This window comes from Trifolium pratense, linkage group LG2 (genome assembly GCF_020283565.1).
Source record: "Trifolium pratense cultivar HEN17-A07 linkage group LG2, ARS_RC_1.1, whole genome shotgun sequence".
Classification (NCBI taxonomy): Eukaryota; Viridiplantae; Streptophyta; class Magnoliopsida; order Fabales; family Fabaceae; genus Trifolium; species Trifolium pratense.
Window position 1 is genome coordinate 4,748,798 of NC_060060.1, and position 62,112 is coordinate 4,810,909.

Sequence of the window (62,112 nt, forward strand, 5' to 3'; positions counted from 1 at the left end):
TAACTTAGTTGATTTATAAAAAATGGTCATTTATTTTATATCACTAGTTTCATATATTGCAAACATTTACTATTACTTTACCTCTCCTTAGTTTCATATACTGCACAATAAGAAACAGTTGTATCACAAATTTGAGTAGATGAATCCTTTTTCTAAAAGTAAAGGTGCATCAAGATCCATAGCACCTATAAGAAATACCCCACTTAAAGACTATATCATTCCATAACCACCACCCACAGTTGCAAGAAACAACAAATTAAAAGAAAAAAGTACCTTGGTAAAACTTGGTCCATCTAATTTTGAGAACACTTGACGTATATTTGACCTTATTCAAATAATGGGAATAAAGTATATATGCTTTACATGCCCCACTCATAATTGGGCTATGATCCTTTCATTTTTGTCTTGAGGAAAATAGTAAATATATATATACAAATAATTTGCACACAACAATATTTGTCTTTCTTTCTGTGGCAAGGGTTTTTAATATACGTACGTTCGTTCGTACATATACGTACGTGGATAGGAGAGATCCGTTAATTTCAAGAATAACTCTTTAAAGTTACTTCAAATCTCCGACCTCCATTTTATTTAATATTTTTTTATTTGTGCTATCATTTAATCTAATTATTTGCCCTAATTAGTTATAAATTTATCATACATAATCACTATTTTCCTTTCTCATTCTCTTTTACAATCACAAAATGGATTGTACCACAATTTTATATTATTTTCTTTTGTTTTTCCTCCCCTCATTAGCTTGTTGTTGTTGTTGTTGTTCTCATTTTTGCTTTTTATAAAGGAGCAATATAATGTTCCCAAATTGATTCATTAACCAAATATTAAGAGTTCAATTATTTAAATACATGTTATTATATTATCCAAATATTAAGAGTTCAATTATTTGAGTGTCTTCTTTAATTCATAACCAAGCTGTCAAAACGGGCGGCCCGGTCGAATTCGGGCCGGCCCGGTCGGGCTTCGGGCTTCGTCAGGCCGGGCTAAAAAGCCCGGATAAAAAATGGGCTACCAAAATTAGTGCCCGAGCCCGGCCCGGTACGGGTTGTCGGGCTTTCGGGCCGGCCCGGTTTATTTTAAATTTTTGTTTTTTTTTTACTTCTAGTGCTCAAACTCAACATTATAAATAAGATTAATAATTATCGCGCGTCCTATTTTTACTCATATGCTACTATATTATATATATATATATATATATATAAATAATAATTCTCGCGTGCCTTATATTTACTCATCCGCTACCTACGAGTTTCTCGCGCCCAATTTTGACGCATCCGCTACTTACGAGTTTCTCACGCGTCATATTTTTACTTATCCTCTATCTACTAGTTTTTCGCGCGCCTTATTTTTACTCATCCGCTAACTACGAGTTTCTCGCGCCCAATTTTGACGCATCCGCTACTTACGAGTTTCTCACGCGTTATATTTTTACTCATCCGCTACGTACGAGTTTCTCGCGCGTCATATTTTTACTCATCCGTTACATACGAGTTTCTTGGGTGCCCTATTTTTACTCACCCGATACTTAAGTAGCGGACGGTGTTTTATAATTTATATTACAAACTGAGTACAAATCATCTAAAACAAATTATTTATATTTATTTTTAATTTTAATTTTTTAAATTTTTTTGGGCTTGCGGGCCGCCCGCGGCCCATTCGGGCTAGCCCATATTTTAATCGGGCTTTACCGGGCCGGGCTAAAAAGCCCGGAAATAATTCGGGGCTAGGATTTTCAAGGCCCGAGCCCGGGAAAAAATCGGGCTTGGCGGGCCGGCCCATTCGGGCTAGCCCGTTTTGACAGCTCTATGATAATGTAGTTGGACACTTGTACGTGCGCTTAAAAAAATGTAGTTGCACATGCTAAAACTTTTTAGGAAGAGAGTGCTGTTTATTGTGGTTATACCTAACTTGAGTTATTTGTGTATACAATTGTGCGAAGAGATATCATCAAATTTACACAAAATATTATTTATTTTAATATCGATTAAATAATTAGCTTGGTCGAGTGTAATTAAAGAATTATTATTAAAAATGTGTGCCGATTAATAACAACTTTTAAATAAACGCTATTTTAATATCTATAGTGACTTGAGTAGTATTATTTGCGTTTGAGGCAGTATAATTTATAGAGCATGGATCCTATCCAGTGCACTTAATATATATGATCCGTTAATTTTTTTTTAAGAAACTAAAATGGAATATATTAACACAAACAGCCTCCCCAGCATAAGACGTTGATCCGTTAATTTTTAGTTTTATTACAATTTTAATTTTAAAGAAATTGACTGTTGTGATGTACATTGGACCAACTCATGTGACAAAATCACGGGAGGAAATCGGTTCTCATAAACTATATATATATATATAGGCTTTGACTAACATGCACAAGTGCATGATATGATGCATGATGCGTAAGTTGTTGATTTTATTATAACGAATACGAATTTTACAAAAATTACAGTTGGGTTGAAAGTTTATATTATATAAATCATTCATAAAAAAATTTAAAAACATTGAAAATTATTTGATATGTTATTGAGTCTCATAAAGTTTAACGGTATTTAATAAAAATTCATAAACCGTTAATTTTAACGGGTCTCAATAACATATAAAATGATTTTCAATTTTTTCAAAAAAAAAAATTATAGATAACCTATATGATATAAACTTTCAATCCAACAGTGAGTTTTGTAAAATTCGTATTCGTTATCATGAAACCGGCGACTTGTGCACCATGCACCATATCATCTACTTGTTCATGCCGTATGCATAATGTTCTGAATAGTATGTTTATGTTTATATGTATGATGTTTTGCATTTTAGTTATTTTAGTTTGATTCTATTATCTTGTGCTATTGTCCATGATATATATGACTGTATCTGGTCTGGGATTAAGTTAAGATACACTGATCGAGCTTATAGGTGCAGGTTTTAAAAAAAGGGGGCATATAATAGTGCTTTTGTAAGAAGCGCTATAAAATCTTTTTTGAGCAGTGCTATTTCCAGCGAAAGTTTCTTTCGTGAAATTCACGAACTAAAGCGGACCCACCATTTTTAATATATTTAAAATTAAAAATAAAATAAAATAAATAATGTTTTGTCGTGTGTGCCAATTTGCCTCGTTAGTGCGCTAACTGATCCTCTGTAACCTAAACCATATATACTTTATAGGATTAACACCACCCACCGTTTAGTAACCTCTGTATTTTTATCTGTCATAACAGAACATACAAGAAAACTACTCGTCTCAAGGAGTGGTAACAACAAGGTAGTTCAACAGAACAGAAAAATATACATACCAAGACAGATATTTGTTGGCAACAAATACAACTTAATTAATCTAACTTATTCTTTCTTTGTTGGAATTTCTTTGTGCTCAAATTCAGTTTTACCAAATGGTTATATGAACAAGCAGAACAGTGATATATATACTATGAGCAAAAGACTCCCATGCATTATTAGATAATCATATATATGATTAGATGAACACTTTTACCACCTTTAAAATGATCATTATCAATAGAAATAAAAACATGGGTAACATCTCCAATCCCTGATAAAGAAAATTCTTTTTCAGAACAAAGTTACAACAAGAATAATTGTGGCATCATATTGGACAGCTTCAGGGTGATGGACCAGCAAACTGTTTCTCCATTGCATATGTTATTTGGGAATTACTTTTGGACATTTAAACATAAAAGTATCAATATTATATAGTTTGTTCTTCATTTTCTTGTCATGCCTTCGATCTTTTGATTCACTTATTAGTCTAGAATGTCATCATTGTGTTTAATTTTGTGTTTAATTTAGAGGTGAGAATTTAATGAGTAGGCTTCATCCCCCTCTTTGAAGCATTTCATCAAACAACTTATGTGCCTGATATAGTTGATTGCAATCTTTGTGCTCATGGAACTACATACAGATTTCTCTGATTGTGTCACTTGCAGAGCAGGACCTCTCAAACCCCATATCCCGCGTCGTCGTTTTGATCTCTACAGTTGAATACTCAACCACCTTGAGTGTCTCTTTATTCAATCGTTCACACCCAAAAATTTGGGACATAGAAGTTTTATTTGAAAGAAAAATTGGAGAAGATTCCACAGTAAAGGGGATTTTGGCGGTGGAAAGAGGATGAGAGAGAAGATGTGAGTGGGGTCCATATGTGCCAGATCATTTGCAGTACATTCGTGAAGACCAATTTCGCTGTAATCAGCATTTCCCATCTTTTTTACTTGTAGGGCCTATAATAACACCTTTTGAGCGGAAACTATTAAACACTTACAATAGCGCTTTTTGAAAAGGTGTTATTAAATCATGTTCAAAATACGATAGCATTTTTAGGGGAAGCACTAGTAAAGAGCAAATTTTTAGTACTTTTTTGGTCTTTTTTGATCAATAAAAATTTATTTGTATGATACATATTATAAACTAGATATATCAATTTTTGTTAATCCAGTTGTCTCTTCTAAAAGGGATTAAAGATAGTAACGCTTAAATGAACTATTATAGATAGTGAAGCCATAATAGCATATGAGGGGAAAAAATGTGCTATTAAAATCCTTTTCCAGCGTAGTGAATGTTAGATATAACTTTTTAACATATTTTATTAAAATAAAATAATATTATGTTCTTCTAGCTTAATCAAGATCTTGCATTCAAATCATTGGTTTGGGTATAAAGTAGTGTTAAAACTCTTACGGAGAGTTTGTCATCCATTTGTGTCCCATAAGACTTAAGAGATTAATCTTTGCAGTTGCGTGTAGAGGATATATCCGGTTTACGAAAAAAAATATTATGCTAAAATAAATTTGGTGAAAAAATAATATATACTAGTATTATTAAAGTTGCAACAATATTTGGAATATGTAGTCCTTTTATATGAAGAATATTAATCATGTATATTATTTAATTTTTTTTAAGCATCATACATAATATTTAATATTATTAATATGCACACTCTTTGGAATAATAATCATATTTAATATTATTTTCAAAGGTTCGATCTCTTTAATCTTTCTTTTTTCTAATGACATAGTATGAAAAACAATAATTAAATTGATGCTTGAATTTGTGTTGTCGTGTCAATCTATATGTCCACCAAATTATTGATATTCTAAAATGGTCTCTAATTAAAATTGTAAATTTTTAATCAAAATCATACTTTCAATGGTACTACCGGTAAAGATCGACTAGAAGAATGGCAATGGCATTATTAAGTTAGTAATATATGTCAGATGTTTTTTTTTTATATATATACTATATGTCAGGTGAATTTTAAATACCGTAAATAATAGAGATGCATGGTAATAGATTTAGGCACATATAATTTTATGGATCATTTTAATTGAAATATTTATAACTTGAAGAACTATATATGTTGATACATTTCATCATGATCATTGATCAACTTGGAGTATTCACAGATCATTATTTGCTATTGTTGAAAAATCCCTCAGTTTAACGCTGTAATTAATTTTGGCGATTGATTTCTCATCACATAGTTTAAGTTATGTTAAATTGCATTTTTGACTCCCTATATTTCAGAAGCCTGTTATTTTGGTCACCTATTTTTTAAAATAGCAATTTTAACCCCCTATTTTTAGTCTCTTTTGCAAATGGTCAATTTTGATCAAGTTAATGCTGATGTGGCAAGTCAATATTAAGTGACTCAGTTGCCACATCAGTTTTAACGATTTTTTTTAGTTCTAATGAGAATAGTATCAAAACTCACATTAATTAAGAGCCGAAAATAGAGAATTGTAAATTCGAAGCGCGCTCCAACCAACCTACCAAATATATAGCTTTTATATGTGTCTATTTTATTAACCACATTACTAACCACAGTAAAAAATCTCTTTGGACCATGATCACCTTAGGTTGCATTAGTGATAACAATGGTACTAGTGTCCATCCTCATGCTTGCGTATGTAAAAAATGGTTTGAACTGGTTAATGAATTAGGATTTGTGGAGCTTTAGAGTGAAATTCTAACCACTAAATTATTTGAAAGGAATAAAAAAAAATAATCAAAGTTTATAATTAATTAATTATAGTATTTACTATTATAGATTTATATATCTTTGGGCTGGGGATGGACTAGGCAATGGACTATCCGTATCCGCACCCATGCACATTTAAATTTAGAAGATTTCTCTCTCGATCCTTTGCATTTTTTTTCTACCTCTTGAATTTCCGTTTTTGTCCTCGGGGAGTAATGCGGTTTATACGAACCGAATTTTTTTGTCATGCTAAAAAATTCGGTTAATATAAACCGAAATATTGTGTTCCAATTTTTTTTCAGAATTTCCTGCATAAATTCTGCATTAGACTCTCAACTTCCACAATTTATTTAAAATATTAAACGATGTCCGATTTGAGTAAACGACCACTCGTTGGAAAGCTTAGGGTGTCAAGAATACAAATATAATTTGTTTTTTGAGGGTTAACTATCCAATTGGTTCAGTTTCACCAAATAATGGGTACTAGTACAGAAACAGAGCAGAAACTTTTCTCAAACTTGTAGGTAGATTTTCTCATACTATACTTAATGAAATTTAACAATTCCGGTGTCAATCGTGTAGTAAATTTTGTCTTCTTTACACTAGATTAAAAATCATTAGCATACGACTTATATTCAGAGAGATATGATAAATTTACCACATGTATCTCTACAACATTTTGCTGAAACTTTTCTCAAACTTGTAGGTAGATTTTCGCATACTATACTTAATGAAATTTAACAATTTCGGTGTCAATCTTGTAGTAAATTTTGTCTTGTTTACACTAGATTAAAAATCATTAGCATACGACTTATATTCAGAGAGATATTCTAAATTTATCAAAAGTATCTCTACAACATTTTGCAGAAACTTTGCTCAAACGTGTAGGTAGATTTTCTCATACTATACTTAATGAAATTTAACAATTACGGTGTCAATCTCGTATTAAGTTTTGTCTTTTTTACACTAGATTAAAAATCATTAACATACGACTTATATTCAGAGAGATGAGCTAAATTTACCACAGGTAGCTCTACACGAATTTTTACATAAATCTTTTTTCTTTTTGGGGGGTAAATTTCTGTTATTTCGGTTTATATAAACCGAATTTTTTTCCATGTTTAAAAACTTCGGTTAGTAAAAACCGAAGTTTGTTGGCAAATTTTTTTCAAACCGCAAGGGGCAAAATGAAATTTTAGGGGGTATAAACAAAAGGCGGGATCGAGAGAGAAATCATCTTAAATTTATGAGTAATTACTTGAGCCCAAACTCAGACCATAAATGCAGTTATTTGTTCGGTCGATTGTGGGTGTCCAATTGACTTAAGTCCAATAGTCATCCCTAAATTGCATTTTCAGTTCACTGTATTCAAATTTCTTTAAGAGGGCACCTAAACTAGGATGGGGTCATAACAATATCCTCCAATATAGAGTTGCTTCTTTCACTTTCTCATGATTATTAAGTTCTAAGATGCAACTCCTATGCAAAAAGGAGATTATCATGGTATAGTAGTGATTTCAAATCTTAAGTGAACACACTTTGGAAAGTGTCCATTGTGTTTTTACATTCAAATATGGTTGTCTAGTCACAATCACACATTGTTGAATCAAATGCTCAATTAATATCACAAATCAAATCTTCTAAACAGCATATGGCAACTTCCTAAGTTTTTTTTTCTCTACTATTCCCTCATATAAGTTAAAATAAACTCTTTTCACTATGATTAGAATATTTATGTAAGAGTAATAAATATTCTAAATTTCATTCAAAATATAAATCGAGTTTACTAAATTGTCAATTTTCATAGTCTTAAGGCTTATATGAATTGGTTTATTTGGGTTATCTACTAAGAGTCCGTTTGGTTTAGCTTATTTTTGAGCTTATGCAAACAACTTATTCAATATAAATTAGGATTTATGTTATTTTATAAGTTCACACCAGTGAAAATTATATTTTTATAAGCTATATATTTTATCATAAACTATCTTAACAAACTTATAATAATACATAAAAATTACATAAGCTCAGAAATAAACTAATACAAACTAGCCCTAATATAATATATAAGTACTTATGAGACTATTTTGATAGATGTTATGAAAATAGTTTATGATCTATGTCCAATAGTATTCTTATAGAAAAATGAGAGTGAAATGCAACAATTTTGAGTTTGTCGGATTAAAATCTGACCGTTCATATTTTAATCGGAATTTTTTTCCGGTCAAGTATACCTTGGTGGTAAATTCACCTTAAAAGTGAATAAGTGGAATGTCAGGGGTTAGAACGCCAACTCCTGCATATATAGTGTCATGTCTCTATCAACTGATTTAAACTCATGAGACTTTTAAGATGAATTTTATTAAGTGAAATAAAAAACTACTTTGTTAATTAAAATTAGTATCGTCTTAATAAAAAAGATTGAATTATCTCAATAAAAAAAATTTGATTTTGATGTACTGACTTAATCAAACTGCATGCAACACATCCAACCCAAATTCCATAGTTTGCACGATTTGTTTTGTTGAATTTTTTTCTATCACTTTATTTTTTGTATTACCACATCTAGCTAACCCAAATTTATCCTACAACATTTTTTTATATAAATCTGACCACATCTAACCATATATACTAAATTTTTAAGCAAAAAGTGGTCAACCAAAATGAATGTATTTGGACTAAATTTTTAACCAAATACATCCACTTTGGTTGACCAATTTTTGCTTATATTTTGGGACGGATGGAGTATTTGTTTATCCTATAAATCTGCATTATGACATGTGAATTGTCAAAAGCCAACAGGATTTGTCAAGTTCTGAGATATTTGAGTAGTATGCATGAAGTCTTAGGTTTGATTCTCATTATCAATATTGTAAAAAAAAAAAAGGTGAATTGTCACATAATCCAGTCACGGTCCAAAAACGAAAAATATAAAGTTGATTAGAAAAACAATTAATTAATTGAATGATGAAATTGTCTCGGTTTATTTTTATAAGAGAATACAAATAGTTTTTGTTTTTTTTTTTTGTCAAAAACTAATTTATCCTGCATATGTTTGTGAGGAATTATTCGTCCATCCATATTCTTCCCTTTCACCACCGATGTTTTCTCTCTTACATGTAAAAACAAGTGAATAAATCTCTCCTTCGTCATTCTTCATCACTCTATCTTTTGAATGTCTGCTAACTATGCAACCTTTTTTATGTTTCCATTTGTTTCTTGTATAGGCTCTGTTTGGCGAAAAAAAAAAGCTTATGGCTGATAAGTTAGCTGATAGCTTATGGCTGATGGTTGATAGCTTCTAGGTGATTAAAGTGTTTGGTGAAATTAGCGGTTTAACTGACTGATAAATATAAAATGACATAAAAAGACATCTTTAATTCAATAATTTTTTTTATCAAATTAATACTATTTAAGATACTTAGAATTTAATATTTTAAGTTTTTTTTTTTTTTTACAATGTTTTTTTTTTTTTTGGATAAAAAGAGGGCCGAAGCCCAGCAAAGGAATTAGACTACAATAAGTCTAGGGGTCGCTATCCCCATAACATCAGCTAATAACAAAGAACTCAGTTGAGCTGGACAATGCTCATAGATCATCATCCTCTTGCTGACATCCAATATTAGTCAGCGCATCCGCACACTTGTTTGCTTCACGATAGGAATGAAAAATTTTGATCTCCCAATCCAACTCAAGAAACCGACGTATTTGTTGAACTAATCTCCAACCCACCACACTTCCTTTATTTCCATTTTTTAAAGTATAAACAACAACCATGGAATTTTTTAATTCAATAAATATATCTTTCAAATATTATTATTAAACTAATTTTTATATGCTGAATTTTTTTAAAAAAAAATATTTTTCTTTCAGTTGATATACTTTATGAAAAAATAACAACAAAAAAATAACAACAAAATATATTCACAATATAGTATAATGGTTAATTATAGTAAGGTACGTTGTTTCAAAAAAAATTATAGTAAGGTACGTACCTATAAATTGATAAAAAAATAATATGTTTTAGTCTTCATATTTGAAAATAGATAATAAGACAACATTGAAACATACTATATACATGTGATTTTAAAAGAAGCAACGTTAAAACATGCATTTACTTATTTTATTTTAAATTCTAATGATAATAATTTATAAAGGGTAAATATGAATTTTAGTTAAAATAATAAGGGTAAAAGAAGAAGAAAAAATGAAAAGTTAGAAGCTATAAGCTCAGAAGCTACTTGAAATAGCTTCTGAAAAAGAAGTTATAAGTCAGTAAAATAAGCTAAAAGCTCTCTCTGAAAAGACTGTTACCAAACAGGTCTTTTAGCTTATAAGCCATAAGACAAAAGCTAAAAGCTAGATTTTTTGTCTTGCCAAACAGACTCTTCACAGTGAAGAATTTTATAAGGTAATTAAAAAATATTTTTTTAATCAAATAAAACAAGAATTTTCAAAGGCAAATAAAGTGTAGAGACCATGGTCCTCGTGAGTTTAACTCAGTTGACAGGGGCATCACACTATATGTGCAGGAGTCAGGGTTCAAACCCCGGACACTCCACTTATTTACCTTTAGGGTGCGTTTGATCTGCTAAAAAACAAGGCACAAGACAGGATAACTTTTGTTGTATTGTGTTTGGTTTTAAAACTATTTCTTGTAGTGGACAAACTGGGGGTCAAAGGACAGGACAAAAACTGAAATTCTTGTCCCCACAGAACCACGAGACAACTTTTTTTCCTCAGCACAAGTTATCTAAAATACCAAAATAACCTTTTGTCCACCAAACATCGTACAACACAAAGTTTGTTCAATACCTTAAACGTTTGTCCTGTGATGTTTTGTCTTGTACTGTTATTTCCAGTATTTATATTTTGCAGATCAAACAGACTCTTAAGGTGAATTTTTTAACCACTAGACTACTTGACAAAAACAAATTGACAAAAACAAAGTGTAGAGACCACGAATGGTAGGTCGACCCACAAATCCGCAAACATGCACATCATGATATGTGATCCATACGGTCCAATCCACATAGACCGTAGGTTAAACGGATTACTCCGCGATCTCTAATACACCTACACATAGCTGAAAAACCATGGAGGTCCATGGTTGGACCGGATTCATATTCATTGTTCTTCTTATTCTTTGGTTATTTTAATTTTAATAGATGTTAATTGTTCATTATTTTATTTTTTTATAGAACGTGTTCATTGTTCATATTAACTTATTAAGTGATCAAGATTAACTAAAATGCACAACTCTGAATCGTCATTAATGACGCTTTTTAAAGATTCTTTATATTAAAAAAAATGTTACTTATAGAAAAAATAACTCATTTTACTATTATTATTTATAAAGTCAATAGACTCTTGTAACAAACAATAAAATAATTCAAATGACCCAATAACATTTATAAAGTCAAATGACATATAATAAAGTCCCGTAAGTATAGCTCAAATGGCAGCTACCAGGAACATTATTGGAGTGATCGGGTTCGAACCTCAGATTCCACAATTCTCCACATTTAAATGTGTGAGACTCTAGCCACTAAACTACTTAACAAAAAAACTATTCGCACCCTTCTTAATAATAATAATTCACTCCACGTGTTATCATGAATCACTTTTTTTTAAGCTGCCCCCACCACTACTCAACACACTCCCTCCCACTCTGTTTTTTCCTATAAATCACACATAAACATTACAACATTGAATAACAAACAAAACCATTGAAAGTTTGGTCTTGGAACCAAGCACAAAAACATATTGTACTAGTACTATATAATATTGTCATAAAAATCTTACCTTATTTGGGTTTTTTTTTTTTACTTTTTTTATCATCACAAAAGGAAAGGGTACTTGAAATGGGTGGTGGTGATCATAAAAATGTTTCTATTGTTAAGAAAAAGAAAAAGAAAAATGGTTCTTTTAAGTCCATTTTCATGCATGCTGATGTTCTTGATTATTTTTACATGATTTTTGGTTTATTGGGATCTATTGGTGATGGAATAATGACTCCTTTAGTTTTGTTTATTACAAGCAAAATTATGAACTCTCTTGGTAATGCTTCTGGCACATCAAACAACAATTTTGTTCATAACATCAATAAGGTTCTTACTCTATTTATCTCTTTTTCAAGCTTAAATTATATATCAAGAATTAAAGAAAATAATATTGGCCTTATTTGGTTTGACTTTATTAACTTTGTGATGCAGAATGCTGCTGTTTTGTTATATTTGGCTTGTGTCTCTTTTGTTGCTTGCTTCTTAGGTGAGTTTTCAGTTTTGTTATTATTTTTGGTTTTGTCTTCTCTTTAGAATTTGCATATGGAATTGTACTAAATTGATGATTTATTGTTTTCAAATAAATTTTTACTCAAAAAAAATTGTTTACTTATCAATTTTTTTTTTGGTTTACAATGAGCTGTGGATTGAACCCAGGACCTATAACGTACTACCCAAATCCCTCACACTAAACCAAACCTAGTCGCTTATTTACTTATCAATTTAGTCTCTTACGTATCAATCTCTTCAATTTACTCTCTAAAGTAAATAGAATCTTTCACTTTAGTCTGATAGTCTCTACTATTAAGATGGTTGAAACTAATTTACATGACGGAATTTTATATATTTTTGAGAATATTTATTATATATGTATATACTTTAGAACTATATAGGAGAGAAAACTTGATATTTTAAGTCTTTATTGGAGAGTCCTTTTCTTGTTAATGGCTTTATTGGAGATAAAATGATAGTGATTGCGACATTTGTAGTAAGCAACTGAATTGATTAAAAAAAGGCAAAATTACATTATAGGTCCTTTATTTTATTTTTTTGTAACACTTTGGTTCTTTATCTTTTTTTTGTAACACTTTGGTCCTTTATCTTTTATTTGTAACACTTTAGTCCTTTATTTTTTTTATTTGTAACACTTTAGTCCCTTTTTTTGTAACAGTTTGATCCTTTATCTTTTTTTATTTGTAACACTTTGGTCCTTTATTTTTTATAAATAAATAAGATAAGGACCAAAGTGTTACAAAAAAAAAGATAAAGGACCAAATTGTTACAAAAAAAAGATAAAGGACCAAAATGTTACAAAAAAATAAGATAAAGGACCTGTAGTGTAATTTTGCCTTAAAAAAATTACATTAAAGTGTAAAATAATTTTACTTGTATTTTAATGATATTTTATAAAAAATTTAAATATTTTAATTTTATATTGATATCTTAATTAAATAATCAACACTCGTGCGTTCTGCGTGGATGAACGAATTTCGTTTTTTGAGTTACTACATAATATTTGTACGAATTTTTCACCGTCGTTAGTGATGACTAATGATAGTAATGACGAATATTTTACTAGTATTTGAGAGAAAATAATACTTTATAGACCAAATTGATGATTTTTTATTTTTTTTGCTTATGATACAAAAGTATTAACATTGTACTCTGTTTTAGAGGGTTATTGTTGGACAAGAACAGGTGAAAGACAAGCTGCAAGAATGAGAGCTAGGTACTTAAAAGCAGTTCTAAGACAAGAAGTAGCATACTTTGATTTGCATGTTACTAGCACATCAGAGGTCATCACCAGTGTCTCTAATGACAGCCTAGTAATTCAAGATGTTCTTAGTGAAAAGGTATAAAAAAAAAATTAATTTTACTTCTTATCAGTTTTGATTTTTATATAGGGATGAAAATAGACAAGGTGAGACTAGGCCAAACTTTGATTAAATAGGTCTCGCCGTTTTAAAAATTCAAGGCTCGAATCTGGTCTATTACCTGACAATAGACTATTTTTAGGGTCTGGTCTAGCCGGTTTTAAAGTCAAACTAGGCCCGAGAGCCTATTTGTAGACCTACATACATATGTGCTATGTAGCGCAGGCACTTTAGGTTAAAGACATGTCTGAGTGTTGGACATGTATCCGTGTCTTACACCAGCATGATACAAACACATGTAATTATATATTTACTGATGTGCTAGTGTTGTGTCTGGTATCAGTGTCAATGTTTCATAATATTTGTGACATTAACAGCTTGTCAATTTCTTCTAACTTGAAAACTATATATAGGTTCCAAATTTTTTGATGAATGCATCAATGTTCATTGGGAGCTACATAGTGGCATTTGCATTGTTATGGAGATTGGCCATTGCTGGATTCCCTTTTGTGATTTTTCTTGTGATTCCTGGTTTGATGTATGGAAGGACTTTGATGGGATTAGCTAAAAAAATCAGAGAAGAGTACAATCAAGCCGGAACAATAGCAGAACAAGCAATATCTTCAATCAGAACTGTTTATTCCTTTGCAGGAGAAAGCAAAACCATAGCTGCTTTCTCTCATGCTTTGGATGGATCAGTGAAGTTGGGATTGAAACAAGGTTTGGCTAAAGGTTTAGCCATAGGAAGCAATGGTGTTGTTTTTGCTATATGGTCTTTTATGTCTTATTATGGTAGCACATTGGTCATGTATCATGGTGCTAAAGGTGGTACTGTTTTTGCAGTTGGAGCATCACTAGCACTTGGTGGATTGTAAGTATACTTTTACCCTTTATCTCATTTCATTCTATTTATACTATTTTAAAAAAGTTGAACCTGGTTTGTCAAAAAAAAAAAAAAATCAATCAGCGACAAAAAATTAGAGACGGGAAAACATGAAGTCCGTCTCTAATTTATGTTACTAATTCAACTTTTTCTAGTACCGGTAGCTCAAAGGTTTTTTACTTCATGAGCTTAAGGTTTAAACCTTGGTATTTGACACCGACGCATGCGATTAATTGAATTAATTCATTTTACTAAATTTTGTCAGTGTCACCTTGCGAATGTCATGCCTGGTATCTGTGTATGTGTCAATGTTTTATAAAACTTAATGGTACGCTATCCACGACCATGATTGTGACCTAGTCATATGTATTTAACTGTGATTCTCAACAATATCAATGATCCGGACGCGAATGCAATTTAAAACGATGTGCTTAAGTGCCTATATTTTTCCTTGTGTGACAGGGCATTAGGTGCTGGTTTATCAAATGTGAAGTACTTTTCAGAAGCAAGTGTTGCAGGAGAAAGAATAATGGAAGTAATAAAAAGAGTTCCAAAGATAGATTCAGAAAACATGGAAGGTGAAATTCTAGAGAATGTAACAGGAGAAGTTGAATTCAACCATGTTGAATTTGTGTATCCATCAAGACCAGAAAGTGTTATCTTAAATGATTTTAGCTTAAAAGTTCCATCAGGAAAAACAGTTGCATTAGTAGGAGGAAGTGGTTCAGGAAAATCAACAGTTGTATCACTTTTGCAAAGATTTTATGATCCAATTGGTGGAGAAATTCTTGTTGATGGAGTTGCTATTCATAAGTTGCAACTTAAATGGCTTAGATCTCAAATGGGATTAGTGAGTCAAGAACCTGCTTTATTTGCAACAAGTATTAAAGAGAATATACTTTTTGGAAGAGAAGATGCTACATATGAAGAAATTGTGGATGCTGCTAAAGCTTCTAATGCTCATAATTTTATTTCATTGTTGCCACAAGGATATGATACTCAGGTTAGTGCTTTCATTATGATACTAGAGAAATATTTATGAGTTGAGTGGAATTTTCCTATACTAAGATGAGTATAATTAAGTGGAACTTTCCTATTCCAATATGATGAAAGGATAAAGAAATGGTTGTAAATTGCGGTTGCGATAAGAGTAATGTTGCGAACTATGATATTGCAGCAAAATGCGAGCAAATGTTGTCGTTGTGGCCGCGATTGTTGTTGTGTGGATTATGTTACATCAACAACTCTGGTTTAAAAGTAAATAGATATGAAAAATTTATTTTGAAGAAAGAACACACGATATTATATTATAAAATTCAGCTGACTGCGGTATATTTCTAATATCTATAAAAGTTTAGGGTTTACAGAGTACAATATAATGTGTTTAAATACTACAATCCGATTTCGTAGTAACTATAAGTCATACCAAGCATATACCTCTTAAATCTTTTGCAATCTTGCCCACTACAATTTATAACTATAGATAAAGATTATAAAATAAGGTAATTTCTATTGGAGATGTTGCTATAAAAATATATTGACTTTTAATCTTTTGCTAACAGAATCAATGACAATGATATCATGGAGTAAGTGGCATGAATAATTCTTTGTTTTAATAATATTCTCCTTCCATGTGAAATTTGTTATAATAATTTTGTATCTATAAAGACGTACATGAAGAACCTTATCTTTTCCTTTCCAATTTGCATCACTGTAAATGCCTTTTAGGAGACAAATTCCATTCATGGCCAACATATCTTGAACATAATTTTAGATCAAATTATTACCATATAGCATATCTTTCTAAACAATACTATATTTTAATACCACTTCCAAGTTTATAATTAAAAACTAACAACATCAAAATTTACATCTTATGAATTTTTATTAAAGAGTTGATTTTCCGATTAATGTCCACATTATCTAATTTATATAAGAAAGTTAGTTGTTCTGGATAGTCTAAACTACAATTGCTTAAGCTGCTGCCATGTGTCCAAAATAAGGATAATTGGTGTCCCAAAATTTGATAACTAAACTAAAAGTACACACCATTTATAATAGAACCAAGTCATATGAGCTATTTTCTTAGTTTGTGAGTGAAAAAGTGTTTTATCAAACCGGTTTTTACATTGTAACTAAGCCACTTGAGTCATTTTGCACTTTTTGAGTGAAAATTCAGTTTGAGAAACTAAGCCATGTGAAGAAGTCACTTTTCAAACTTTTTTGGATTCCCAATGTCTCAAATCAAATTTGAAATATCTTTTATTCAAATTTCTACTTTCCCTCTCAAACTCATATGGTGATAAGTAAAAAAATATTTTACACGGATAAATTTTAACTGATATATAAATTTTAACTATCGTATACGGGATAAATTATCACCGATAAAAAATTCAAAATAAATATCATTTGTGAGACAAGTTATATCTAATAAAAATTTCAAAAAAACTAATTGACACGGGATAAATTTTAATTGATATATAAATTTAACTATCATATACGAGATAAATTATCACTAATCAAAAATTCAAAATACTTATCGTATGTGACACAAGTTATTACTAGTAAAAATTTCAAAAAAAAAAAACTATTATATACGAGATAAGTTCTAACTAATATAAATTTCATTCTCTCTAGTGCCAATTTGAGTGGGCTAATTTAGCTTCTTCAAAAAAACTAATATAAATTTCAAACTAACTATGATATATGGGGCAATTCTAATTGATAAAAAATTTAAAATAATTATCAAATGTGAGAAAGTTCTAATCGGCCAATTACAATTTGTATAAAAAAAACTATCTTATACGGGATAAGTTCTGACTTATATAAATTTCAAATTAACTATCATATACGAAGCAATTTCTAACTGATAAAAATTTTAAAATGATTATCAAACTCACACCTGAAACTCATTCACCCACCCGTTTATATATTAAATTACCTATTTACCCCTATGTATTTTGCTTCCTTTTAAGTTTTTGAATGTTGTACTGGTGCATGATGTAGTGATGATAACATTTGATGAATTGTTTATTAAAAACAAAACTATTTTGAAATTTACAAATATTACCAAATTATGCTACATTTTGCATTTTATCATATATAGTTCGGATCGGGTTTGAGCAGATAATCAATTATGCGTGTTCTTGTTACGGATTTGGGTGAAAAAACCCGAACTCAGCAGGTGTGGGTGTGTGTTTTATTTTTCCACTCTAACAACATTTTGGTTTGGATTTGGGTGACACCCGATATATAGGTGAGGGTTTGGGTAGTATCAAACCCGCACCCATTGTCATCCCTGGAGGAGGCCTTGATAAAAGAAATATATATGGAGTCTAAAGCCCTAGCCTTGGTTGCTTGGCCCAATGGCCGGCCCTGAATCAAGCTAAATTCACAGGACACATGACGCTAAATTTTACGGTGGGTGTCAATTTTTTTTTTTTGGTAGAACAGTGGGTGTCAATTTATTATATCCCTATCACACAATAGTATTGTTATAATAAAGTGAGTTTTTAAAGATTATTATAGAAGTGATTCATTGAATGCAAACTACCTGAAACGTAATATACAAGGACATCAGTAGTTGACTTTCCCTAAATGAATAAACAATGTCTACTCTTTCAAAGCTAATAAACAAAGAAAAAAAAACTTAGCAAAAATATTGATTAATTACTCCCTCCGGTCCTATATATAAGGAACACTTTGGAAATATTTTTTTGTCTTTTTTATAAGAAACACTCTTTAAATTTATTATTTATTAAATAGATAATCCCTTATATACCCTTATTAAATTGTATAAAATGCAACATATTCCAATGTTATGTATTAATTACACAACATATTCCCAAGGTTAGTTTTGGAATAACACATAACATTTTAGAATTTTTAATAAAAAAAATAAGCCTCCTTAGTATGTGTGTTTTTCTTAATGTGTTCCTTATATATAGGACCGGAGGGAGTATTTAAGAGTAAGGTTAAGGTTCTTAATGTTGCTGATTTAAGTGCATTGAATTTGAAGCTCTAAAATATGATTAATATCACGTGTCAGATAATTCTCAAGTTATTAATTAAATAAACAGAGTTGGTCAACAAAATTTATGCAAGAATATTCCCATCCTTTCTCAAATTAATTATTCAGTTTTTTTTTAATTCCTATTTAATGGCTTCTGACAAAATATATAAAGAATTAAATTTTGTTTAATTGAAAATTATTCACAATACATTTTATGACAATCCCTTTTTAGCTAAAACTTATGAGTTCACAAATCCTAATCTAATCGATGTTAGAAATGCTGAAATTGTTAGATTGGACGTCAAGATCGGTGTTCGAACTCGATTTCTCTATTTTGTGGGTGTTAAGTTTTCAATGATTTATCATTTAGTCATCTGCCAGAAAAAATAACTTGAGTTATGACTTATGAGTATAAATATGTCTGATTAAACTATTACTAAATTATTATAGAATTATTGTGTTAAGTTAAAATTAAGATGTTAATTGTATGTATACTACTACAGGTTGGGGAGAGAGGAGTTCAAATGTCAGGGGGACAAAAGCAAAGGATTGCAATTGCAAGAGCCATAATAAAAATGCCGAAAATTCTTTTGCTAGACGAAGCAACAAGTGCACTCGATTCTGAATCCGAACGAGTAGTCCAAGAAGCTTTAGACAAAGCCGCGGTTGGACGGACCACCATCGTCATTGCTCACCGCTTATCCACCATTCAAAATGCGGACATTATTGCGGTTGTTCAAAATGGTAAGATCATGGAAACAGGATCGCACGAAAACCTCATGCAAAATGACGATTCTCTTTACACTTCCCTCGTTCGTCTCCAACAAACAAAAAATGACCAAAACGACGACACTTCATCCATCATGAATAGAGATCACATGCAAAAAACGAGTAGTCGTAGACTCGTGAGTCATTCTAGCTCTTTCAACTCAATGACTCGCGGTGGTGATGATATCCTTAATTATAACAGTGGTGGTGATGATATCGTTAATAATGTCGTTGTAGATGATGATCATAATAATAATAATAATAATAGTCATAAAAAGAAGAACGTTGAGGTTCCTTCGTTTCGAAGGTTGTTAGCGATGAATCTACCAGAGTGGAAACAAGCATGTTTGGGTTGTTTAAATGCGCTTTTATTTGGTGCGATTCAACCTGTATATGCTTTCGCAATGGGGTCTGTTATATCGGTTTATTTTTTGGAGGACCATGATGAGATTAAGAAGCAAATTAGGATCTATGTGTTTAGTTTTCTAGGGTTGGCTGTGTGTTCAATGGTTGTTAATGTGCTTCAACATTATAGCTTTGCTTACATGGGAGAGTATTTGACTAAAAGGGTCAGAGAAAGAATGTTTTCCAAGATACTCACTTTTGAAGTTGGTTGGTTTGATGAGGATCAAAACTCTACAGGTGCAATTTGCTCTAGACTTGCCAAAGATGCCAATGTGGTATGTTCTCCTCAACTTTTGATCTTTATTATTTAATTAGCATGTTATGTTAGAGTGAGTCTCTAGCACTGACACTTTTCAGATTAGGCGTGTACATGCTGTAGTATCCAACACTGACACATATAATTACATTGAATTATATCATTTTCTCAAATTATTATCAGTGTCGATGTGTCTATGTCTGTTGTTCTTTTTGTAACATTTTTCTTTCCAAATTAACGACACAGGTAAGATCTTTGGTTGGTGATAGATTGGCTCTAGTGGTACAAACTATATCAGCAGTTGTAATAGCATTCACAATGGGTCTAATCATTGCATGGAGATTAGCCATTGTTATGATAGCAGTTCAACCAATTATCATATGTTGCTTCTACACAAGGCGTGTCCTTCTTAAAAACATGTCAAAACAAGCAATTAAGGCTCAAGATGAATGTAGCAAAATAGCTGCAGAAGCTGTTTCAAATCTAAGAACCATCAATGCTTTTTCATCTCAAGATAGAATCCTCAAAATGCTTGAAAAAGCCCAACAAGGCCCAAGTCATGAAAGCATTAGACAGTCTTGGTATGCAGGTATTGGGCTTGGTTGTTCACAAAGCCTCAATTTTTGTACTTGGGCCTTGGACTTTTGGTATGGTGGAAAACTTGTGTCACAAGGTTATATTTCATCAAAGGCATTGTTTGAGACTTTTATGATTTTGGTAAGCACAGGAAGAGTTATTGCCGATGCCGGTAGCATGACTAATGATCTTGCTAAAGGCTCTGATGCCGTTGGATCGGTGTTCGCAATTCTTGATAGGTATACAAAAATTGAGCCAGATGATATAGAAGGTCACAAAGCCGAAAAAGTAATCGGAAAAATTGAACTTCATGATGTACATTTTGCATATCCGGCTAGACCTAATGTGATGATCTTTCAAGGATTCTCAATTAAAATTGATGCCGGAAAATCCACGGCTTTGGTTGGGGAAAGTGGTTCTGGAAAATCAACAATCATAGGACTAATTGAGAGATTCTATGATCCTTTTAAAGGGACAGTGACAATTGATGGTAGAGACATAAAGTCTTATAATCTAAGGTCATTAAGGAAACACATTGCACTTGTGAGTCAAGAGCCAACATTGTTTGGTGGTACCATAAGGGAGAATATTGCATATGGAGCTTATGATGATAAAGTTGATGAGAGTGAGATTATTGAGGCATCAAAAGCTGCAAATGCTCATGATTTCATATCAAGCTTAAAAGAAGGTTATGAAACATTGTGTGGTGAAAGAGGAGTTCAACTTAGTGGTGGTCAAAAACAAAGAATTGCAATAGCTAGGGCTATATTGAAGAATCCAGAGGTGTTACTTTTGGATGAAGCAACAAGTGCACTTGATAGTCAATCAGAGAAAATAGTGCAAGATGCTTTAGAAAGAGTTATGGTTGGAAGGACAAGTGTGATTGTGGCTCATAGGTTAAGTACTATACAAAATTGTGATTTGATTGCTGTTTTGGATAAAGGAAGTATTGTTGAGAAAGGAACACATTCATCTTTGTTGGCTAAAGGACCAAGTGGAGCTTATTACTCTTTGGTAAGTCTACAAAGAAGACCAACCAACACAATTGTTGATTCTTCTCATGAAATCAACTAAATAAACAAGATCAAGTTTTTTCATGTTTGAAGGTTGAAACTATAAAGAAGAATTGATGATTGAGTTGTTGTGATAATGTGTGAAATTGAAAAGAAAATTGAGAAGAGGCCAAGAGAAAATGGTTATGTCTTAGCTTCTAAAACTTTCCATGTATACAATCAACATTGGTGTCTTATTTATAAACACTAGACGTCCGACACTTTGGTCTTACTTGTTATTTTTAACTAAGAGACCGGAATGTCTACAAATTATCAAAAATATAATTTAGTCAAAAACACTTTTTTTTAATAGTAAATAGATATTTTTGTTTATAAAATTTAACGAATTTTTTTTTTGTTGGTGTGCCTAAGATGAGAGGATTTAAGTGATGTCTTACTTTTTGACCGACTCCAAATGTTTGAGTTTATAATTGCTCTAGGTGTAAGTATAAATTGCACTTGTGTTTGGGATTGTGAAACTTGACTATTGCTTTCAAATAGTATTCTTAACTTTATCGTATGTGTGTTTCTATTTTGAAAACACATTATAAATTTATAATACATAACAAGCCACAAGTCCAATTTACACCTACATGCTGTTAGAACACTAGAACACGTATTGGCGATAATTTGGAAGGATGGAGAGAATATGAGTTGAGATGAAATTTGGGAAAGAATAGTAAAATTGAAGTTACAATTGTTTATATACACAAAATGTTATGTAATTGACTAACAAATTATGACAACCGTAACAACCAACTAACCGTTAACCGCTGACTAACAAAACGGAAAAGCATAACTAAACCAGAGGTTCATAGTCTGCTAGTTCGAAAACCAGACTTGCTATAACAGCCTTTGAAAGAGTCAAAGGCAACTTCAGAACCAGGAGGGTCAGAGGCTGAAAACGATCAGAGTCTAAAGCTTCTGACTTGAATTACAAACTATTGATTGATAGGAAATACATCAAAGATGCATTTTCAATTTGAGTTACTTTGTGGTTATAGCCAATCCATATTATTTGAGTTGGTAATTGCTCAAGGTGCATGTGTTAAAAATGTGTAATCCATAACTATGGAGCTAAAACAATTGATCACAGTGACAAAACCAATTTAAAAATTTCTCAATTCAATGTGAGAGTGACATCTCTCTCTTGACTATGTGATCTATCACAAATTCACGATACATAATTAAATATTACTACATTCGTTAAGATATTTTGTGAAATTTTGTTGTTCTATTTTATAAGAACATTTTTTAGTAAAAAAAACAAAATTATAAGACCATTTTCAAACTTTAAGATGTATTAATTAAATTTTCACAAAAATCCTCCTAATTAGTCGAAAAAGATTCAATGTGAGAGTGACATCTCTCTTGACTATTCAACAAGTTTTTCTCTAACATTTTTTGCATTAATTATATTAAGTCCTCTAATTAAAAGACAAGGCTCATAATTCACTCCTTCAAAAGCTTGAACCACCAACAAACCTTCACAAATTGATAATCCAGCTACATCACACGGAAAGCATACAATTAAAACCTAAACAATGAAAAACAAAATCTGCATACCTGAAACACAAAAACCTAAACAAAAGAGAAATCAAATCACCGAACAGATTGAGCCAAAGATGCGGAAGTACAGTGAGCACATGCGAAATTGAAACACGCGCAATAATCTTTCCATCAAAAGTGAATACATTTTTATTCTTCAAATCTCTAAATCTAAACTATAAATACATTTATCGTCATGAATAAATTACTTTTGGATATAGCTTTTTTCTTTCTTTCTTTTGCGATGATAGAGTGTAAACATTTATATTGTGCCATCATAAAAGAAAAGAAGAACAAAGATATAACTGACGGTAATGGGTCATAATGATAAATGTAAATGAGTAATTATGAAGATGTTGATAATATTTATAGTTTAGATTTAAAGATTTGAAATAATATATAGTTATACGATTGGAATTCGTACATTAAAAAAACACCATAACCAAAAAAATTAAATGGCTTAACTACACATTTGGTCTCTTACGTTTATTTTAGGTTTCAATTTGGTCCCTTACGTTTAAAAAGTATCAATTTGGTCCCTTACGTTTATTTTAGGTTTCAAGTTAGTCCTTTCCGTCAATTTTATCACATGTGGCAGTCAATTTGCATATGTGGACTGACACGTGGCACTTGGACACAGTGACACGTGTACTGTTCAAACGGTGTTAGTGACAAAACTAACGGAAAGGACTAACTTGAAACCTAAAATAAACGTAAGGGACCTAATTGATACTTTTTAAACGTAAGGGACCAAATTGAAACCTAAAATAAACGTAAGGGACCAAATATGTAGTTAAGTCAAATTAAATTAATGTATTTTATCAATATATAATAGATATATCATATATTTGTTGTAAAAAAATAGATATATCCGAGATGCAATTATTAGAAAGACGAAAAAAAAAATTAGGGATACAAATATCATAGCCCATGTTTTTTAAATAAACTATTAATATATATTATTGTTACGCATCTTAATCACATAAGTTGTCCTGGCCTAGTGATAACCTGAACATACCCATATGCACATGTAGTAGGTTCGAGTCACAGCAGGGAATTTTTTATGTGATTTTCGTTCAACCACAAAATCGGTTCGGTTTGGTGTCAGTTAGACCGGTTCCGCGGTTGAACCACCGAACCGGCCGGTTCAATCCGGTTTTTTTCGGTTTGTTTGCAGAACTGGTTCAGCATGTTGACCAGCCCGTTGATTCATCCGGTTTTTTTTGAATGGCTATGATAATTGAATTGTTAAACCAACATTATTCACAAAGAGAGGTGTACTTGCAGCTAGTGCAGCTGTGATGGCCGCTTAGGAGCTTCACTAGTGGTTATGTTGCCATGGTTGGGTATTTTGTTTTTCGGTGATTATTTAGATGTTGAAACCATGGGTTTCATTGGGTTAATGTGTAATGTTTGAGATGTTGGCATCTAAAGTGTTAGACAAATCTATTAGGTTATTTGATAAAAAAAATAATAATAATAATAATAAAACATTTGATAAAAGATTTGTGTAACGGTCTTGTGTTTTTTCTTATGGTATATGGATTGATGGAGAGTTTATGAGGATGAAAGTGATAGGGTTATTAGCTTTATAGGTAATGGTGGAAAAATTGTAAAGAAACTCATGGTTGCTCTCTTTCTTTACATTTTCGCTTCACTTTTCTCTCAAGTTGATTCTACATGGTCTTGATCCTCTACTTATTTATAGTTGAATTTTAATCTCTTTTTTATTTGGGGACTTTCTCTAATGATTTTTTTTTCATTCTGTTTTTTTATTACATTGTTGTTTAGTATCAAAATTAGTCACGGGAAAGGCATGGGAAACCAAACTATGATCATTCAATTTTTCATTCATTTAGTATAAGTATGATCATTGATAAAAGCAAAACAATACAAAATTTTAACAAAAAAATCAAATCAGAGGTTGAAAAAATGAACATCACATGAAAAAACTTCTAAATTTTTTAAAAATTCTAAAAATTATTGAGCATTAAAATCAATATTTTTTATAATTTGTAACGGACGAATCCAAAATTTTATGTTGATTTTTCCATTATTAAAGCTTAAAAAATATTCCCCACTACATTTGTTATTTGTTAGAAATATTGGTAAAAATTAGAAAGTATGTTTGATACTTCCTCCGTCCCTTATAAGCCCCCTTTGCAATTTTTCACCCTTATTAAGAAAAGTTGGTAGTGTAATAAATGCGTACTTTTTAAGTATTACAATTATTATATTGTCCTTTGTGAAAAGATGTTTTTGTAGTTAATTTTACGTATTTCAATACAAAGTAGAGTTATGTTTGGAAAAGTAATAATAAATGTGTCTAGGGAATTGAAAATGAGCTTATATTTATGGACGAAATTTTTCTTTGAAAGAGTGCTTATAATTAGGGACGGGGTATTTAATTGTGTATTAATTTCTGAAGATGAATAATGCTAGCAACACACTCTTTAACAAACACACTCCAACACACTCTCTTTTATTGGTTGAAATTCACATGAGTCCCATAAAAAAATATGGATCCATATAATTTTTATGAGACCCATATAAATTTTAACCAATAGAAGAGTGTGTGTTAGAGTGTGTTTGTTAAAGAGTGTGTTGCTAGCACTCCTCTTCTGAAGATAGTTTCATGACTTTTCTATGTGGCAACCACATTGTGTCTCTCCATCTTACCATCCAACAATCATATCTCTATATCACTCACCTACTCCATATATCATTAAAAATGTGTGGGATTCACATAAAGAGAATGACTTAGTAAAGTTCCCCAACTCCACAAGCACCATTCATCTTTTCTCCCTAGTGAGGGTGGATACTTATTTGGTATAAAGATTTTATGGAGTTAAATTTCTCCATTGGAGATGGTCAAGGTTTGTTTCTTCAATTAGATCAATAAATTTTAATGTTGGATCAAATGAAATATGATACGATTTATTAATTCAATGGTGGAAAAACAATTGCACCTTATTCAACATTATTTGACTCGTGAATCATTCAGATTTAATAACTTATTAATGACAATTTTATGGCCTCGTTTCAAATTGAAGAGAAAATGCATAAAATTGCCACCCTTGGGACCAAAGAACACCGTTTTTTAGTCAAAAAAATCGACCAGTATTTGGGTTAAAAGAGTGAAATTAGGACAAAAGTTGTAATAATGTATGAAATTCGACCAAAAAATTTAGATATTGTTATGGAGAGATTAAAATTTCATTTAAAGTAAAATAGGAAAATTAAAAGTGCATTTAACATGTATAAAACATGTTTTTCAAAATTAATATATATTTTTTGGTACAATATCAAAATCAAAATTAATATTGATAGTCTGACATATTGACGAAAAAAAAACTAGATAACTTAAGAGACCAAATTGACATTTTTAAAAATGAAAGGTAAAGTTCCTCGAAAATAAGATAAGGGATTGAAAATTAAGTCCAAAATTTTAGATTTGTCCCTAGTTTTATATTGGTTTAACTACACATTTGGTCTCTTACGTTTATTTTAGGTTTTAATTTGGTCTCTTACGTTTAAAAAGTATCAATTTGGTACCTTACGTTTATTTTAGGTTTTAATTTTGTCACATGTGGCAGCCAATTTGCATATGTGGACAGACACGTGACACTTGGACACACTGACACGTGTACTGTTCAAACGGTGTTAGTGACAAAACTAACGGAAAAGACTAACTTGAAACATAAAATAAACGTAAAGGACCAAATTGATGCTTTTTAAACGTAAGAGACCAAATTGAAACCTAAGACCAAATGTGTAGTTAAACCTTTTATATTAGTATTTAGATGTGTATATAAAAACAAGTTCTCACATGTTCATAAGTTATTTTTAACTTATAAATAAGTACTTACTTAAATCTCTCAAATAGTTTATTGAATAAGCTCATAATTAAATTGTTTAACCCCAAACATGTCCTTGTTGCCATAAATACGCCAATTAATTTGCATGTATCTCATTGTCACAAACCAATTTGGAGAAAACACATGTCAATGTTACCTTTTTCTTGTTGATTTTGACATGAAACTAATTAGAGCAGTAGCTTTCAGTGATAGATTTAGGAAGATCATGAGAAACAAATGGGCCACCATCCAAGCCCAACATAGATGATGACAGGCTAAAAATCTTGGCCCAACATCTTATTCTACCTTAATTAGAGATCATGAAAAAAAAAAAACTAATTGATGTGATTAGTTATTTTTGCAGCTCTAATTTACATAGCTTGTTAGTAACATGTCCCTTTGTGTAGAAATCATGTCCCCGCTAACAATAAATTAGATCAAGTGGTAAGTGATTCGAACCCCTTAAACAAATAATCAAAAATTCAATCATTGATTCTTATATATGAAAATAAAAATTGATTGAAGGAAATAACTCGCTTATCATTTCAAATAAGTGTTTTACAAAATGGTCGAGAGTCTCAAGTATATTTTTGCTTTCATTAATTAATAATTTTTTTTTTGACAAATTCATTAATGTTATTATTAAAACAATATGTCCAACTAAAATCCAAAAAAGAAATAACAACTTCATCACTTGCTAGTTGCATTATAATAAATAAAATAAATAAATAAAATGGATAGGATTGATGATGAAATCAAGGAAAAGTGGTCAGATTCAAGTGAAAGGATTTTTTAAAAATATATTCCTAAATACCTTGAAGTATCTTAAGTTATTTTTTTAATTTTGATTTCTTAAATTATAAACGTTATACAATTTTATCTTAAATCTTTTTTATTTTATTTTGGTCCTTAAATTATGAATATTAGACATTTTGTTCTCTAAAATTATAAATATTAAGATAATTTGATCTAAACTAAATTGTCTAAAATTTGTAACTTGAGAGATCGAAGTACATACTATTGTTAAGTTAAGTCACAAAATAAAACAAAATTCTTTAAGAAATCAAATGTTTATATAGCCAACTCTCCCAACATAATTGCTAGTCACCTGACCAAATATTTTTATTAGTATAACGAATGACATAGTAGATGGAGTCTGACCGTGTATCCTCTATTGCTCCCATCTCTGATGCATTTTATGTTTTTATCTCTCTCGTTAAATTTAATTTTTAGTTTCTCTATCTTCAGTCACAAAATCATCAAATTGCACTCCCACTAAACAAGAGGTAATCCAATTCCTAGTAGATGCCCTTATCTGAGGTTGAAGGAAATACTCAACTCCAAAAGTTTCTGCAAAACCTCTATTGAAACCAAAGAATCCTTCCTAGCAACTTGGAGTAAATTGTTCCTAAATTTTGCTGCCCTTATGATAAATATCTCTCTCCTTGTGGAAAACCTTAGTTGTTTGTCCTACACAAAATATGGTCTACCACTGTCCCTAACAATAGAGGCAATATGGTCCTTTGGAGATAGATTGTCTTGTAGGCAAGACATAGCCTGCTTTACTTTTTTTTTTTTGGATTTTTTTTAATAAAATAATCGCAGGATGTTGGTTTCATGAGTCCGAATTCAAATGAGAATTTTTCACTTCTTAATACTTAATGTATATGTGAAGTCAAAAAAAAAAAAAAAAAACTTAATGTATATGTATGTGTTTAACCATTAAACTATTTAAAAAAAAAAACACAGTGTCTCTTCCCAAAAAAAATTCTTGCTAAAAAAATCATCGACGGTAAAACTTCGTATCAATATTATATTAACTCAAAAAATAAAAAATCTTATTAAGAGATAGACTTAAGCATTTGTGTTGGAGTCTTGGAGAACCGTACCACTACCACTTGCACTCATCCTCTAATCATATTTGCCCACAATACACTTTGTTAAATTTAATTTTATCAAAGTCTTCAACCCTTGTAGAAATATATGCATATATTATTAGAAATATACCCTTAAGTTCATGTAAAAAACAGCTTGCAATACTTACATACAATGAATGAACAGTATTAAATTCTTGTATACAATGAATGTTCAATATTCTTGTATACAATATCACAACCGATAAATCTCATTAAACTTTTTAATTTTTCTTTATATCGATCTCATATTTTTCTATTTAGCGAAAGAGTTTAATGGACATGTTTTGTCGGTGAAAATTATTTTTATACAGACCTCTAATAAAAATCTATTATTCTCCACATCATACTATTAAAGTGGAGTGTAATTAAGTGATTTGGTAGAATACATGATTGCTATTGGATGACAGTGTAAAATTATTTTGCACAGTCAATTCTATTTTCTTTCGGCGAAAACAAAAAGATTGCACAAAGATGAATATATCCATAAAATAAATAGAAAAATTAATAAGGTAATTAATAAGACTTAAATACATAAAATATACAAGACTTTTTTTTTCTTTTTTTATCAAAATAAATACACAAGACTTACATACATTATTATACACATTAAAAAAAACGAGAAAATGTCCCCATGAGCTTAGCTCAATTGGTTGGGACATCAGCATTTTATATGCAGGAGCCAGGGTTCGAACCCTGGACACTCCACTTATCCATCTTTAAAGGTGGAATTTCAAGCCACTAGGCTACCTGACCAAAAAAAAAAAACGAGAAAATAGATTAATCAACAACAAAATTAACTAATCACTTAAACACAAAAGAACTGTCGACCAATATCAACCATGTTTTCCGCCACATCACTCACTAAATCCCACTTTCTTAATATGATGTGGAAGAATACTTTATTCTTATTGGTCGTCAGTGTAAAAGGTGCGTAGTCTTTAAACTCAACACAAAACAAAAGTGAATAAGGTAATTAATAAGATGATAAGATTTACATACATATATACACAAACTTACATGTACAACATTAGAAAAGTATATTAATCAACAACAAAATTAACTATACACTAAAAACAAGTAATTTCTTATACCAAAAACAAAACAAGTTATTTTCTTTTGACTCAACAAATCACAAGTTTAACAAATGTATAATAAAAGTTGAAAACACAAACCAACTGGAAGTAAAAGAAAGAAACCATGGGCTTAGATTATATGGTTTGATAAATAGTGAGCAGCAATATCCATGGATTCAAAAACTGGTTTTTTTACTTGACCCGACACATAACATTATAAAAGTTGAAACTTTTTTTTTTTGACATTAAAAGTTGAATTAAATACTTCCTCTGGTCCAATAAGAGAAAATTTATTTTCTAGATTCATTGTAAAGTTGATATATTTATAGGGGTGTATTCAATTAGAATTTCAATGGATTTTAAAAGACTTTTTTATGATGACAAAATCCTGTGATATTCAATTAGGATTTTAAAAGACTTTAAAAAAGTTTAGTGGTATTCAATTAGGATTTTAAAAGACTTTAAAAAAGTCTAGTGGTATTCAATCAAGACTCTTTACAACTTACAAAAAGTCTTGTGGTTTTCAAAAGTATTCTAATTTCGATGGATTGTTTAAAAAATAGGATTTTAATGAATTTTGATGGACTTTTTAGTGAAGTTTGAGCTACAAAAAGTCTTTCCTCATATCATGAGATTTTGATGGATTCTCATTTTTTTTTTTATTTCTTTTTCTCCCTACCTCTCTATCACGTTTCCTCTTCATGGTTGTCCTGCTACCATAGAGTGTCACGATTCATTATAGGATATAGACATTGAAAATATATACAACAACATGTTTCAACGACAGCAACAGAACCTTGTTCGTCATTTTTTTTTAATTGTTTTTTTGTTTATTCATTGATTTTTTTTTTGTAGAATTTTATTCATTGATTTTTTTATTATATTAATGATTGTTGATTTTTTTAAGGAAGGATTAATTTTCATTGATTGATTATTATTATTTTAGAAGGAATTTATATCAAATTTATTGACTCATTTAAATCTTAAAAGTCTATAAAGTACTTCAAAATCTCAAAAGTCTGTGTCATAAAGTCTCACAAATTCTTGTGTTAAGAATCTTGATTGAAAAAGTCATTCAAAAAAGTCTTCTAAAATCTCATAAAATCAATACAATCTCACAAAGTCTTTTAAAATCTTCAAGATTTTTTTTGCTAAAATTATCTTGTGAAATCTTAATTCAATACACCCCCCTTAGGCTATAATGTTGTCTAGAGACATCAACTTTACGATAAATCTAAAATATAAACTTTTACTATACTCCCTCCGTCCCATATTATAAGCAAAAAAAAAAAATCACTTTTTCATGTCCCAAATTATAAGAAAAAAAAAACTAACTTTTATCATTTTCAAGATAAACTTTTACTTAATTTACTCTCTCTCTTCTTTTCCCCATAATCAATAACCAATAAAAACTGTTTTTACATCTTCCCATGAAACTTATTTCAACAAACACACAAAAAGTCAACCTTGAAATTATCATATTTTACTTTTCTTAATAAGTGTGAAAATATTTTTTTTGCCTATATTATGGGACGGAGGGAGTATATAAGACCGGAGGAAGTATAATATTTTATCCAGTAATTGTGTAAATTATAGTGGTTATCTTGATCTGCAAAATATAAGTACTGGACAGAACAGTACTGAACAGAACAATACAAGACAGAACAACACACAGACAAACATTTAAGGTATTGAATAAACTTTGTGTTGTACGATATTTGATGGACAAAATATTATTTTATTATTTTAGACAACTTGTGCAAAGAACAAAAAGTTGTCTCGCGATTTTGTGGGGACAAGAATTTGAGTATTTGTTCTATCCTTTGACCCCCATTTTTTCTAGTACCAGACACAGTTTTAAAATCAAGCACTTGTCATGTCGAGTCCTTTATTTTTTTTGAGATCAAACAGACATTGTTCGATAATATCGATTCAAAAAAATTAGTAGTAATATCCATGGATCCATCCAAAATTTCTGACCCGACCCGACCCGACCCGACCCGTATAAAATATCATTGTAATAAGAACATCAACATAACGCGAACACAAACACAAACACAAACACATATATAAGCAAACTTTGTTCTCATAATATATTAAATTCATTCTTTTTTATTTTTCCATCTTTCTTAATTTTTTCAAATCTTCTTCAAACAATTCAGTTCTTGTGAGTTTCATAGTTGCGCACGTATCACCGTTTCTCTCTTCCCTTTTTTTTTCTCTCACACCAAAACTCTCTTTCTCTCTCTTTCTTTTCACTGTTTGTTTGATTTTAATCTTAATTTCTGGTTCAATCTTATTAACGTAAACAAACAACGTAAGAGAGAGACACAACAACAACAACAACGACACAAACACAAACCTTAATCTAACTTGTTTTGTTTTTCTCTCCGATCAAACCCTTCTTGAAGATCTACTCAAGTTGTTTTTTCCCAGCATAATTTTCCTGGGAAAATCTGGGGAATTCATAAAGTATAATTTTTTTCCCTTTTCACTTTTTGGGTCTTGTTCAATTACTTTCAATTCAATGTTATTGTCAATTATATTATTGATTATGTAGTTTTAATTGATCAATTGAATTGTTCAATTTTTAATTTGATTATGTGATTTTGATTATGCAGGGATGAAGAGGGCAAGAGATGATATTTACTCTTCTTCTCAATTCAAACGTCCTTTTGGTTCTTCACGTGGTGATTCGTATGTTTTCTTGATTATAGTCTTAAATTTGAAATTTTGATTTTGTTTTTTGCCCTATTTTGTGTTTATGCACCAATTTTGTGTTTCACTCTTTGGAATTAGTTTTGTGCCCTAATTTTGTGTTTTACTGTTGTATTTGAATTCATATACCTATATGCCTAATTCACTTGTTGTGTTCAATTGTTGTTGATTTTCATTAGGGTTATGTTTGATTTGAGTTTAAATTGATTGTGGAGTTTGTTATCTGATTGGATCATTGGTTAAAAATAATGGCTTGATTTGGATATGGTTAAATCGTTTTGATTTGCATAATTTGGTTTTTTTGATTCCCTATTTTGTGTTAATGGGCCAAATTTGCGTTTTACTCGTTGGAATTAGTTTTGTGCCCTAATTTTGTGTTTCAATGTTGAATTTGAATTTCATTAGGGTTATGTTTAATTTGAGTTTAAATTGATTGTGGAGTTTGTAATCTGACGGGATAATTGGCTTAAAGGAATTGTTGTGTTTGGATTTGCATGATTTTTTTTGCATGAAACTTACTAGACAAGTAATATGAGTAATGTTGCAATTAACTCAGAATTTTGATCGAAGATATCTGTGATTGCATGTCTGTCTTTGTGGATTAATATTTTTGAAACCTAATTTTTACAGTGTGAAGATTGTGATTATAATGCTGTAGTTGTTGATATTTTGGATATCTGAAATTGTGATTGTGTTCTGTGTATGAAGCTATGGCCAAGGCCCCGGAAATGGAGGTGGTGGCGGAGGAGGTGGACTTGTTATCGGTGGAGGAGGTGGGGGAGCAACCACTTCCCAAAAACTGACTACGAATGATGCTTTATCATATTTGAAGGAAGTGAAAGATATGTTCCAAGATCAAAAAGAAAAATATGACATGTTCCTCGAGGTCATGAAAGATTTCAAGGCTCAAAAGTAGGTTCTTAACCTTTTTTTGTACTCCCTCCGTCCCAAAACAATTGTCCCTGTTGACTGTTGACATTTATTTTGACAGTATTTTTTTTACTAATGTACAAAGACAAATATTAGCAAATAAGATCTTGTTTGATTTGTCTCAATGAATATTTTCACAATATTAAATTTTTATAATTTTTCATGAAAGAAAACTAAAGATATTAATGATTCAAATTATGCATTGGTATGCGTAAGGACCATTGTTTTGGGACGGAGGTAGTACTTTGTAATGATTTTGAACGACGGAACATTCTGTCTAAATCAAGTTATTTCAATATTTTTTTCTTTGTTTCCAGGACTGACACTCATGGTGTCATAGAAAGGGTCAAGGAACTATTCAAAGGTCACAACCATTTGATTTTTGGATTTAACACTTTCCTGCCAAAAGGATATGAGATAACACTTGATGAGGAAGAGGCTCCTCCTCCAAAAAAAACGGTTGAATTTGAAGAAGCTATTAGTTTTGTGAACAAGATAAAGGTAATGTGTTTTTTTCAGATACTGAGTGAGTTTATTGATATTGTTGATTCATTCATAGATGTAATGATTAGGTTTTGTTTCTACAGAAACGCTTCCAAAATGACGAGCATGTTTACAAATCATTCTTGGACATTTTGAATATGTATCGTAAAGAGCACAAGGAGATTGGTGAAGTTTACAGTGAGGTAAATATGCCTTGCCCTATATACTTTTGGCACTTTGCCGTTTTTTTTTCTTTAAATTTTTTTTGGCTGAAATGTTTACTCTTTTTTCCTTTTACATAAAAAACTCTAGGTTGCTACCCTTTTTAAGGAGCATAGAGATTTGCTCGAGGAGTTTACTAGATTCTTACCAGATAATTCGGCAGCACCTTCCACACAGCATGCTCCATTTGGTCGAAATTCATTGCAGCGCTTCAATGAGCGGAGTTCTATGGCACCAATGATGCGGCAAATGCAAGCAGAAAAGGTAGTAAGAGTGTTCCTTTTCATGAGGATTTTTGCACTTCTTTTATAAAAAAAAGTTAGTCTCAAAAACTTATTTTTGCAGCAACGTTATCGGCGAGATCGATTTCCTTCCCATGATCGTGATCTGAGTGTTGAACGTCCTGATCTGGATGACGACAAGACAATGATGAACATGCACAAGGAGCAAAGGAAACGTGAGAGCAGGGATAGAAGGATTCGAGATCATGATGATAGAGAACATGATCTTGATAACTCGCAACGCTTTCCTGACAAAAAGAAATCTGTTAAGAAGGCTGAAGCTTATGGACTGTCTTCTGACTTTGCTTCTCATGATGATAAAGATGCATTAAAGAGTAAGCTATCATACTCTGAATAATACATTGCTTGAAAGTGTGATCTATATATTTATTATATTTTGGAATTTTACAGTTACTTTATTTTGCCTGTAAACCATCATGTTTTCAATGTGCTGTAGATTTTTATATGTTGGTAATTTATAAAGTAGGACGATTATTGGCACTAGTACTGCCACCAAAGAAAATTAAAGAAGAGGATAGGAAACTATAATTACTTTTCTGTATTCTCAAACCTCAAACTGTAGATAGATTGATAGAATCTGGATTCTATATTCTGTAACTCAAAAGTGATTCGTAATTACAAGGTATTGAGGATTTATAGTGAATGTATCACAATTGATTTGGATTCTGTTAGTTACACAGTGTACAACTAACTTACACGGTACAACTAACTTGTACAACAGAATTGGTTTTCTGATAAACGAGTTAGTTGTTAAGTGGAACTAACTGAATCCAAATCAGTTAAGATACACTCACTATAAATACACAATAATTTGTAATACTTTTGAGTTACAGAATATAGAATACAGATTCATTCTCTTTGTTTTCAGTTTATTTTACTTTCAGTAGCTATTTCAGTTTCCAGTTTCTATCACAGTTGAAGAAGCTCATTTAATTGGAGAAATATGGGGGGACGACCAGTGCACGTCGATCAATTCTTATCGATAAATTGTTATGAAACTTCACTATTTCTATTACCGTTGTATAATTTTTCGTTACAAATTGTTAGATGCATAAAACTTACTATTAGGACCACTGTGTTGAAATGTTTCAATTTCATATTTGGAGTTAAAAAACACATGCATGATTTGATGTAGCCATTTCAAGTTCTTGAAGATTCTTTATTAGTATTTCTATGTACTGTTAGCATATCTCTTGATTGCATGATTAGATGTAACCATTTCGAGTTCTTGAAGATTCTTTATTAGTATTTCTATCTACTGTTAGCATATTTCTTGATTGCATGATTAGATGTAGCCATTTCGAGTTCTTGAAGATTCTTTATTAGTATTTCTATGTACTGTTAGCATATTTCTTGATTGCATGATTGGATGTAGCCATTTCAAGTTCTTGAAGATTCTTTATTAGTATTTCTATGTACTGTTAGCATATTTCTTGATTGCATGATTGGATGTAGCCATTTCAAGTTCTTGAAGTTTCTTCATTAGTATTTCTATGTACTGTTAGCATATTTCTTGATTGCATGATTAGATGTAGCCATTTCGAGTTCTTGAAGATTCTTTATTAGTATTTCTATATACTGTTAGCATATTTCTTGATTGCATGATTGGATGTAGCCATTTCAAGTTCTTGAAGTTTCTTCAATAGTATTTCTATGTACTGTTAGCATATTTATTGATTGTTAGCTTTCTGCTTTTTATTTGAGATAATATATTATTGACCTATATAATTTTATAAATTTTGTTATTTATATTCATTTAATTTTTGTATTCGTGCCAGTCATGTATAGTCAAGCATTCAGTTTCTGTGAGAAAGTTAAGGAGAAGTTGAGCAGCGCTGAGGAATACCAAACATTCTTGAAGTGCCTTCATATTTTTAGCAACGGAATAATTAGAAGGAATGATTTAGAAAATTTGGTATGTGCTTCGCTTTCGTGTATCCTTGCTGACATGGGTCATTAATGTTATGTTGCTCCTTTTAGATCTCTAGGAGTTTTGTATATTTTCATTAGTTGAAGTATGAAAATTAGTTGGTACTAGATAACTTGGAAAAAATTTAATGCTTCACATTATTTACTACTCAATGCTTTGACTTACGGCATATGTTACTTTGTACAAATTATTTGGTATTTAGGGTCACAAAATTCTACTTTCATGTTAAACTTGGAATTTCTGGTCTAGTCTCGCATTTTTGGCTACATTATCCAAAGTCTCTCGATGTTAAACTTGTCATTCTGTTTTGTGCTTGGGATGTTTGAATAACTTTCAGCCACTAACACAAGATAGTACTACTCTCTTCTAAGTAAAACCCGAGTTTAAAATTATGTTGCTAGTATGAGGGAATTTCAATAGTATTCCAACTTAGCATTTTCAGTTGTATTCTAATGCAAAGTTATTTTTATCTATGTAGTATGTTTAACAATTCACTGAAATAGATGATTACTTTGTTAAGTTCAGTATCTCATAAGCATTACCTAGTGAGTTCTATTGCCTTCAGGTCAATTTATATCCTTTTTAAATGTATGATTCAGGTGAGCGATATACTTGGAAAGTATCCTGATCTCATGAGTGAATTCAATGATTTCTTAGAGCGTTGTGAAAATATTGGTAATTCTTTTGCAACTCATCTGTTTATTGTTGTCGTTGTTATCGTATTTTCTCATGCCTTGAGGTTTTGTTGTTCCTATTTGTTTTTGCAGATGGGTTTCTTGCTGGTGTCATGAGTAAAAGTATGTTTGTGCTTTATATCAGCTTTCTTCCTTATGCTTATCATTACAATTTTTTACTTCATTTGAGGATTCATTCAAATGATGATGTTGAATTAGTAAGCTGAGTAATTCACACTGTTTTTTTCCCATCCATTTTGTTAATTTTAATGTTTGCAAATACTAGCTACTGACGGTCATTCATCAAGATCAACAAAGTTGGAGGACAAAGAACACAAGCGTGACATGGACGGAGCTAAAGAGAAGGAGAGATACAAGGAGAAATACATGGGAAAATCCATCCAAGAACTTGACCTTAGTGACTGCAAACGTTGTACTCCCAGCTACCGGCTTCTACCTGCTGATGTATATAACTTCAAATCGATTACCTTTCGTATTGGCTTTGTCAAATACACTGTTCTTGTGAAACTCCTTCACACCTTTTGTGTTTTTGCAGTATCCAATTCCTACGGCTAGTCAGCGATCTGACCTTGGTGCGCAAGTATTGAATGATCATTGGGTATCTGTGACTTCAGGAAGTGAGGATTACTCTTTCAAACATATGCGCCGAAATCAATATGAAGAAAGCTTGTTCAGATGTGAAGATGACAGGTATAACTTGTGCTCTTTTTTGACCTCCCTTTTCTTGGAATTTACAGTTTTTCTTAGATTTTGTCAAGTGTTCTGTTCTGCCTCCTCAATGCAATGTTCAGTTTGGAGTCATTATGATGTTGACATGCATTGTTATTTCTGATGCAGGTTTGAGTTGGACATGTTATTAGAATCTGTGAGTTCCGCTGCTAAACGGGCTGAAGAGTTGTATAACAGCATTATTGAAAATAAGATCAGTGTGGAGAGTCTGAGTCGTATTGAAGATCACTTCACTGGTTTGTATCAAAATAATATCAATCTAAAATACTAATCTCTTTAACGTTAATTTTTTACATTATTAGAGCATTATGTTGATTTTGTCTGATATGCGTATATGCAGTTCTAAATCTAAGATGCATTGAACGCCTATATGGTGACCATGGTCTTGATGTCCTAGACATACTGCGTAAGAACCCAACTCATGCTCTGCCTGTAATATTGACTCGATTGAAGCAGAAACAAGAGGAGTGGACTAGGTGCCGTTCAGATTTCAATAAAGTTTGGGCTGACATTTATTCCAAAAATCACTACAAATCACTTGATCATCGTAGCTTCTATTTCAAGCAACAAGATTCAAAGAACTTGAGCACAAAATGTAAGTCAATCTTAAATAAATACGACTGAATTGCATATTATACATATTATATTTAGGTATATATGATATCATCCTCTTAAATATGTTGTAATATTTCATGTTTGGTAATATATAGCTTTGGTGACTGAGATTAAAGAAATTAAAGAGAAGCAGCAAAAAGAGGATGACATCGTTCAGTCTATTTCTGCTGGAGCTAAACATCCCCTCATTCCACATCTGGAATTTGACTTTTCGGATGCTGAAATTCACGAGGACCTGTATAAACTTGTTCGTTATTCATGCGAGGAGGTATTCTCAAGTAAAGAGTTATTCAATAAAATTATGAGGCTCTGGAGTACCTTCTTGGAACCAATGCTTGGTGTTACTTCCCAATCGCACGGGACAGAAAGGATAGAGGACAGGAAAGTAGGACAAAACGCTCGGAGTTCTGTTGCACCTAATGTAGAAGGTGATGGAAGCCCTCACAGAGACTCCATTTCAAGGTTAGCAAAATCTGACAAGAATGAAGTTGATGGTAGAGTGACTGAAGTGAAAAATGGTCACCAGACTAGTGTAGCGGCCAATGGTAAAGAAAATGGTTCTGTTGGTAGAGATGATATTTTAATTGATAATAAAGGGCAGAAAAGTGTTGAATGCAGTGATAAAGGCCCTGGATTTGGTAAACAGTTTTCATCTGATGATCAAGCAGGTAGAAACTCTGCATCTGTCACAATTAGAGGCGAGAGCAGTGTGAACAGAACCAACTTAGATACGTCTCCAGGTATGTATGTAAAACATAGTTGTGAAGTTGATGTTATGTGATTTTGGTTTTTCTATTAATCTTATTGTTGTCAGAATACTAAATTTTGTTTATATTTCAAGGACGCGTACTTACTCCATCCCGACCTACTGATGCTGATGTCTCTGTAACCATAGCCAAGTCTCCAAGTTCTAATGTACCTTTGGTGGAGGTATGAGTTTCCCATCAATTGTCAATGTCAATCTTATCTACTTTAGGCTCCGTGTGACCTGACTAATTTTGCCGTTAAAAGCTATAGTTTAAAATAAATGCTAAAAATAAGAGCCTTGGAAATAAATCTAAAGATGTTTCGTAATTATTGTTACTTTTTAGCTTTTCTTTCATAAAATGATAGAATTTGAGTTATATTGAATAATAAAAAATAGATAGAATTTTCCAAAGTCTCCTACTTGATTTGGAAAACTTCTCTCATTTAGTTTTTGAAAAGATTCTTTGAAAGATACTGTTTGGCCTGACTTCTTTCCAGGAGAAGAGAAGCCAAAAGTAAGCCAGGTCAAACAGCCTTAGTAAAAGGGTTTTATATTTCTTTGTGTATATTGATGAGTCCACATCTTCTTATCTGTGTTTCAGGGATGTGACATTGCCGCTCCAGTACCACCAGTTGCCAATGGCATGTTAGTTGAGAGCAGTAAAGTTAAAAGCCATGAAGAATCTTCTGTGCCTTGCAAAGTTGAAAAAGAAGAGGGTGAGTTATCCCCAAATGCCGACTCTGACGAGGATAACTTTGTTGCTTATGAAGATTCAAACGTGCAGTCAAAGCACAATGTTGATAGCAGCAAATATGAGTCTAAAAATGGAGAGGCTGGAGGTGAAAATGATGCAGATGCTGATGATGAAGACAGCGAAAATGTTTCTGAAGCTGGTGAAGATGTGTCAGGAAGTGAGTCTGCTGATGATGAAGGCTTTCGGGGAGATCATGAGGAGGAAGATATAGAACATGATGATGTTGATGGTAAGGCTGAGAGCGAAGGTGAAGCTGAGGGGACGTCTGACACACAAACCAGAGGAGATGGTTCACCATTAACATTATCAGAGAGGTTCCTTTCGACTGTGAAACCTCTCACAAAGCATGTATCAGCAGTTTCATTCGTTGAAGACATGAAGGATTCAAGGGTGTTTTACGGAAATGATGATTTCTATGCACTTTTTAGGCTTCATCAAGTAAGGATAATGTTAATCGTTGTTTGTTTTATGATTGAAAAAAATTTCCTTGGTGTTGATGTTATATCCTTTATGAACTTTGGCAGATTCTTTACGAAAGGATCTTATCTGCAAAAGAAAATTCAACGAGCGCCGAAATGAAATGGAAAGCAAAAGATGCTAGTTCCACAGATCCATATACAAGGTGTGTTGCTTTATCATTGATTAGGTTTTGCCATATATAATCAGTAATCACATTAGTACTTGCACTTTTCAATTCAATCAACAAAATTCAGCTTTTCTCTTATTTTCTGCGGTTCTTTTTTTTTTTTTAGGTTTATGGATGCATTATATAATTTGCTCGATGGATCCGCTGAAAATGCTAAGTTTGAAGATGAATGTCGAGCAATTCTTGGGAACCAATCTTATGTGTTATTCACATTGGACAAGTTAATATATAAATTAATCAGACAGGTATATTGATTTATTCATTTGTCCTACAACATGCTTATGATTTGTTTCCCTTTAAAGGCTCTAAATGTTATATACCTTCACTGCAGCTTCAAACCGTTGCAACTGATGAGGAAGACAATAAGCTTCTTCAGTTATACGAGTACGAAAAGTCTCGGAAACCTGGGAAATTAAATGATTCAGTATATCATTCAAATGCACATGTCGTCCTTAATGAGGAGAACGTATATCGTTTTCAATCTGTAAGTCCCTTGTAACCAGAAACACTTGTTCTCGACATCATGATTTGTTATTGTTAATATTCATCTGATGTTATTTTCGGATGTCATCTCATTGCAGTCATCTAGCCCTTCTCGGCTCTCCATTCAGCTCATGGACAATATGAATGAAAAACCCGAGTTTTCTGCTGTTTCTGTTGATCCAAATTTTTCTTTTTATCTGCACAATGATTTTCTTTCTGTCCTTCCTGCCAAAAAGGAACCTCATGGCATTTTACTAGAAAGGTACAGATTCTGCATGATTAATCTTTTTTGTTCTGTTAGAGACTTAAAATGTATTAAACTTTTATAGAGACTAAAATTGACATTTCTTCAGCTTCTAAGGACCAAATACATATTTATCCATTGATTCTTTATTTTCCTTATAAGTTTCTGTTTTTTTTTATTTTTTTGCTCTACTCAGAAACAAACCGAAATACGGGGACTTAGATGAGCTTTCTGCAATTTGTGCTGTAATGGAAGATGTCAAAATAATTAATGGATTGGAATGCAAGATATCTTGTAACTCATCCAAGGTATGCTTCCTTTTCATACTTGTGGCCTTGTTGGTTTTTCATTTAGCAATAGCAATTGATTTCTTTATTTATAATGACTAGTTAAAACATATACATTTGAGTGCTAGCTCAGTTGTAAGCCTTGTAACCTCAAGGTTCCGAGTTCAAATCCCCTCGGGGACAGTTGTAAAATGGTCATTTATGCCCCCCCAAACTAAAAAGAATATGCTCTTACAGTGTAAAATAATTTTACACTGTCAACTAATACCAACCATGTTTTCCGCCACATCACCCCACTAAACCCCACTTTCTTAATATGATGTGGAAGAATGCTTCATTTTTATTGGTTGTCAGTGTAAAATTAATTTACACTGACGGTGTGTAGTCTTTAAACTCAACTAAAAAACATAATAATATATTAAAAAATTATTTTGATTCCTTAATAAGTTTTTCCTCATTTTTGCAGGATGAATAAACAATATTTTCCCACAATTTTGGTGGTATAATTGTGCATTAGAGATTATAAACTAATGTTTATCTAACAAGGGAATTAGGTCTTTGTGCAACTGTTGTTTGGTCTCCACCATAGTTGTACTTGTAGCACACCTGAGCTTTTGTCATTATAAACCTCTGGATTTGAATATTTTGATTATATAAAGTAGAATGTGAAGCAACCTCTCTTTGATGATTTGGCATATAGTTTTTCATATCCACTATTTTCATCTGCAGATTTCTTATGTTCTTGACACACAAGATTTTTTCTTCCGTCCAAGAAGAAAAAGACGAATATCTTCATCATCATCAAGTACATCATCTTCTCGGTCTCGCAAGGAAAGAGAAGAAAGATACCGCAAATTGATGGCGTCCTCCACCTAAACTGTATATTTATGGTGAAGAATTCACATACATACTTTTATGTTCATATAAGATAAGAATCTTGATGTTGCAACAACTTAGGAACAACATTTTTATTTTTAGTCATAATGTTACTTGAATTTTCACATGAAAAAGTGAAGGAGAGGAATGTATTCATAGGAATGTGTAATCTATATACATGTATCCATGAGTGTGTTGTCACTCCTTTGTAAATAGTTTGCTTCGTTATTTATTTGTAGAAATATTGTACCAAAAATTGATATTTTTCTTCAATAGTTGTGACAATGTTTTGATGTTGCTTCAACCCTTCAAAGAAGGTTGTGTTATGTGGTTCTTCTCATTTTGTTTCTTTATCAAAAGTTCCTATTATAAGGTTCAAGCCTCAAATAAGTAGGGTATGTTGGTGAAAGTGAGGGACATTTCAAGAGCTTACAAACACTATTCTATGACTCTCAAATGAGCTCCTTGAAGCCATTCTTCATAGTTAGGTCCATACCATGATAAATGGCTAATAATTCTGCTTGAATATTAGTTCCAAAAATCCTTACTACTTATATCATTGTTGGTTTAAAAGAGACTAATTTGATTTGATACTTTTACAGTCCCAAAATAAATGACTTCATAGTTACGTTTACCAATGCAGATCTTTAATCGTTAATATATTTAGTTATGTATTATTAAAAATTATAAAAGTTGTATATTTTGAAAATACTCATCGAGACAAATTAAACATCTCATATGCTAATATTTGCATGTATATATTAATAGAAAAATAAGGTCAAAATAGATCATATGAATAGTACACTAAGTCAAAATTAGTTCATTTATTTTGGGACGGAGGGAGTATATATAATAAGAGTTTAATAGAGATGCATCGACGATGTAAAATAGTTTTACTTTTACACGATCACCCAACAAATAACTATCATTTTGCCATGTCATATTAAGAAAATGCGGTGAAATATGGTTGGTATTTTACAAAGCATATTCTTTTTTTCTCTATAAAAAAATAAAAGAAAATGTTTGAATAATCTAAGATAGTTTTGGCATATAAATATGATGAAGACAAAAACATTATGGTAACTGCAGAGCCACGTAGAGAGAAATCGATGTTATGTTTTTGTGTTGTGTTGATGAAAACAGAACAACAAACAACAATAGAAAATCAAACGCAACAACAATTTGTAACATCCACTCCCTCTCTATCCTTCTTTCTTCTCTTTCTTTCTCTCTCTCTGTCTTTCTTTCATCACATTCTCTTTCTTTCCTTTTCAATGGCTTCTGGTTCCATTTCTGAACCTCCTTTCTCCTCCAAGAAGAAAAGGGTAAACCTTTTTCCTTTTTCATTCATTTTTACTTTTAATAACAATTCAACCCTTTTTTTTCCCCTATTTTTTAAACCCTTGAGCTATAAAAAATTGATTTTTTGTTAACCCCATTTGGAATTTCATTGCATTTTCTTTTGTTAGACTCAAAGGGTACAAATTTCTCTCTTTTTCTTTTGTTGTTGAAAAATCTTCATTTTTTTTCATGGTTTGTCATAAGGGTTCATTTGGAATTGTAATTTTATTGCATTGCATTGACTTGCCTTTAATTATATTCATTCATTTTTCTTCTCTAAGGTAGCAATTTTCCTTTTTTTGCTTTCTTTTTCATGTTTTGGAAATGTTAACTATGTCATGATGGTTTTGGTGTTTTTTGTTTTTCATTTTTGTTGGCTTTTGGTGTTGTGATTTTTCAGACTAATGGCTCGGCGAAATTGAAGCAACTCAAGCTTGATGTTAGGCGTGAACAATGGCTTTCTAGAGGTAGCTTTATGATCTTCATTTGCACATGGATAATTTTGACCTATTGATTATGTTTATGTTTGTTCAATCTACTAATGATAAGTTTGTTCTTTTTACCTTCACAATCTTGAATGATGAATGCATTAATCATGTTATGTATAGAGGGGTTTAGAGAATTTAGAGGTTTTTGTTTGAAATTTTTTTCTTAGAAAAGTCACATTTTAAGATACAAAAATGTTATGTGTGAGCCTAAAATACAAAATACGTAGCACCTACACTTCAGGTTTAAGGCGTGTCCAGTGTCTAACATGTGTTGGAGTTGGACACCAACACATGTGGTTACGTTCAATCACATTCAGTTTCTCAAATTATTATCAATGTCGTGTCTCGTGTCTTTTTCTGTATCGGTGCATCTTAGAGTGTAAATCAACACATGTGAAACCTTCTACATGTGAACTTTCAAATTGTAACCTTCAAACTAATATGATATTCAAAGCTTGGCTTAATTAGTCTTGGTTCAATTGATCATGTTTGAAGCATCATGATCATGTGACTGTGTTTTATCATTGATTCCAATATAGTAGGTTACTCTAGATAAATTCAAACATGTTAAAAACATTATTTATGAACTTCTTCAAAATCCTTTGAAAGTTGCTAAGTTTTTCAATACTTAAACATTGATTGTTGATTATACTTTTGTGTTTCAGTAAAAAAGGGATGCAATGTTGATTCAAACAGAAGGGTTGATAGTTGTCCATCGTCTAAGCACAGTGCGAGCGAGGAGAATCATTCGTCATACAAGGAAAACAGAAGGAAAAGAGGAGAGAATGGTATGTGTGTCCAAGGCAACAATTCCAGATCCATGATAGACAGCTCTATTCAAAGTACTTATAATCGCGATGAGTTAAGGAATGGTTTTACCGGTAGTAGCAGTAGTACTAGTACTTTTTCCTCAGGAAATCTCAGCGAAGAAGATGGATGCCTTGATGATTGGGAGGCTGTTGCTGATGCTTTATACGCAAATGATAACGAACATTCCATGGTTTCAGAGTCTCCTATAGAGCACGAGATAAAGTCTTACGTTGATTCAGAAGCTACTAAGAATCCTAGAGTGGATTTCTCGAAGAAAGAGTTAAGGTCAGCGGTTTCCGAATCACATGTGAGTTGTCAAGCGTGGAAACCCGATGATGCTCTTCGCCCTAGGTGTTTACCTGATCTCTCAAAGCCACAAAACTCTCGGTTAAATTCAAACTGGCACGGTAACCACAAAATTGTATCTTGGTCATGGCAAACAATAATTTCTCAACCTAGTCAATGTCCTATATGTTATGAGGATTTAGATGTGACGGACTCGGAATTTCTTCCATGTTCGTGTGGATTTCATCTCTGCCTTTTTTGTCATAAAAAGATCGTCGAGGTAGATGGACGATGTCCCGGATGTAGAAAACTGTATGATCATGTAGATGGAAATGTTGGATTCAATATAGGTGCAAATGCTTTTTTTATTACTCAATCATGTAGTATGAGTACAGGGTACTAGGTTTTCAGAAAAAGATAGATTGTGTTTCTGAGATAATAATCATGTAAATATTTTCTCTTTCTCTTATGACTTAATGATTAAGTCTTAATCTACAGCCCCCCTCTCCTTATGTTGCTGCTCTTTGATATAAGTTTTTGCATAATCATGATTTTTTGGTCATATGTTAATCAGTTAATGCAGGAAACTGAATGCTGTTAATGTGCATACAGAAATAATTTAACTTTAGATATTGAAATTTTAACAAAAAATTCTAAATTATTTGTATGGTATGCTAAAAATAAAATCATTTGTTTTCTGGACCTCATCGACGTTGTACCAACTCGTGTCAATATCAGATAATCATCACAAATCCATGTTATCTGCAATCAAATACTACCATGCAGTCATTACAGTCAGCACATCTCGGTTGTTGGATAAAAACAAAACTAGACGATTCAATGGCCAAGATATCCTGATTGGAGCGATTGCGAGGTATTTTTAATGCATCTATTTTTATAGTTTTTGAAACATCGATGTCTTTACTTGAACTTTTGTCTTTAGCTTTTGTATCACCACCTTTGTATTAATGCTTATGATAGCTCTTGTTCAAAAAAAAATGCTTATGATAGCTCCATATGCTATAATTTGCATTCTATCATCATCTTTTTGAATTAGTTTTCGAAATTAGAAGGATTTTATATCATGAACAAAAATAAAACCCTCAAAATTCTTTGTTTTTTCCCTTATGCTTTTCTTCTTTGATATAAGTATTTGCATAATCATGATTCTTTTGGTCATATATTAATGCAAGAAACTCATACTCATCGTTATGATTTATGAGTTTGAATTTGCGCCCACCTATCAACCACATTTTCCTGCATATATTTAAAGTGTGTTTAACCATTGTACCCATCTTTTTTTCTCAATTAAACTAGTATAAAATAGTTTAAAAGAGATACACTGAAATATAAAATAGTTTTATACGATCTTCCAATAAAAAGCTACTCCATCCGTTCCAAATTGTAGGTCACTTTGAGAAAAAAAATTTGTACTAAATTATAAGTCACTTTACATTACCAATGAAACATTTAATGCTAGTTTTCTATTATACCCTTAACTATTTATTATTATTTTTTTTTTCAATTCTTTAATTTATCTTTCCTATACCATTAACGAAGGACAATTTTATAAACTAACTCATAATTTCCTTTTTCCATACAACATTAATTACTTTTCTTAATTTGTGTGATTTGTCCAAAGTGACTTACATTGTGGTACAGAGGAAATATCAATTTGTCATATCATATTAAAAAAGGATTTTAATTTATCATATACACTGACAATATAAATTATTTTTACACGTGCATCCAATCAAATCACGGCAAGTAAATTTTTATTGAGAAATTGTAGGAACTAATTTATAAAAGTGGCACTATGGTGCGATTTGATTGGATATATATGTTACACCGTCAATATATATAACAATTAATCTCAATAAAAATTGGGATGATGTGACGAAAAAAATTGATACTTGGGGTTTACATTTTAAAAAAATAATTTAAATTGTACTTCAGCCTATTGGACCGCCTAATCTGGAGATCAGTTTCAGCATCACGTGATTCCAGCCATTTCCCGATCGAAAGAAATCGATGATTCTCTATACTAAGTCCAACGTCAATCACTACTAAACGAACTAAATAAGTATTGGTATCTCCTTTAAACTCTTTGATCAAATGTATATGCAAAAAAGATAAATGCATGTGTAAATATATTTTACACCATCAATACATATCCAATAAAATGATGACACATAGGTAAACAGAACCCCCAACTACTATGCCAACACAGATGAAATTCATTCGTGAATTCCAAACTTCAAAACCACTGAATTTCTTCTCCCAGAGATCAAAACTTTCTCCTGAATCAGTTATCAGCAAAGACCAACCACGATGTCATCATCAGACTTCACAATCGAATCATTCACAGTAGAAAGCAACAATAACGACGGAGTAAAACTCCATACAAGGCTATTCAAACCAGGTTCAACAACAGATGTTAAAGACAAAAACTTTGCGATAATTCTGATCCACCCATATTCTGTTTTGGGTGGTTCACAAGGTCTTCTTAAAGGTATAGCTTCTGGGTTGGCTGTAAATGGTTATACTGCTGTCACTTTTGATATGAGAGGTGTTGGTAAATCTACTGGTAAAGCTTCTCTTACTGGTTTTGCTGAAGTTAAAGATGTTGTTTCTGTTTCCAATTGGGTCCAGAATTCTCTTTCTATTCAGAAAATCTTACTCATTGGTTCTTCCGCAGGTAATGCTTTCATTTCTTAAGCTTAGATCTGTCACTTTTGTTATATAATTTGTGTCCATATAATAATCATTAGGTCTGTTTGGATTGATTTACTGTATTTGATTACTATCTAGTGTAAATATAAATTGTTCTTCCAAACAATCTCACAAAACTTATGTGAGTAAGTTGTTCCCTAATTTGTGGACATATAATCATTATTACCATTTGAACTAAGCTTTTGTTTGGCAAAAAATAGTCGATAGTTCATAAGCTAGCTTATAGAAGATTAACATATAGCTTATAGATTATAGTTTATCGAGGGTGAACATATAGCTTATGGAAATAAGTTAAAAAATACTTATGAAAATTGTGATAAGTTGTTTTCATAAAGAGTCTCACAAAACTTATGTCAGTAGATATTTGATCGTCTAACAAAGCCTAAATTAACACAAATTATTCCCCAATTTGTTACCATATAATCATTATTCGCTTTTGGACTAAGGTTCTGTAGGACAAAAAATAGCAGATAGTTGATAAACTAAGTTTATAGCGGATGAACTTATAGTTTATAGCTCACAAGGTAGCTTATAGTTTATGCGGATAAGTTATTTGATTGAATTTGTAGTGTTTGGTAAAATTAGCGGTTGAACTAGCTTATCAATATCGATATGAAATGACATAGAAGATATGTGTTTAATTAATATTTAATTTCTTTCAAGTAAGTTGACAGGGGTAAGATTTAAAGAAAAAAAATGATAAGTTATAAGCTTTAAGATATATCTATAGCACCGACCTATTTGGTTTGGGTTATTAGAGCTTATCTACTGGCATAAGTTTTGTGGGACTGTTTGGGAATACATTTGAAAACAGCTTATCATGATTTTCATGAGTTTATTTCAGCTTATTTTCTTAAGTTCTCCAATATAGCTTATGAAAACAGCTCGTAGCATATATAAAAATAATTTATCTTTATTTTTACTTTTGCTATAAAAATAGCTTATGTAAGGTTTTACATAAGCGCTTATCATTCATGATAAGCGATTGTTTTATAAGCTGTTTATCCAAATAGGCCCTAAGCTAATTGAATTAGCTTATCATAGTAAACTATAAGCTAGTCAAAATAATCTATAAGCTCGTGAGAAATAAATGTTACCAAAAAGTTTTTTCCCAATATGACCTTATAAGCTATATGCTATAAGCCATAACCTCAAATTTTGGCATTGCCAAAGAAAGCCTAATTCTTTTGTTGTTATTGATAATAGGTGCACCTATAGCAGGGTCTGCTGTTGATCAGATCCAACAAGTAATTGGTTATGTCAGCATAGGTTATCCGTTTGGCATCACTGCTTCAATCCTTTTTGGAAGACACCACAAAGCCATTCTACAATCTCCAAAACCCAAACTCTTCATTATGGGAACACAGGATGGATTCACAAGTGTAAAGCAGCTCAAAAACAAGCTTAAATCTGCAGCTGGACGCGTTGAAACACATCTAATTGAGGGAGTAGGCCACTTTCAAATGGAAGGACCTGCCTATGATACTTACATGGTTGATCTTATCCTTAAATTTATTCAATCATTGTAAAGACAAACAAATAACTCGTTTTCGAGTATGTCTTTAAATACTGGGATTAGTTTGACTTTGTGTACATAATTGGGTGTATCAAATCTGCAGATTAGACTCTTGATTTGTATCCTATATGCCAAATTCTAAAAATGATTGATCTCATCATTAAATTTATTGAATCATTGTAAAGACAAAAATATTCAAAAGTTGAGTGTGATTTAATTTGTTTGTGTACATGATCTGGTTTATTAATCTGCAGATTAGACTCTTGATTTGTATCCTATATTCCATTATGCCAAATTCTGAAATGAGAGAAGTATTGAGACATTTAGCATTTATGCTGATTGGATAATGGTTAATGAGAGAGGTTGATTACATTGCATTCCAATTTTAATTTACAAGTTACATATATCTCGTGTTCAACTAACTATCTTGAAGTCAGTTCTTCCCTGCACACTGCTTCACAGATAAAAGCTTACATTTGTATATTACAACTGTAACTAGTGTAAGTCCTGTTGATTCGCACGGGTTCGTTGATTTGTAATTGTTATATGAATTCAATATGATAAGTTTGCATTCGCACCGGTGGTGCAGGAAACAATTGGGCTAGTAGATACCATCATGCTTGTCACTAGAACATCATGTAATTAGGATTTCTGTCATCTTTTTAAAAAGTTTTGTTACTTCCAATTTCATCTATTGATAATTTGTTGTGAACTTGCTAGTTTACTTTAAATGCATGTGTGCTTGATTTGCTTGTGAAGACAGTCCTGATGATTGTGAGTTGACACAACAGAGTGGTCAATGATGGCATCTTACAACATAAGTCTGGTTACTAGATTTTCCTTAGCACGCTGATGGTTGTCTAGGAATACTGCATTACATGCAGTTGTAATTGTCTCGGCAGATATTGCCATTCTTCCAAAATATAGGCAGTTTTTGTACAAAACCAGATTTGTGTTTTTTAAACGACTCTGCAAATGATATTCCTGATAAGTCCATCCGCAGAAGTCATTATCAACTATTTTAAAATTTAAGGGAAGTTCTTTATGTGTGATGTCCTATATGCGACTTACTTTGTTGAAATGTGAAGTAATTGTTTGACATGTGTGATTGTTAATATCTACTCAGGGAGAGAATGTTGAAGAAGACATAATGGACATGATTGACAGAAAAGCAGATGGTAGTGTAGTTACAGTCTTGAGGGTTTTGGTCTATGTCATTTAATTGCTGGAGGAACAGGATCAGGTAGGTTTCATTCTTCTGAATGACCGATACAGCAAAAAATTGGTTCAGACATGCAGTGTATTTCCTAACCAAATGGAGACGAGTCATGTGGTGGTCCAACCATACAATTCACTTTTGACGCTCAAGCGACTGACTCTTAATGCTGATTGTTGTGGTTCTCGACAATACTGCACTAAATAGAATTGCTGTTGAATGACTTCATTTATCAAATCCAACATTTGCTCAAACAAATTCCCTAGTTTCTACTGTGATGTCTGCCCACACAACCGCTCTTCGTTATCCAGGATGCATGAATAACGACTTGGTTGGTCTTCTTGCTTCTTCGATTCCGACACCAAGATGCCATTTTCCAATGACAGGATATACGCTTTTAACAAGGGAACATCAGATTTGGAGCATCAAGATTTTTCCTAAATTTTTGTCTTGTGAAGATTTCTAATGACAAGATACTTATGAAGTTTTCCATATGTTAATTGAAACTGAGTTATAAAAGCATACTTACCATTCGTTTGTTAAGTGCTCATTGGCTTTGCAGTGATAATAGAACAATGTTTTTTCTTTGTTATAGGATCTGAATAATATGATGACAGAAGAACGCAACGCTGCAGGATCACTGGATCCAAAATCAGTAGTGTAATGAATCCCGTAGTACAAAATTTGTTTATCAGCAAAACCAACCATATCATCTGTTTATCATTTGGACATCCGCCGAGTACAGAATTCCACTGTATTTATTCGTTTTCTGCAATGTATGTGGTTGGCGGTTGGTTATTGGTCATTGCAAGATTTATTTCGAACGATCGAACTATTATTGAAGGTAAGCTTTGGAATATCGTAAATTGTTAAGATATAGTTAGAGTTTGTTGATGTTAGTTAATTAGTTGGAAATATCGTAAATATTGACATCTTAACTTGACAATCATTGCAAGATTTATTTCGAACGATCAAACTATTATTGAAGGTAAGCTTTGGAATATCGTAAATTGTTAAGATAGTTAGAGTTTGTTGATGTTAGTTCATTAGTTAGAAATAGTGCAGATAGTACCTGGATTGGTAGTGACATGATTAATGCTATTAGAAGGCAATGAGGAAGATCCTTGAAGAAGTGCTAACAATGCTTTGTGCTGAGCTGGAGTGAAGAACAATTTTCCAGCTTCTGATTCATGATTAGCTTCATCATAAGTAGTTGATTGAGTGTCCTCTTCATCACCATTGGCATTGACACAGTTATTGATGTTTCCATTATCATTTTCTGCAAGTATTGTAGATGTGGTGGATAGCCATACTTTTTCCAACAGTTATCAATGATGTGGTTGGTCTGTCCACAATGTGTGCACAGTTTGTTACCTTTCCCTCTGCCAACACTTGATCTACCACCCCTTGTGCCTCTACCACGACCGGCATTACCCCTCCCTGATGACTGAGAATATGGACTCGGCTTCTGAAATTTGGCAAGATCTCAAAGAAAGATTTTATCAAGGTGATGTAATTCGTATTTCAGATATTTAAGAAGAAATTTACACACTTAAGCAAGGTGATAGTTCCATTTCTACTTACTATACAAAGATGAAGAAATTGTGGCAAGAGCTTGATAACTTTAGGCCTATTCCCTACTTACATTACAATTACATTTCAATTTTAATTTACAAAAAAGTTACATATTTCTCGTGTTCAACTATCTTGAAGTCAGTTCTTCCCTGCACACTGCTTCACAGATAAAAACTTGCATTTGGATATTACAACTGTAACTAGTGGTTTTTGATGCAACAACTGTAACTAGTGTAAGACCTGTTGATTCGCATGGGTTGGTTGATTTGTAATTAGGGAAGTTCTTTATGTTTGATGGATATGCGAGTAATTACTTTGTTGGAACGTGAAGTAATTGCTTAACTTGTGTGATTGTTAGTATCTGCTCAGGGAAAGAATGTTGAAGAAGACATAATGGACATGATCGAGAGAAAAGCAGATGGTAGTGACAGTCTTGAGGATTTTGTTCTATGTCATTCAATTGCTGGAGGAACAATATCAGGTTTCGTTCTTCTGAATGACCGATACATGGAAAAATTGGTTCAGACATACACTGTATTTCCTAACCAAATGGAGACAAGTGATGTGGTGGTCGAACCATACAATTCACTTTCGACAATACTGCACTAAATAGAAGTGCTGTTGAACGTCTTCATTTTCAAACCCAACTTTTGCTCAAACAAATTCCCTAGTTTCTACCGTGATGTCTGCCAGCACAACCACTCTTCGTTATCGAGGATACATAAATAAGATGTATGCCTTTAACAGTGGAACATCAGGTGAGATCTTTGTGTCATTTTCTCCTTTAAAATGATATTTGGAGGATCAAGATTTCTAATGACAAGATGCTTATAAAGTTTTCCATTTGTTAATTGAAACCGAGTTATAAAAGCGCATACTTATCATCCGTTTGTGATGTGCTCATTGACTTTGCAATGATTTCAATTCCTAGTCTTTCTTTAATATACCTACCTATACTTTCAATTGTGTTGCAATTTGCTTAGATTGACTTGTGATATTAGTATCATGTATCTGATACTAGCATCCGTCGCCTTTTCAGTAAATGTCTGAGCCAGTATGATAAATTGAGATGGAAACAAGCCTTTTTAGACAACTACCGGAAGTTCGTTTCCGATGTTTGCTGTAAGTGTTCAAATTTTGTATCAATATTTTCAGCACTGCTGCTGCTGTATCTGTACTTGGCTGGTAGCATTGGCACAAACTCCACTTTTCTCATGATTTGTAGTTTATCTTTGCCTACTGTGATTTTATGTTTTTTCTTTGTATAGGATCCGAATAATATGATCACCGGAGAACGCAACACTGCAGGATCACTGGATCCAAAATCAGTAGTGTAATGAATCCCGTAGTACAAAATTTGTTTATCACACCACAAAAACCAACCATATCGTTTGTTTATCATTTGGACATCCGCTGTAGTACAGAATTCCACAGTATTTATTCGTTTTCAGCAATGTATGTGGTTGGTTATTGGTCATTGTGATGTTGATATCCCGCCAAAGTTCTCGAAAAGGATGAAATATCGTAAATATAGACATCTTAACGTGACACATCGTTGCAAGATTTCTTTCGAACGATCAATTCATCTTAAAACACTATCTAAATATTACTACTAAACTCAAATAAATTCTTTTAAGAGTTTAATTTATGTATATTGCTAATGTAAAAAAAGTTTCAATTTTCTATTAGACTTCAAAAATAATTGAAGTCTTGTGATCTTATGACTAGAACCAATGTTCTCTCCAATTTAGTCTTTGAAATATAAATAAACATTCTTTGAAGTATACAACATTCTTATAATACTTTGATCCTCAGCAAAATTAATCAACAGTGACACTTTATTTATCTTTTTGGCTTAACTTTATGAATTTTAGAGTTTATACCGAAATATGGTATGACAAAAGGTGAAATTTAATTAGACATGTTTAAACCATATTTTCATTGTTTATAGGTAATTATTAAACTCTATTACATCAGAAGCCATGTTTAGTGTATGCATAAGATAAGTCTATTAAAAAAATGCACAACAAGCATGATTCTCCACATGGGCAGGTCGTTGTGCAAGGCAAGCTTTGGCCCACTTTCCATTTTAACATCCTTTTTTATTGAAAAATATTTATATGGTCATAAATATTAGGTCACTTACATTACGTAAAAATGCATATTATTTAATTACTTTTAAAATATGTCTTATAAATAAAAATGTATTATTTAATTATTTTTCTTTCTATCTTTTATATGGATGTGATTGTCAATGGGGCGGAGAATAATCGGGGAGTATTTTAGCATACAATTTTCCACCATTTAAAATTATACTCATCCGGTCTTCATTCACTGTTTCATGTTTCAGAGAGTATTCTTTTTCTATCTCCATTTTTGGGGATCCCCACAATTTCCGCGGAGATCCATCAACATTAAAAATAATCAACATTTTAGTTTTTTTATTTTACAAAAAATTTCAATTATTCTCATTCAAACTAGTTGTAAAAAAAAAAAAAAATTAATCATAAAACAAATAAAAAATTAAGATATTATTGTGAGTCTTATGAATTATGACAATAATAACCATCACATAAAAATAAATTTATGCACACATTGTGTGCAAATATAAATAAATATAACATATAAAGTACTTAGATATACGTCACTGTGAGCTTAGCTCAATTGGTAGGGACATAGCGTTATAAAACAATGAGTTGAAGTTTGAACCCCAGACACTTCTTTTATCCGCCTTTAAGGTGGAATTTCTAGCCACTAGGCTAAAAAAAAGTACTTAGATATACAAATATAAATGTTATTTTAATAAAATATTCGACGACAGAGTCTCCGCGATGTAGAGGATAAAATCTCATCCAACCCCCAAACCTCCTTCCCCGTCTTCAAGTCCCAAACTGGACAATCCCCACAAGGATTCTCATTTATAGATCAAATTGACATCCATAATTTTTTATCAAGCGTGTATGCTTGATTTCTTCTGAGTGGTGTGTGTGATCGATGAAACAGCCACAAACAAAGTAGTTGATGCACACCAAAATCTACCTAGGATCTTCGTGTGAAAGTTTGTAGTAAGTAGTTTGTACTTTTTGTTTCGCTTCTTTTATTCTAGATGCGTGTACAGTGAACAGTATACACGTTTCATTATTCTCCATTTGGTCATTGGTCATAAAATATATATTTAAAATCTAAATGTCGGTTTAGTAAAGACTTTTATTTCTATTTTCTAAAGATCTTCCAAATTTATTTTACTATTTTTCAACATATATAATATTAGTAGTTTGCCTCAAAAAGACGCGATATAAGTAGTACGTACTTTACCATATATATTTTAATTCTAAATTAATTGTTATATGCATTATTTACAAATTATTATACTTCAATATCTAATTAGTTAGATTTATTTTAGTAAAAAAAATAGGATTCTTTTTATATTTTTTAAATTAATATGCTCATGTATTTATTTATTTATTTTTATAAAGGTTAAATATTTATTGAAGAAAAAAATCAAAAACAAAAACGGGAGACATAAACCACACAAAAAAAAAAACAACGAGATTTATATTATTATCGGTAACAATAACTTTTGAGCCAATTTAAGATGAGAGATCTCAAACATAGTCATTCTTTGTTACTCCATCACTCCAGGAGATAACAATGCGCATATCATAACATGTATTACCATGTTCTTCTTCAGTTTGTTGCCTTGCTCGATTCTCCTCCAAAATTATACTTCTTCCGGATATTTTATAAGTAAATTTCCTATTTCTAGGTTCATTGCGAAATTAACATATCCTAATTAACTATAATATAGTCCAAATACATTAATTATACAATGAAACTAGAAAGTTGAGTATAGTTATAGTGTATTTGACTATTGGACCCATAGTGTTTTGCCATTAAGTATCAGTGTGGTGTGTTACTTTTTAGTGGCTAAGCGAGTGTCGTAAAAATTGGACCTAATCACAATAATAAATCACATATTTATATAAAGTAATAATAATGAAATTAAGAATAGATATGGTAGAACTTATCTTTTTGGATTTAGTCAACAGCAACATAACCAACCATGAACTTTCAAACCAACCATGAATGACCTGCAAAATAGTGAACTATGGAACAATACCTGAGGCGTGCTGATCGCACTGTCCTTAAGGATTTATCCGCCGCATAGGCGCAAATCCCCCAGGATTCAACAGGTCCTTCCCGGATATGAATCATATCCGAGGTGACAGAACTGGCAAGATATTACTATTCTCCGGTGATGTAATCCAGAAAGATAACTCAATTGTACGTGAAAGAGGAAAATTATTTTCTCAATTTAATAGTGGGGTTTAAAAACATAAGGAAGAAGTAAGTCCCCTTTTTTTTTTCCGTCCCACACAATCATCTCTCTATATAATATACTCATGCTCTATTAAATAGTACCAAACATAACCTCCAATCCTAATAACTAGGATTAAAAACCAAGTAAATAGGAATTAAACAAAACGTGTACTATGTTATGACTTGGTCTAAAAGTAATTAATTTAATCATTATACAATAATTAACTTTAAAATAAATTACTTAGTTAAAATATACAACAATCCCCCACAATTTATTTTAAAGTACAAGAGTTCTCAAAATCATTTCCTAGATTAACATCGTTGATGTAATGCATCAAACTGGTGTAGCAAGCTATATGAACCAGTGCTAGACTGATAGTACTTAACACACAGTAACATTGGTGTAGCAAGCTATATGAACCAATGAATCTTTGCGTATGTTAGTGGTCTATCAATCGCATTACACCCCCACATTTCTTGCTGTTGCCGCTGTGTTGCGCGAATAGGCCGTGCGCGTGCCTGGTTTTCATGAGTGCTCTAGAGACCCGCCACGGTCTCATGCAAGCGGCCCCACTTGACACTCATATAGGTGATTCCATCTAGTGTATGCTACAACCATACACCACCCATAAGGGCTTATGGTAACCATTAAAAGCCTTTAAAGCTTACCCCTCAAATTAATTTTAATTTAGCACTTCTCATAGCCCTTATCATAACACATAGAAAATGGACAAAATAATTTTAGTGCTAACATAACTAACAAGTAACTTGTTTTTACCCATATGAACCTTCTTCATGGGATCTCCAATCACAAAGGTTGGGTTCCCGTTACTTGTCGTTTTCCAGTGGCATATTCATTCCTATCAATTTTCTTCCCAGGGGTTAAGTCAACGGATCCGATCAATTCACTAATATTGACTAAGACGTCTCAAAGTCAATCAATCTCATATTTTCATAAGTTTATAAAATAAACTCGATTTTCACAATAAGTTTATACAAGTCTACTTAGATGGCTACTAAGCGACAACTTATTCATCAATAAAATAAATCTACTTATAGATTTATCTCACTGGCTCATCTCCAATTATAAATTTATTATATAAATCTACTTAGAATGCTTTCTAAGCGACACCCCACATTGAATAAATGTGACTTCATTTGTGGATTTTTATTCAAGTCTACTTGAATGATTTCAAGCGACAGTGCCCCACAATAAGGACAATTTATAATTCCACACATAGTGATATATTTTCTCATAAACAAATTTCACCAAACATCATTGTATTATTTTAATACAATGGATAATCACAATTTCACTAAACATCATTGTATTATTTTAGTACAATGGATAATTCACAATTTCACGTACATCATTGTATTTCTAATACAATGGATACTCCACAATTTCGTATACATCATTGTATTATTATAATACAATGAATAATCCACAATATACCATATTATAGTTTATGGTATCTCAAAATATTTCATGAATCACAATCATGTACATGTCTACTTAGAATATTTCTAAGCGACAACTTTCTATCACATAGTATATAGGCATCTCTATGAATACCTCAATGTCATGAAATTTCTCAATAAGATTATCTCCTCAATTTGCTTTCAACTCTACAAGGTTACATGCTTCGGTGGTATCAAATATCACTGCATCACTTCACTTGAATAACATTAGTGAACAATATAAATATTGAATTGTTTAATTAACACAGCAAAATGTTAACCACCGAGTTTAGAAGTCACAGTTTAGATACATACACTACTATCATATATTCCATTCTATTCATGTAACTATTGTGGAACATCATGATCTCAGTTTAAATCCTATTTTGGCAGAATTGTATAATTATTAGAATCACAAGAGAAAACTTAGCCAATATCAATTCAGCATCAATTTAAATTATTGAAGTCTCATGACTTATAACACTATAACGTATAGACAAAAGCCAAAAATTAATAATAAAATGAAATAATGATAATCATCACACAAGATACATTGGTAAAAAACTTCAGCAGCACATCAATATATTAGGCATGTATATATCTATAAATTTTGTTGTCAAAGTCTCTATCAAATAGGGAGTCTTTCTTATATCTTTCTCACTAACTCACAAACACAAAATTAATAATAATTGAAACTTGTTCTCCGTTGTAACATATAAAAGGACCAATACTTATTTATGCAAGTTGCATAATTTCTCATTCTGAATTTTTTACTATTCTCATGAAAGTTTGTAGACAATAACCATTTTTATCAGTACTAGTACACACACAATAGCTCATAAAAAATTGTGACAATCAAATTAAAATATTAAACATAATTGCAATCACTTACTTGGTTGTTTTACCACATTCTCTCATATGAAGCTAAATGAGTTCGTTCAATTCCTTCAATACACATGACGCCCTTTTTTTCTTTGAGTGCACTTCTCGTGTATGAACAACATCACCGTTTGTAACATAAACTCACCTCTTCATTTCATTAAAATTAGTCCTCAGTCCAGATGAATGCTACCTCGATAGAAACTAGCAATTTAGGGTTTAATTAATAAAAAGATAAATCCTTAAGATTGTTGTAAAAATTGGACCTAATCACAATAATAAATCACATATTTATATAAAGTAATAATAATGAAATTAAGAATAGATATGGTAGAACTTATCTTTTTGGATTTAGTCAACAGCAACATAACCAACCATGAACTTTCAAACCAACCATGAATGACCTGCAAAATAGTGAACTATGGAACAATACCTGAGGCGTGCTGATCGCACTGTCCTTAAGGATTTATCCGCCGCATAGGCGCAAATCCCCCAGGATTCAACAGGTCCTTCCCGGATATGAATCATATCCGAGGTGACAGAACTGGCAAGATATTACTATTCTCCGGTGATGTAATCCAGAAAGATAACTCAATTGTACGTGAAAGAGGAAAATTATTTTCTCAATTTAATAGTGGGGTTTAAAAACATAAGGAAGAAGTAAGTCCCCTTTTTTTTTTTCCGTCCCACACAATCATCTCTCTATATAATATACTCATGCTCTATTAAATAGTACCAAACATAACCTCCAATCCTAATAACTAGGATTAAAAACCAAGTAAATAGGAATTAAACAAAACGTGTACTATGTTATGACTTGGTCTAAAAGTAATTAATTTAATCATTATACAATAATTAACTTTAAAATAAATTACTTAGTTAAAATATACAACAGCGAGAGTTTGGTTGCTAAGCGAGCGAGCTCGTGTGTGTGTTTGTTATTTATTTGTTGTATTTGTTTATACAAGGCACCTTGACTTATGTGAATACGATGAGAACTAATTTACATCAATAAAAAAGTAAAATTTGCTTATAAAATATTTGGTAATACCACTTTCTCATGAACTCTTTAACTTATAGATCATTATTAATCTAGGGCCTAGATGATTCGGATTGAGCATTAATATTTGCCACAATCTCGTGTGTTTGAAACGACTTTCTTAAGAATACGTTGAATCGTATATTTGTGAAAAATTTAAAATAAATTCTACTCTTCTAATTGATTTTTTTTATATGCAATAGCTAAAAATCCAACTTTTATAAGAAAACTCAAAACTTTTACCAATTGAGTCAATTCATGTTAATAAAAATTTTAAAAAAAAAAATTGCAAGAAAATGCAACAAAGTAAAATCAGTGTACTATATGCATTAGAGCAGCCTATTAAAAAAATGCACACAAAGTGACAAACAAGCATGAATGTCCACATGGGCAGCTAGTTGTCCAAGGCAAGCTTTGGTCCACTTTCCAATTTTTTTTTCCTTAACAAATCTTTTCGAGACACTTATTAACAAAATTCTTATATAATTTTTTTTTTGGTACATTTATATAAATTATAAGGTGGTTACTTGCATAAGATGTTTGTGTTAGAAAATTAACCTTATTATTTTCTTTCTTGGGGGCCTAAATTGTCATTAATTTATGTCAAAATTTGTTTAAAAAAAAACATAAAATAAGTTTTTCAAAATATTATTTATTTTTGATAAATTAAGAGCCTATAAATATCGAGGTAGGGATGGACATCCCAACTATGTTGACACCTCATCTTCCATTTTATCTATCTATATCTCATTATTATTAATAAAAAGAGAAAATAAGCTAATTACAAGGGGGACTCGACCTGAACCCCGATGGTACAAGACAAAACAAACCATCAAGTAGTAGTACGGTATTGAGGATGTCCCAACTTATCACTTAAAAAAAAACCCGGAGGATGGGAGGCAATGGACTCCACCACCTCAAATTTGCATAAGCATGTCCAAGGGTGGAAATTTATCCGCACAAGCATTACCCTCGCGATAAATGTATAAAAAAGTTCAGTCCGAGGCTCAAATAATTTGACCAGCGATTGCGCAAGTCCGATGGTACCAACTCAATATTATCAAAATATTATTTATTCCTTAAATAAAAATCATTAATTAACTACTCCCTCCGTCTCATAATATAAGGAAAAAAATATTTTCACACTTATTAAGAAAAGTAAAATATGATAATTTTAAGGATGACTTTTTATGTTTTTGTTGAAATAAGTTTCATGGGAAGATGTAAAATTTTTTTTATTGGGTATTGATTATGAGAAAAAGAAGAGAGAGAGCAAATTAAGTAAAGTTTATCTTGAAAATGATAAAAGTTTATTTTTTTTGCTTATAATTTGGGACATAAAAAAATGATTTTTTTTTCTTATAATATAAGACGGAGGGAATATATATTAAACAATCGGTAAATTTATCGATAAAACATGTCTCACTCTATTCAAAGTATTTCCCTTTCATTTCAGCATGGAGTATTACAGTTATTTACTTAAATTAAAAGAATGTTACTACTCATTCATGCATGACCATTAAAAAAAATAATAATAATTACTGCTACTAAATTCTCAGAAGTTAGAATATTGAAGTTACACACACGCTAATTTTTATTTTGACTAACACACACATACTAATTTTTTTTTTGATAAATTTATTCGTTACATTACATTACACAATAAAATAATAATTCGTAACGTCAAAAAAACAATTATTCGTAGCGTGTAAGGGTGTAGCCAGCCAATGACTTTTAAATAATGCGTTTGTGAGAATATTCAAAGAACGTG

General features: G+C 31.6%; 4 protein-coding genes and 1 pseudogene across 5 annotated transcripts; all 5 read left to right on the top strand.

Moving 5' to 3' along the window:
- Positions 1 to 11,589: 11,589 nt before the first annotated feature.
- LOC123906473 (ABC transporter B family member 15-like) lies at positions 11,590 to 22,120 on the top strand. Of its 2 annotated transcripts, XM_045956390.1 has the most exons (7): positions 11,590 to 12,123; positions 12,229 to 12,283; positions 13,471 to 13,649; positions 14,084 to 14,541; positions 15,016 to 15,556; positions 19,069 to 20,013; positions 20,241 to 22,120. In XM_045956390.1, the coding sequence occupies exons 1-7, from the start codon at positions 11,878 to 11,880 to the stop codon at positions 21,642 to 21,644; spliced, it is 3,828 nt and encodes a 1,275-aa protein (XP_045812346.1). In that variant the 5' UTR covers positions 11,590 to 11,877; the 3' UTR covers positions 21,645 to 22,120. The 2 variants fall into 2 exon arrangements, with proteins under 2 accessions (XP_045812346.1, XP_045812345.1); XM_045956389.1 differs by having other exon boundaries at positions 11,714 to 12,283.
- A 9,930-nt stretch (positions 22,121 to 32,050) lies between these two features.
- Positions 32,051 to 42,991, top strand: LOC123906474 (paired amphipathic helix protein Sin3-like 2). Its single transcript, XM_045956391.1, has 23 exons — positions 32,051 to 32,488; positions 32,638 to 32,713; positions 33,443 to 33,646; positions 33,982 to 34,165; positions 34,252 to 34,350; positions 34,460 to 34,633; positions 34,715 to 34,985; positions 36,450 to 36,586; positions 37,201 to 37,276; positions 37,369 to 37,398; positions 37,562 to 37,740; positions 37,832 to 37,986; positions 38,134 to 38,261; positions 38,366 to 38,620; positions 38,736 to 39,380; positions 39,482 to 39,570; positions 39,990 to 40,580; positions 40,667 to 40,764; positions 40,895 to 41,033; positions 41,120 to 41,272; positions 41,370 to 41,533; positions 41,712 to 41,823; positions 42,532 to 42,991. The coding sequence occupies exons 2-23, from the start codon at positions 32,640 to 32,642 to the stop codon at positions 42,676 to 42,678; spliced, it is 4,104 nt and encodes a 1,367-aa protein (XP_045812347.1). The 5' UTR covers positions 32,051 to 32,488; positions 32,638 to 32,639; the 3' UTR covers positions 42,679 to 42,991.
- Positions 42,992 to 43,774: 783 nt separating this feature from the next.
- On the top strand, positions 43,775 to 46,099 carry LOC123906475. The gene is made up of 3 exons (XM_045956392.1): positions 43,775 to 44,003; positions 44,420 to 44,486; positions 45,173 to 46,099. Exons 1-3 carry the CDS (start codon positions 43,788 to 43,790, stop codon positions 46,003 to 46,005), a joined length of 1,116 nt encoding a protein of 371 aa, XP_045812348.1. The 5' UTR covers positions 43,775 to 43,787; the 3' UTR covers positions 46,006 to 46,099.
- Positions 46,100 to 47,803: 1,704 nt separating this feature from the next.
- Positions 47,804 to 50,080, top strand: LOC123906476. Its single transcript, XM_045956393.1, has 2 exons — positions 47,804 to 48,300; positions 49,542 to 50,080. The coding sequence occupies exons 1-2, from the start codon at positions 47,934 to 47,936 to the stop codon at positions 49,862 to 49,864; spliced, it is 690 nt and encodes a 229-aa protein (XP_045812349.1). The 5' UTR covers positions 47,804 to 47,933; the 3' UTR covers positions 49,865 to 50,080.
- Positions 50,081 to 50,197: 117 nt separating this feature from the next.
- Positions 50,198 to 51,557, top strand: LOC123910839 (annotated as a pseudogene).
- Positions 51,558 to 62,112: the final 10,555 nt, after the last annotated feature.

Coding starts and splice junctions, on each gene's coding strand:
- LOC123906473 (XM_045956389.1), top strand. CDS start 11,878: ATGGGTGGTGGTGATCATAAAAATGTTTCTATTGTTAAGAAAAAGAAA. Junction 15,557..19,068: donor CACAAGGATATGATACTCAG/GTTAGTGCTTTC, acceptor ATACTACTACAG/GTTGGGGAGAGAGGAGTTCA. Junction 20,014..20,240: donor TTGCCAAAGATGCCAATGTG/GTATGTTCTCCT, acceptor TTAACGACACAG/GTAAGATCTTTGGTTGGTGA.
- LOC123906474 (XM_045956391.1), top strand. CDS start 32,640: ATGAAGAGGGCAAGAGATGATATTTACTCTTCTTCTCAATTCAAACGT. Junction 37,741..37,831: donor ACCGGCTTCTACCTGCTGAT/GTATATAACTTC, acceptor GTGTTTTTGCAG/TATCCAATTCCTACGGCTAG. Junction 40,765..40,894: donor TCCACAGATCCATATACAAG/GTGTGTTGCTTT, acceptor TTTTTTTTTTAG/GTTTATGGATGCATTATATA.
- LOC123906475 (XM_045956392.1), top strand. CDS start 43,788: ATGTTATGTTTTTGTGTTGTGTTGATGAAAACAGAACAACAAACAACA. Junction 44,004..44,419: donor TCTCCTCCAAGAAGAAAAGG/GTAAACCTTTTT, acceptor GTGATTTTTCAG/ACTAATGGCTCGGCGAAATT. Junction 44,487..45,172: donor TGAACAATGGCTTTCTAGAG/GTAGCTTTATGA, acceptor TTTGTGTTTCAG/TAAAAAAGGGATGCAATGTT.
- LOC123906476 (XM_045956393.1), top strand. CDS start 47,934: ATGTCATCATCAGACTTCACAATCGAATCATTCACAGTAGAAAGCAAC. Junction 48,301..49,541: donor ACTCATTGGTTCTTCCGCAG/GTAATGCTTTCA, acceptor TATTGATAATAG/GTGCACCTATAGCAGGGTCT.